The following is a 55,142-nucleotide window of genomic DNA, read 5'->3' on the forward strand; positions in this document are numbered from 1 at the left end:
TTGTTAAGTTTACTTCATTTGAGGACCGACATTTTTCGCAGAGACAGATAAATGTTATGGAACACCAATTTTCGATGCCGAATTAAAAATTGAATTTCTTCCACATGACGTTTAAGATTCGATTTTGAGTCCGACTGGTTTAGGGAATATAATATTTGAATCAATGATCTTTGCTCTATATGTGTTTCGATGGAAAAAACCTGACCGCTGAAATTCTTTTTTGATTTCAGGCAACACACAGGAAAACTTGATTGTGATTGCACAATTTTAATATGCTCGCTGATATTGAACGCTTAATAATTGTTCAACAATTTTGATAGCAAGAGAAGATATGTTAGCACAATATATTAGTTGAGAGGTAATAAATTCAGGGATCATAGTCGTTTGCAAAAAATAAGCTCTGGAGTATCCATTTCGAGACTTTTTCTCGAGATTTGTCTATGAGTTGCATGTCAGATTTTGAAGGCATATAACAGTTAGATCAATAGATTAGGATTGGAATAAGCTTACTCTTATAACGATTTAGATTTTCAGTGACCGTCAGGAGATATGATGTGTTTCTTTCAATTTGATGGAAGAATTTACTGGCTTTACGGGTACGCAATTCCACATGTTCCTTCCAATTGAGGCTGTCGCTCATTGTGATTCTAAGGTCCTTCACAGTTCTCGATTGTTCCAGCGACCATTGAAACAACACGGGACTTAATCTTGACTTGATATTAAAATTTTTGTACTGAAAATTCGATCAACTCCAACGCAATATTGAAACTATATCTTGTTTGATTCCGTGTGCGTTTCCAAGATTTTCATTATATAATAGTTTGAGATCGTCAGCAAAAGGAAAAATTTTGCAGTTGAAGACAGTTACAGGTAAGTCATTAATTAAAAATAAGACAAAGAAGAGGCCCAAAATATTAAGCCCTGGGGTACACCCGAGGTTACCGGCAATTTCTTCGATTTTACATTTCCAGTTTTCACAAATTGCAGTGTCCCTCTCAGGTAACTCTTTAAAATTTTGAACACAGCTTTCCGCCTTTTCCAATGCTATTGATCTTACCAAAGAGTCTTCCATGATCATTTTGGTCAAAGTCCTTCGAAAAATCAAAGAAAATTGAGCTATTTTCTCGATTGATCTCAAAACTAAATTTGTATAATTTATCTAAGTAGGTAATCATTTGAAGGATAACTGACCTTCTTTCATGAAGACCATACTGTGAAGCAGTTGTGAGTATTTTGAAAGAATTGACAATTGAGCCATAAAAAAACTCCTAGAACTTTCGAAACAATGCATAATAGTGTTACAGGACGATAGTTTACCTCATCTACTTTTGATCCATTTTTCTTACAAAATGGGCTAACTGTTCCTGGTTTTTATACACTAGGATAGATTCCGAGGCGCTTAAAATTTCTCAAAAACTCACAGGTGGATTTCGTAAGTTCTTTTGCGCAGTTCCAGAGGTCAACTGCAGGCAAGTTATCAGGACCACATGACTTTGATATGTCTAATGGCCCAAGATTTTCAACTACTGCTTCTGCGTCGCAGTAAAATTGTTCAAAATTCTATTTTCATTCAAACTGTTTTTGAAGGTAGATGACACCTTGAAAAATGATGTTGTACATAATCATATATTTGGTGCAGTAAAATTTTTATATGATGTACTTATTTATCGATTGTACTTAATCCTGAAGGGCATGTGTTAAAGTCAAGGTTAGTTCATTTCATGTGTTTGTCTGTTATCCTTATTCCCGCTTCGGGAAATTATTGCTCATGCTTGTTGTGACTTCTTAGGATCCACTTTGTAATCAGTTTCATTCTCTTGGGTTTGCACATTGAGTACAGTTGCCCAATTTAATTTGTTTCTGGTTAGTCGTATTCACTAGCTGAGTAAAATAGACAGGTAATTGACAAGCGATTCGCTAAGCGAATTCAATTATAGAACTGTGTCAAGTGCACTCGCCGCACAAGTAAGCAAAACAGAAAAACCGACGTGATTCGCAGTCCAAGATCAAGTACAAAATATTGACTGTGTACGACATGGCGCAGTAAGCAACGCAAAAGCGAACCCCATCTGGCATTGAGCCTTTCTGGGAAAAACCGAGTGCATATCTTCCATTGATGTGGGAAAAATGACATAAGCAGGCAAAATTGGCTCTTCTTGCGAAGGAAATCATTGCATTAGACATTTTGCTTGAACCAAAGCCCGAAAATGTTCAACTACAGTTAGAACCAAATAACGAGAACATAATAAGTGCCCAAAGTACCGGAAAACCTTGCACCGCCAGAGACGCCTTCTCAACCAGAAGTTAATCCTGAGCCACAAATTATTATTTCCGAGGTAATAATTGCACCTCCCCAACAGGTCAACGATCGCAGTTAACCATACATTCTACTGCAGCGCCAGTCGAAACTTTGCAGCAAGTTCCGTCACGGGCAACCAAAAGGACGCACAAGAGCCTGAAATATTACGCGTATGACAACGAAGATTCCTTTGGCGAGTCGACTAATTCCTGCCCACCAAATTTTCTCCAACCCAGCAGAAATTGACGTACAGGTGATGTAGCGTCTGTAGAACCGTCAGTCGTTCAGATGATTGTGGAGACTGCAACTCGAGCTGAACACATTCCCAATCAATTCCTCTCGCCAATCATAGGAGAAGTATCTCCAACTGATCCCCGCATTCTGCCAGCAGACCAGAGTTCTTCTGATGAGCGAATACTTGATGAGGAAGATATGTAATCAAAACTCTGAAAGTTTTAAAACTCGATATCTTATTACTTATGACTAGCTAGGATAACCAGTAAAAATATTGTTGATAATTATTTAACCGGTGAATAAGTATTAATTTCTTATCAATATTGTTATTAAAATTTCATGTTATGCAAATTTTATTTTCATTAAAAGGGAGAAATTTTGTACATAACCTTTTATTTGGTGCAAAAAAAATTATTATATGACGTACTTATTTATTGATTATATTTAATCCTGAAGGGCATGTGTTAAAGTCAAGTTTAGTTCATTTATTATTTCATGTGTTTGTCTGTTACCCTTATTCCCGCATCGGGAAATTATTGCTCATGCTTGTTGTGACCTCTTAGGATCCACTTTGTAATCAGTTTCATTCTCTTAGATTTGCACCTTGAGTACAGTTGCCCAATTTAATTTATTTCTTGTCAGTCGTATTCACTAGCTGAGTAAAATAGACAAGTAATTGACAAGCGATTTGCTAAGCGAATTCAATTATAGAACTGTGTCAAGTGCACTCGCCGCACAAGTAAGCAAAACAGAAAAACCGACGTGATTCGCAGTCCAAGATCAAGTACACAATATTGACTGTGTACGACATGGCGCAGTAAGCAACGCAAAAGCAAACCCCATCTGGCATTGAGCCTTTCTGGGAAAAACCGAGTGCATATCTTCCATTAATGTGGGAAAAATGACATAAGCAGGCAAAATTGGCTCTTCTTGCGAAGGAAAACTTTGCATTAGACATTTTGCTTGAACCAAAGCCCGAAAATGTTCAACTACAGTTAGAACCAAATTGCGAGAACACAATAAGTGCCCAAAGTACCGGAAAACCTTGCACCGCCATAGACGCCTTCTCAACCAGAAGTTAATCGTGAGCCACAAATCATTACTTCCGAGGTAATAATTGCACCTCCCCAACAGGTGAACGATCGGAGTTAACCATACCTTCTACTGCAGCGCCAGTCGAAATTTTGCAGCAAGTTCCGTCACGGGCAACCAAAAGGACGCACAAGAGCCTGAAATATTACGCGTTTGACAACGAAGATTCCTTTGGCGAGTCGACTAATTCCTGCCCACCAAATTTTCTCCAACCCAGCAGAAATTGACGTACAGGTGATGTAGCGTCTGTAGAACCGTCAGTCGTTCAGATGATTGTGGAGACTGCAACTCGAGCTGAACACATTCCCAATCAATTCCTCTCGCCAATCATAGGAGAAGTATCTCCAACTGATCCCCGCATTCTGCCAGCAGACCAGAGTTCTTCTGATGAGCGAATACTTGATGAGGAAGATATGTAATCAAAACTCTGAAAGTTTTAAAACTCGATATCTTATTACTTATGACTAGCTAGGATAACCAGTAAAAATATTGTTGATAATTATTTAACCGGTGAATAAGTATTAATTTCTTATCAATATTGTTATTAAAATTTCATGTTATGCAAATTTTATTTTCATTAAAAGGGAGAAATTTTGTACATAACCTTTTATTTGGTGCAAAAAAATTATTATATGACGTACCTTTTTATTGATTATATTTAATCCTGAAGGGCATGTGTTAAAGTCAAGATTAGTTCATTTATTATTTCATGTGTTTGTCTGTTACCCTTATTCCCGCATCGGGAAATTATTGCTCATGCTTGTTGTGACTTCTTAGGATCCACTTTGTAATCAGTTTCATTCTCTTAGATTTGCACCTTGAGTACAGTTGCCCAATTTAATTTATTTTTTGTCAGTCGTATTCACTAGCTGAGTAAAATAGACAAGTAATTGACAAGCGATTCGCTAAGCGAATTGAATTATAGAACTGTGTCAAGTGCACGCGCCGCACAAGTAAGCAAAACAGAAATACCGACGTGATTCGCAGTCCAAGATCAAGTACACAAAATTGACTGTGTACGACATGGCGCAGTCAGCAACGCAAAAGCGAACCCCACTTGGCATTGAGCCTTTCTGGGAAAACCGAGTGGAAATCCTCCATTGAAGTGGGAAAAATGGCATATGCAGTCAAAATTGGCTCATCTTGCGAAGGAAAACATTGCATTAGACATTTTGCTAGAACCAAAGCCCGAAAATGTTCAACTACCGTTAGAAACAATTTACGAGAACACAATAACAGGTTCCTCAGCTCAATCGGAACGGGAAAGGTTAGCGAGAAACGCGCAACTGAAAATGAACTGGGAAAATTGATGCCAGAAAAAAATGGAGATAGGGATCATGTGTGGAGACACGCCATGTACACAGGCAGACCAAAAAAAAACAGTATCAATGCTATACCTCAGTTTGGGCACCGAAGGAAGATGGATCATATGTAGCAGAAACCCCCATCTCGAGATGGACATATTGACAACGGTAGAGCTTTGGAATATCTTGGGATCTAAATTCATTCGTCAGTGAAACATTACCTTTGATAGGTACATGCTTCTCACTACCAAACATCCGAAGGGAGAATCTATCGAACACTTCTTTTTCATATTGAAGGAATTTTTCGAGAATTGTGACCTTGGAAATCAAGAGGACACACTGATCAGAAATCTTTTTATTGCGAATATGCAAGATCCGGAAATACAAAGGGAGTTACTTGGAGAAACTCTTGAACCGCCTCAATCCTTGCGCTTGGCCATAAACATGGAACTCGGACAACGGAATCAACTACAGATTTTTAACACACAACCCTCATCGCATGTCAATGCTATAATTCCAGAACGACCTTTTAGCCAACCTAATCGACGGTCAACTACTTCAACACCTACTCAACAGTCAAACCAATTATGCGCGTAATTGTGGCCTGACTTGGTTAGCAAATCACAAGGATAAATATATTGCGAAAGGCAAGACGTGCAATAATTGTGGTTTACAGAATCATTTCTCAAGAGTATGCGGAAAGCCGAAGTCTTCCTCCAATAAGCCCACTCAATCTAATGTTAACTCAATTGGGTAAACTACAATTGACCAATGTGAATGCGATTCAAAATGGTGGTTACAACTCTCAATGCGAATCTGACTATGATAGTTCAGATGATAATATGTTGGCTAGCATTGCTAGTAACACCATCCAAATTGAACCCAAGAATACAACTTTACAGATCGGAAATACTCAAGTAGGACTTCTCATTGCTCCGGCACTCTGTGTAGTATTTTGAATGAATCTCTCACTACAGAGTTGGTTAACAACTTTACTCTTGCACGATGGCTGACGACAGCATCCGCCCAAGAACTTAAACATTTGCTAATTAACCAAAACCTGTTATTGGAATGAAGCAAGCGCCGATAGAAAGCAATGGGTGCCGGGTCGAAGATGCCGAATTTGTGGTGGCTAAAGACGGACTAAAACCACTGAGTGAAAGAGACTTATTTGAAGATCTTGAAATTTCAGTCAACCAAACTCTCAGTTCAAATGAAGGTAGTAAGGTCAACACAATCACAACTCAATGCCCTTTCAAAACTCGCATAGCAAACGAAGTTCCTCAACTTATTTCACGTATTGGCCGAACAAAAATCCACATTGTCAAATCTAAGTTTCACAAAATTTTTCAACCCCAACATCAAAAGGGTAGAAGAGTATCAATTAATTTACAAGACCGAGTTACTAGCGAAATTTAAAAACTTCTTGAAGAAGGACACATAGAAAAACTTAATAATTGCTCAGACCAATATTTTATTTCCCCTATAGTTATTACAGTTAAAAGAGACTAAACAATAAAACTAGCATTGGATTCTAAAATCCTTAATAAATCTATACATAAATATAAGTATCAAATGCCAAATTTTGAAACACCTATGGACTCTATATCACAAATAATAACAGATTATAAAACAGAACCAGCGGATAAAATCTATTTCTCTACTATAGATCTTAACTACGCGTATAGTCAACTGAATCTTCACCCTGAGACAGCTAAACAATGTAATTTTAATATTGTGAGTGGCGATATGACAGGCACATACCATTTTAAAACAGGGTTTTATGGACTTACTGACATGCCTGCCAAGTTTCAGAAGGCGATGGACGCCATTTTGTTTCTTGGACGACATATTAATTGTAAGTAAAGGTTCAGAAGAAGATCATTTTAAACTCGTAATAGATTGTTTTAAGAATCTGGACGCCGATAACGTTCGTATCAATCCTCCAAAATGTCATATTTCGAAGCAAAGAATTTCCGGGTTGGGATATAATATTACCCGATCAGGGACATCACCAATAGAAACTAAAACCTCGGCAATTCTTTCACTACAACCACCTAATACACTTAAAAAATTACGCTCACTCTTAGGTTCCGTTCGTTATATTAGTGAATTTATCCCCAACCTAGCTCAACTTTGTCATCCTCTCAGACCCCTTCTTCGTAAATCTACAAAATACATCTGGACTGACGAACACACTAAACATTTTAATGCTACAAAACGCGAATCGCGAATCAGAAAGAAAACATTCATCATAATCCACAACTCGAAACACGTATAAAATGTGATGCTTCTCGCTCCGGTCTTGGAGCAGCATTAGAACAATTGACAGTCAACGGTTAGAAACCCATTTCTTTTGCAACTAGATTTTTAAATAGTATTGAAGAACGTTTAGTGTTAACGAACTTGAACTTCTTGGATTGGTTTGGTATATATAATATTTGAAAAATTACCTTTATAGCAAAGAATTTTCTATCATAACTGATCATCGAGCACTTCTTTCTATTTTAAAAGAACACAGATCAAACAAAAACTATAGCAGTTGTTTATCACGATGGGTCGATAGACTTTTACCTTATCAATTTAAAATAAAACATTTGCCAGGTGCAAAGATGGGACTTGTTGATTATATATCCCGCAACCCTTATCAACCGGCAAAAAGTATTTCTAAATATGATGAGGAATTTTTAGTTGCGACTTTATCGCGTATACACACTGATGCCAAATTACTCCAACAAAAACACAATATTTCTGCTAATACACTTCATAATTTTTATTCCGAAAGTAAATTTGAAGTACAAAATTCTAGCAAGCAACATACTGAACAAGTATTGAATATAGATTACGCTAAGCCTAAATTAAGAAGAAAAGATAATATGTCACTCGCTCTGCAAAGTCATAGTTCAAAATCACTCTTAAAACAAAATTCCAATTTTTTAGTGATCCAGCAAAGCGCGTACGCTTAGCAACTAATAACTCAGCACTCACTACGCGAATGTATTGTTCTACTCTGCCTTTTTTAAAAACTAATAATCCGGATAGTGAACACGCACTGCGCGTATGTTTAGTTCAAAATGTTTAACTGCGCGTATAAAATAACTCAAAAAAAACATACGAGTTAAACTCGTATGTTTAACTCAAAATTCATCACTCGCCGAACAAAGGCTTAATCAAAATTCCAACCACATTAATTGTACACAATTTAAAAGCACACATGCTCGGCAAGTACATTTAACTCAAAATCAATTAGCACCTGCCCTAATATTCATACTCTATACTACTCTATACATATTCATACTCTGAAATTAAATACTCCCAATTATATTCTTTCTGATCATGATTTCGCTTAGCAAGAACGCTTTACTCAAAATAAATTAACAATCGCTGGGCATTATCCCCACTTATTTAACCAACCGTATATTTCGCACAACTCAAATGTCTCCTTTGCAACTCACACTAATGACCACCAAATTCAATCTAAACTCGCGTCGCATAGTACAAATACTATTTGCACTACAATTTGAGCCTCAAATAGCACTATTTGAGATACCTAATACCAGGAAGGCACCACTCGCTTACCAAAATCATCAACAATTCACTGAATTAAGCCACTTTAACTTGTCAATCACGAATAAGCCTCAAATTTTTTTCTTAATTAGCACTCAAAATCACATACCTTAAAAAATTCACGTGCCCAATTGGAAAATAATAAAAAGTCGCTTTTTGCCCAAACTCAATCTGAAATTAAGTTGTCTTCTCTTTTCTCAATTAATTCAATTGAAAACTCAAAAACCTCATCTAAAATGAGTCAACAAGTGTCGTCAATGAAAGGCAATGTCAGCCTCGAATCGATCCAGCCGAACTTCGCCTCGCGTTTCCTTCATGGACAACCCAACTCCGAACACGCCGCGCCAATCCTCATTGCACTCTAATATCAGCACTCCGCTCACTGATAGCCCTCATGTTCTCTCCTTCGACAAATTGGTTGGCATAGTCTTTAATATAGGACTCATTGAATCTTTAACGAGCAAAGACGCAGTGCTTAAAGAAATCAGGGACTGCATTATCCGGTCCGATGAAGAACGCTTGAAAGCCCTAAATCCCTAGCTACACAGCTACTGGCGGGATCTCTATGTAAGCAGTTGTTGCGTTTGCATGGAAGAGAAGGTGGCCATCCCAAACACTCTAAAGGATGCGCTCGTAGAGGACCTCCATGCCAGTCACCCGGGTAGCTGGGGGATGATATGTATGGCCCAGCATTTCTGGTGGCCATACATGAACCGCGACATCTTGGTTCGAGCAATAGAGTGCAAATCTTGCACCGCCATTGGTAAAAATTTAAAATCTATCATCCCTGCAAAACAATTCTAAGCTCATAAACCATGTATAGTTCCAAATCAAGAAATACAAATAGATTTTGCAGGACCTATAAATAATGAGAAAGACCGTGAAATTTACATTTTAACATGTATTGATTGATTTTCTAGATATCCTTCTGCTGAAATTTTTGATAATGCAATGCTTCTAATGTTATAAAATTTTTAGATAATTTTATACATATCCACGGAGTTCATCGTTCATTAAGAACAGATCACGCTCGTTGCCTTATAAGTAATCAAATAAAAAATTTTTGTACAAAAAATAACATCACTCTAATACCAGCTGCGGCAAACGATCAACGAGCAATAGGTTTAGTAGAAAGATTAATTAGTACAATTAAACAACGCTTGGCATGTATAAAAGAAGCAAACAAAGAATTAAATTCGTTCACAATTAAAGCAGCATTAAAGTCAATCATATACCAGCTCCGCATATGTAAACATAAAACTACTAAGCTTTCGCCATTCGAATCACACTTTGGGCGAAAAGCAGATACTCCGCTTGGCAGTATAAGTACTAAACCACATTATTCTGATTTAAGTAATGAAAAAAATTTAAATCTATATTTAGACGAAGAGACGGTCACACCCAATGAGTTGTTACTAGAAGAACATTGGGGGAACTCTCGTAGGGACGATGAGGTCGAAAAGACTATGTGAAAGGCTGTAAGGGACGCTTTCACTCGGGAGCGGTTTGCAGATGACAATGAATCACGTTTCTTGAGCACAACAAAAGCTCATCATTCCTCAAGGAACACGCAGTGCAAATCAATCTTGCTCGGAAGAAACACCCCCATATACGCTCGAAAAAGAACCTCGATGGGCTTCAAGAGGTGTTAGCCCCAGGGTCAGTATTGCAGAAAACTGACCAATGTACATCTGTGATCCGTAAGCCTGGGAAGCTGGAAGTAACAGTCAGGAACAGTGACATCGCAAAATTTGGCACACGCGATGAGCGAAAACCAAAATAATGGACTATGTGAATCTTAGAGGGCCAAGTGTGCACGAGGAAACAACAGAGGCTAAAATTTTGAGCCATATAAAAGAGTCAACGCTCATTCAGAAAGGCGATCGAAAAATGAAGCATCGCACACGTGAGACGGGAAGCCGTGTCTCATTAAAAAGATCAAACCTTGCTCGTGCAATGCGCGTTCGTATGCCCAAAGTACCGGAAAGTCTTGCACCGCCAGAGACGCCTTCTCAACCAGAAGTTAATCCTGAGCCACAAATTATTATTTCCGAGGTAATAATTGCACCTCCCCAACAGGTCAACGATCGGAGTTAACCGTAATTTCTACTGCAGCGCCAGTCGAAGCTTTGCAGCAGGATCCGTCACGGGCAACCAAAAGGACGCGCAAGAGCCCGAAATGTTACGCGTGTAACAACAAAGATTCCTCTGGCGAGTCAACTAATTCCTGCCCACCAAATTTTCTCCAAACCAGCAGAAATTGACGTGCAGGTGATGTAGCATCTGTGCAACCGTCAGTCGTTCGGATGATTGTGGATACTGTGAATCGAGCTGAAACCATTCCCAATCCATTCCCCTCGCCAATCATAGGAGAGGCATCTCCAACTGATCCCCGCATTCTGCCAGCAGACCAGAGTTCTTCTGATGAGCGAATACTTGATGAGGAAGATATGTAATCAAAACTCTGAATGTTTCAAAACTCGATATCTTATTACTTAAGACTAGCTATTATAACCAGTAAATATATTGTTTATAAATATTTAACCGTTGAATAAGTATTAGTTTCTTATCAATATTGTTATTAAAATTTCATGTTATGCAATTTTAATTTTCATTAAAAGGGAGAAATTTCGTACATAATCATTTATTTGGTGCAGTAAAATTATTTTACGACTTACTTATTAATTGATTGTACTTAATCCTGAAGGGCATGTGTTAAAGTCAAGTTTAGTTCATTTATCATTTCATGTGTTTGTCTGTTACCGTAATTCCCGCATCGGGAAGTTATTGTTCATGATTGTTGTGACTTCTGAGGACCCATTTTGTACTCAGTTTCACGCTCTTAGTTTTGCACATTGAGTACAGACAGTTGCCCAATTTAATTTATTTCTAGTTAGTCGTATTCACTAATTGACTAAAATAGACAAGTAATTGACAAGCGATTCGCCAAGCGAATTCAATTATAGAACTGTGTCAAGTGCACTCGCTGTACAAGTAAGCAAAACAGAAATACCGACGTGATTCGCAGTCCAATATCAATTACACATTATTGACTGTGTACGACATGAAAAGAAGTATTTATTAAAAAGAGAGGCTTTTTCAGCATTACATTTCCTACATCTTTGTTCCATTTAACCTGAAGCGGAACTGACGGTCTTTTTCGTAAACTTTTAAAATACTTGTACATGGCTTGAAACTCCATCAGTTGAAAACCTTTGATACGTAATTTTCCGGTCCAGGTCTACGGCTTCTGCTAGACTGTTTGTCGACGTTTCTATCTTGAGTCTCAATGAGTCATTGGTGACTAGTGAATTATGTTTTCTTTGAAACGTGTTCAGCTTTTTCATTAAAATTGATGTTGCGGGTGTGATCCAGGGAGGCAAGTTAGATCTAGGCTGACTCCGTTTTGGTGTGAATTTTTTGATCGCTTCCAATAATCAGTGTTACCACCCGCTGAGCATCCGATCACAGTTGCTATAACAAATATGATTAAAGGGGTTAAATCTCAGATTTTCATTTAATCCAACGTAATCGTATGTACAGAAGCTAAAAATTCTGGGCAATTCGGTTTTCTCGTTTTTAGCAGGACTCAGGTCAAGATCTAATAATATAGGCATCTGATCAGATAAACTAGAAAATTTGAGCGAAGAGTTTTCGCCTTTGACGTCGATAACTATGCTGTCATCATTAACAGAAATTTGATCAAGTGTAATTTTACCACGAGGGGGGAAAGAAAACAACGAGAATAAAAATTTTGCAATTAAATAGATCGACCAGTTGTTTCTCATATAAGTCGAATGACTCTAGTTTTTTCCAATTGACAGAAGGAGGATTAAAATCTCCTACTAATATGACCTTTATCTCTCGCCACTCATTGTTGTCTAGAAAGCAGAAGAGATGAAATCGTCAATTGTGACTTGTTATTTGCTGTTAACAGGATGGTTATACAGAAACAAAATAAGTACCTTTACGTCATTAACAGTTATGAGCGAACGTGCCCAATTGGTAAATAATAAAAAGTCGCTTTTTGCCAAACTCAATCTGAAATTAAGTTGTCTTCTCTTTTCTCAATTAATTCAATTGAAAACTCAAAAACCTCATCTAAAATGAGTCAACAAGTGTCGTCAATGAAAGGCAATGTCAGCCTCGAATCGATCCAGCCGAACTTCGCCTCGCGTTTCCTTCATGGACAACCCAACTCCGGACACGCCGCGCCAATCCTCATCGCACTCTAATATCAGCACTCCGCTCACTGATAGCCCTCAAGTTCTCTACTTCGACAGATTGGTTGGCATAGTCTTTAATATAGGACTCATTGCATCTTTAACGAGCAAAGACGCAGTGCTTAAAGAAATCAGGGACTGCATTATCCGCTCCGATGAAGAACGCTTGAAAGCCCTAAATCCCTAGCTACACAGCTACTGGCGGGATCTCTATGTAAGCAGTTGTTGCGTTTGCATGGAAGAGAAGGTGGCCATCCCAAACACTCTAAAGGATGCGCTCGTAGAGGACCTCCATGCCAGTCACCCGGGTAGCTGGGGGATGATATGTATGGCCCAGCATTTCTGGTGGCCATACATGAACCGCGACATCTTGGTTCGAGCAATAGAGTGCAAATCTTGCACCGCCATTGGTAAAAATTTAAAATCTATCATCCCTGCAAAACAATTCTAAGCTCATAAACCATGTATAGTTCCAAATCAAGAAATACAAATAGATTTTGCAGGACCTATAAATAATGAGAAAGACGGTGAAATTTACATTTTAACATGTATTGACTGATTTTCTAGATATCCTTCTGCTGAAATTTTTGATAATGCAAATGCTTCTAATGTTATAAAATTTTTAGATGATTTTATACATATCCACGGAGTTCATCGTTCATTAAGAACAGATCACGCTCGTTGCCTTATAAGTAACCAAATAAAAAATTTTTGTACAAAAAATAACATCACTCTAATACCAGCTGCGGCAAACGATCAACGAGCAATAGGTTTAGTAGAAAGATTAATTAGTACAATTAAACAACGCTTGGCATGTATAAAAGAAGCAAACAAAGAATTAAATTCGTTCACCATTAAAGCAGCATTAAAGTCAATCATATACCAGCTCCGCATATGTAAACATAAAACTACTGAGCTTTCGCCATTCGAATCACACTTTGGGCGAAAAGCAGATACTCCGCTTGGCAGTATAAGTACTAAACCACATTATTCTGATTTAAGTAATGAAAAAATTTTAAATCTTTATTTAGACGAAGAGACGGTCACACCCAATGAGTTGTTACTAGAAGAACATTGGGGGAACTCTCGTAGGGACGATGAGGTCGAAAAGAATATGTGAAAGGCTGTAAGGGACGCTTTCACTCGGGAGCGGTTTGCAGATGACAATGAATCACGTTTCTTGAGCACAACAAAAGCTCATCATTCCTCAAGGAACACGCAGTGCAAATCAATCTTGCTCGGAAGAAACACCCCTATATACGCTCGAAAAAAAACCTCGATGGGCTTTAAGAGGTGTTAGCCCCAGGGTCAGTAGTGCAGAAAACTGACCAATGTACATCTGTGATCCGTAAGCCTGGGAAGCTGGAGGTAACAGTCAGGAACAGTGACATCGCAAAATTTGGCACACGCGATGAGCGAAAACCAAAATAATGGACTATGTGAATCTTAGAGGGCCAAGTGTGCACGAGGAAATAACAGAGGCTAAAATTTTGAGCCATATAAAAGAGTCAACGCGCATTCAGAAAGGCGATCGAAAAATGAAGCATCGCACACGTGAGACGGGAAGCCGAGTCTCATTAAAAAGATCAAACCTTGCTCGTGCAATGCGCGTTCGTATGCCCAAAGTACCGGAAAGTCTTGCACCGCCAGAGACGCCTTCTCAACCAGAAGTTAATCCTGAGCTACAAATTATTATTTCCGAGGTAATAATTGCACCTCCCCAACAGGTCAACGATCGGAGTTAACCGTAATTTCTACTGCAGCGCCAGTCGAAGCTTTGCAGCAGGATCCGTCACGGGCAACCAAAAGGACGTGCAAGAGCCCGAAATGTTACGCGTGTGACAACAAAGATTCCTCTGGCGAGTCAACTAATTCCTGCCCACCAAATTTTCTCCAAACCAGCAGAAATTGACGTGCAGGTGATGTAGCATCTGTGCAACTGTCAGTCGTTCGGATGATTGTGGATACTGTGACTCGAGCTGAAACCATTCCCAATCCATTCCCCTCGCCAATCATAGGAGAGGCATCTCCAACTGATCCCCGCATTCTGCCAGCAGACCAGAGTTCTTCTGATGAGCGAATACTTGATGAGGAAGATATGTAATCAAAACTCTGAATGTTTCAAAACTCGATATCTTATTACTTAAGACTAGCTATTATAACCAGTAAATATATTGTTTATAAATATTTAACCGTTGAATAAGTATTAGTTTCTTATCAATTTTTTTTATTAAAATTTCATGTTATGCAATTTTAATTTTCATTAAAAGGGAGAAATTTCGTACATAATCATTTATTTGGTGCAGTAAAATTATTTTATGACTTACTTATTTATTGATTGTACTTAATCCTGAAGGGCATGTGTTAAAGTCAAGTTTAGTTCATTTATCATTTCATGTGTTTGTCTGTTACCGTATTTCCCGCATCGGGAAGTTATTGTTCATGATTGTTGTGACTTCTGAGGACCCATTTTGTACTCAGTTTCACGCTCTTAGTTTTGCACATTGAGTACAGTTGCCCAATTTAATTTATTTCTAGTTAGTCGTATTCACTAATTGACTAAAATAGACAAGTAATTGACAAGCGATTCGCCAAGCGAATTCAATTATAGAACTGTGTCAAGTGCACTCGCTGCACAAGTAAGCAAAACAGAAATACCGACGTGATTCGAAGTCCAATATCAATTACACATTATTGACTGTGTACGACATGAAAAGAAGTATTTATTAAAAAGAGAGGCTTTTTCAGCATCACATTTCCTACATCTTTGTTCCATTTAACCTGAAGCGGAACTGACGGTCTTTTTCGTAAACTTTTAAAATACTTGTACATTGCTTGAAACTCCATCAGTTGAAAACCATTGATACGTAATTTTCCGGTCCAGGTCTACGGCTTCTGCTAGACTGTTTGTCGACGTTTCTATCTTGAGTCTCAATGAGTCATTGGTGACTAGTGAATTATGTTTTCTTTGAAACGTGTTCAGCTTTTTCATTAAAATTGATGTTGCGGGTGTGATCCAGGGAGGCAAGTTAGATCTAGGCTGACACCGTTTTGGTGTGAATTTTTTGATCGCTTCCAATAATCAGTGTTACCACCCGCTGAGCATCCGATCACAGTTGCTATAACAAATATGATTAAAGGGGTTAAATCTCAGATTTTCTTTTAATCCAACGTAATCGTATGTACAGAAGCTAAAAATTCTGGGCAATTCGGTTTTCTCGTTTTTAGCAGGACTCAGGTCAAGATCTAATATTATAGGCATCTGATCAGATAAACTAGAAAATTTGAGCGAAGAGTTTTCGCCTTTGACGTCGATAACTATGCTGTCATCATTAACAGAAATTTGATCAAGTGTGTTTTTACCGCGAGGGGGGAAAGAAAACAACGAGAATAAAAATTTTGCAATTAAATAGATCGACCAGTTGTTTCTCATATAAGTCGAATGACTCTAGTTTTTTCCAATTGACAGAAGGAGGATTAAAATCTCCTACTAATATGACCTTTATCTCTCGCCACTCATTGTTGTCTAGAAAGCAGAAGAGTTGAAATCGTCAATTGTGACTTGTTATTTGCTGTTAATAGGATGGTTATACAGAAACAAAATAAGTACCTTTACGTCATTAACAGTTATGAGCGAACCTACGAACGCAGACGTTAGTTCATCGTTCAGATTTTTAACATCAATTGGGAAAGAAGTAGGGTTGCTCCACATGCCAATCTTTACACCTCCATGTTTGCTCTTCAGATATGCATTTCTTTCGCTTCTGTAAAGCTGATAATTTTGCAGGAAAAGTTCACTATCGCTGATGTCAGCTGTCAATCAAGTTTCAATTAAAACCATGATGTCATAAGCAGACGATTCAGCAGCGACAGCAAACTTTCTTCGGCTACCTAAATTTAGGAGGCTTCTTGTATTGAAAACTAAGCAGCTAAGAGTTTTTTGTAGTCAATTTTGATTACGCGGCAGTTTCGATGCATTTTCTTCTTCGCTCGTTCAAACCAGTTCTTTTCTCTTTTTGACACTTAAAGTATAGCTGTGGGTTTTTAATACGGATGTCCAGTTTTGAAGCTCTACAGGCTATTAGGGCACGCCTTTTGAGTAGCGTGACCAGGATTTCGTCTTGGTTCAGAGCTCTTGACGGAAAGACAGGAAATTCTTAATCGCCCTACATCCGTCCTTTTGCGAGAAATTTTTTCATTTCCCATGGACTGCTTACAGTTACCAACATGGTTCTTGGCTGCTTCCGATTTGAAATTTGCTTCCCTAGCCACCTAATGTTTTGCACATTTGTTTGTAAACCAAGGAAAAGAATTAATTTATCAGCCGGATTCTGCTCCGCGTTGAGCAGTTCTTCATTTGAACTGGCGTTGGCTTCAGGAAACCGCTGATGCGAATTTGGTTTAAAATGACCTGATCTGGCGCTCTACTGGTAAACCTCAATTTTTTGAGCGCACATAATTTCTCTGTATGAATATCCTTAACGCCTTCAGTTACAAAATTTTTCAGCTGCTCATTCATTTTGGAGCAATTAGCTAAGCTTTCTTTGACTACTGCATGTACGGTTTCCATGATGTCATCAAAGTTTGGCAGTTCGTTGACCAGCTTACGTGTGGTTTTATGTTGGGTTAATAAATCGTGGAAGATGGAAATGACCAAGACTTTATGTAGATGTTCATTGACAGTGCTCACATCTTCAATCAATTCACCAATCGTCGGACAATAGTCCTTCAATAGGGATTCAAGTTTTTTTCTCGCAGCGTGATCTATGTTTGACATAATATCTTTCCTTATAAGAAAGCAAGTATTAGTATTTAGGTTAACGACAGGGATTTCCAAACAAGTGTTGTAAGCTTGTTAAACGTTATCTTGATATGAATTGGAACAATGGAGTTTAATTTGTTTTAGGCGAGAAGGCAGGTGAAGGAATTTGTTTTTCGCCAGCACCTACGAGACAACAAAGTATCTACTTGAGGCGCGGTGAAAAACAAACAAAATAAAAACCTAACTTTCCTCAGACAACTGCGAGACAACAAAGTATCTGCCCTAGGCGCTTTAGAAGAAAAGAAATCATATGAAACTCACGTTAATCTCTCTCGTCTAGTTCCTCTTTACTCAATTCTTGTCGCCTTCTCTGTCTGCTGTCCTTCTTATTCTTCTTCGATCTTTTTCGCTGAATGAGCTTCCGTAAGTTGTCACGGTGTTTGTGCACTATATTGGTAATCAATATATGAATATTGGTAATCAGTAACATATTGGATTAATCAATGTAGTAATCAATAATATATATAATGGTAATCACTATATTGGTAATAAATATACTATATTGGTAATCAATATACTATATTGGTAATCAATCGGAGATTATTGCTTTCTACACTCACATCACAAAAGCTTTTGACAAAGTACCACGCTATGAGTTAATTCAAAAATTGATTGACATTGGAGTTGGAGGATGTTTGCTCGAAATTTTAATCGACTACTTGAGTGATCGACGACAAAATGTGCGTGTGGACAATAACAGTTCCAAGATACTCGATATAACAAGCGGGGTACCACCGTGGCCACTCCTAGGCCCTATACTGTTGTTCTGTATATTTATTAACGATCTTCCAGATGTCCTGATGTTTTCTGAGCCCTTTATCTTCGCTGATAATCTTAAAATTTTGGCTGTACAAAGAAGCTACTGGGAAGTCCAAGATGATCTACATGGGATTGAGAACTGGATAATCCAAAATAAAATGGAGCTGGCAATAGACAAGTGTGCGTATCGGAACTTCAGATGTAGAGACCAAGAGTACAAATTGATGGGAAAAGATTTGGCAAAATCCACGACTGTCAAAGATCTTGGTATTCACGTGGCGGCTGATGTATCTTGAAAACTACATATTGAAGAAAGAATGAAGTAAGCAAATAAAGTTCTGTACATGCTTATGGGAAATGTTGCAACTAAAGTAAACACATTTGTGAAATTGGGATTGTATAAATCCTTAATTTTGCGGGTATTGCTGTATGGTTTCACGTGCTTGACTGCACGAAGAACTGAAATTCAAATTCTGGAAAAAGTTTCAAAAAAAAGGTAGTCAAATGGATAACGGGAAATAAAGATACATAATACAAAAGCCAGCTTCGACTATCAAACATATTGCCATTACCATTGTTTATCCAGCTTAACGATCTATTGCTGGTTTCAAAAGCTTTGAATGAAGAGAATAGCTGCATCGAGCTACCAGAAGTACATACGAAAGAAACAAGGAACAACGAAATTTTAAAATGACGAGGACTCGAATTGCAAACCGCCTAGAAAATTTAATAAACTTAAGGGAACCATTTGGACTGAAATACCGAATATTACGTACAATGTGGAATTTTTTCGAGAAGAAATTTTCTGAGCGAAATATTTGCACTTGGCAATTGTTCTGCGATTGTCAAAACTGTAGAATCTATTGGACATTATTTTAATTTGATGACGGGGACTTTAAGCCCTTCAGCACAGCTGTAAATCCCCAACAACAACAACAATCAATAATATTGAATATGGTAATCAATGGTATAGTCAGCAGTTAGAGGAGTGGAATAGAGTTGTTGTTGTTGTTGTTGTTGTTGTTGGGGATTTACAGTTTTCACTGAGGGGATTTTCGTCCCAGTCGTCTTCTTAGAAAATTGTCCTATTATTTCTGCAGATCTGACAGTCACAGCATAGATGCCAGCTACAGATGTTATTTTCGTCGAATCGCTCGTTTACAAACTTCCACATGAAATTTAAAACTCGATTTTTAAGGCCTTTTTTCGTATTAAATTCAATGTATTTTTCTATTCGATTTGCTAGTCTGCATGTACGGAAAAAGAAATCATTTCTAGCCTTTTCAGTTCTGGTTTTCGGGTTCTAGCCTTTTCAGTTCTAGAGTGGCATGATGAATTGTCTATATTGTTTATATTGTATCATGATGAATTGTCAATAATTGCTGAAGGAATTCATTCTGATATAACTCGAGGGAGTGGAATGTTATTTTCAAAAGCATTATAGAAGTGCCGTTTATCTTAACAATTAAGCTATACAACAATTTACTATATTTGTGGTTGATGCATCTTTTTTTGAGCATATACTTATGAAATTTCGTTTTCTATCTTGGTTGTAAGCAATTACTTTAAGCAGAGAACCTGAAAAACTTCAACACTTTAAATTACACCTCACAATGAGAAGGTGTTATTTTTCGAATGAGAGGCAATTCTCTAAGCTTTTATTTGTATTTATTTCTTAGGTTCTAGTAACAGGTTGTTTGTAATGAGAGTCAGTTTTCACGCTGCTTGCGTTGTCGTTTCAAATTACCTCACTTGGATTATGAGGGCTCTAAATGATGTTCCGAGCCATTAATTCCAGTTCAGATTCCTGTGTAGTAATCTGTCTTGATATAGTCTTGATATATTTAGACTTTTGTCAGCAGGTTTTTTATTGATTGAAAGTCGGTCTATGTTGCAGAATATGATAGCCGAAATTTTCAAGAGTTCAACAAGGTCCTAAGAATTACAATTTGAGTTTCAGTTTGATTTTGTATCTATGGTGATCTAGTTAAAGCATTAACCTCCCTGAAAAATTGTATCAATAGAAAGTAATCGAAACTGACGAAACACCAAAGTGAAACTCACAGAAACCTAAATCTCTGCCATTTTGTTACTAGTGGACTCCAGGCAGTTATTTCAGGGCTTGTGTTGCATTCTGTCGACGATGTTTGATTTGTTTCAAAAGTTATTAAATCTGTGCTCTTTTTGCCCCCGTTGGTTTTTATGCTCTCCCACTTAGAAATTGTGTGGTTATATAGCATGTTACGATGTAAAAAAAGGAAAACAAACGGAAAAGATCCAAAAGCCCTCTGTACTCTTAGATGTGGTGTCGCTACTTTGTAACCAAGTTATGTCCATCACAGCTGTTAAGACTTTTAAGACGAAATGGCACGAGCTACCGTTCGAGTGAATTGGTCAAAAATGGCTGATATTGTGGCGCCAGAGCAGAAAGCAGCCTTCAATGCTTTCCGCTCTAAATCCGAAACTCTGGCTGCCAAGGTAGATTCTCTTCCCGAAAAACAACGAACGCCAGACTGGGATCATTACAAAAAGGTCCTGGGTGCAAACAAGCAACCTCTCATCGACGAAATTAAAAAGACGATGGAAGCTGTCAAGGTGTCTCGACCAGCAAACACGATGGCGGGTGAAATAGAACAGCTTAAACAAGAGTACATGAAAACATTCAATGATTTTAAGACCGAAGGCGACACTCGATCCTCATCGTTGCGAAAACAAGCAGAACAATATACTAAATTGAAATGCCTCACTCTAATGACGAATGATGAAATCCATGCAGCTTTTCCTGAAGTTTCGCGCGAAGCCTATGAGGAAGAGAAAGCTCTCAAAGGCGCTCATGATCATCACGACGAAGGGGATGAGGATGGGGAGTTCGACATTCAGATTCCGAAGCTGAACGAGTTGTTTCCTAAAAAGAAGAAATAATTAGATCACCTCACTTAGGACGAAAAATTGATGTAACATGTATAAGATAACTACTAATTTGATTAATTGACGTTGAACTGGTTACTTTTTAAAACTTCAGCATCGTTTCTAATCGCTTTCAAAGTTTGTTCGAATTACTGTTCTGCTATTCTGTATGCGGTTCAAAATTGAGACGCAACCCCGAGGTAATCGCGTATATCAACTTTAGCAGCCTGATTTATCACTTGGTTCAGCTATTTTTAACCGAAAAGCTGCCTGCCGCGCATTGCTCTTGGCGAACATTCTATTATGAGATGATAATTTTGTTTTTGATCCAAAAAGTTTAAGGCATTGTCCTCCTGAAAACCGTTTCCATCAAACTTTTAATCAAGATGGATTAACAAGCAACTCATTTTAATTCTTTTTGGTTCAGCTGCCCCTTGGTTGTTAAAAGGGGTGACGTCGACAGCTTGCAATGAGTGAAAGGCTCACTATAATACGCAATTAGATGAATCAATTCTAAATCCAAATTTTCTCGGTATTAATGGACTGAATCGGAAAAAGGGTAACCGTCGACCATCAAAAAATTGCTTAAGATCTTGCGTGAAGCCATTTCTTCTACTACCACTACATTTTTTTCATTGAAGTTGAACAGAAGACTCGATGTATTTGTTGTTGCCCACCGCGGAAGAAGTAGAAAACAAGTAAATTTCCGAACAAAACGCATTAAACTTCTATTTATATAAGGATTTAGCAGTTTTGCTCAATATTTCTGGCCATTGCATTGCGCTCATTTTGTTTATTTTTTGGAGAATTTTCAAGTGATTCAGGATTGTTTACAAATCAGTAGTTATTGTTAAATGCATAATTGAAATTAATATTGGGATGCGCTAATATGTTCTTCCCGAGGTTTGTGAAGGTTTTAGATGAAATTTATATAGCTTGCTTTTACAGAGCTGCTTGTTATTTTGAAATCGTTTCGTCTTTTCAGAACTTACCCATTCTCGCTAATTCTACAAAATACTTCGGCGGACGTGTAGAACATCTGTATACGAGGGGGGTGATTAGGTAACTTTATCCAAAGTGTTGTTGTGAATTTGGTATTGAGAAACCTCAATCGAATTATTCTGCTGCCAAGTAATAATTTGTTTGTTTAATGTAATGGCACTTTGGTTAAACGGAAGCTCTTCTAGAACGCAGCTGAAATTTCTAAGAAAGTTACAGCTAGATTTTTCGTTCCATTAATTTCATACCAAAGTGGGAAGTTTCCATAGCCATAAATTTTTGTAATAGTATGATATGTTTTTACAACTGTTAGTGTGTTTGAACTCCTTTTCTGAACGAACGTGGCTGACATATACGACAAGAAGGTAGTTTTAAACTCGATTTGCTATCTCAGCGCAGAACTAATCAACCAATTAACAGGGGTTCCTGATATCACTTTTAGTTGCATGTGGCAAGTACAGGTAATTTTTGAATTTGGAGTTGTTTTTCTGTACTAACTTCTAATATTTCACTGTTTGGTGCTAAATCTCAGTTTTTTAAATGTCAAAGAATTTCAGTTGTATCGGATCGCTGTTTTATTTGAAGATATCTTCACACAGTTGATGATTTTTGAAGTCAAGCTGGTGTGATGATTTAGGTCCTGTCGAAACAAGAAAAGGCAAGTGCTTTTGTGGTATAAAATTTTGAAGGTAAAATTTTGAAGGTAAATTTTTGTGGACTCTAATTTTGAAGGTAAATGAGAAAACGGTATATAAAAAAGCCGATCTCGCTAGTGGTATTTAGTTCACATGCGGCAATTTGAGTATAACTTTTTATTACTGTTTTTCGATTTTTAATGGATTTTTCTAAATGGTTTTCCAAGCCCATCCCTTGACATTTTCAGGTCTATTTTGTATTTTGTCAATGAAAATTCTGAGGTCAGGACTTGTCCTGCTATGTTTTCTACTTTGGCTTTAATGTTGAACTATATTAATTCATCTGTACAATTCTTTACAATTGTACAATCTGCTAAATTGTGTGTTATGTTATGTCTGTCATTTTTAACTTGGCAACACTAAGTCTGATGTGTATGTGCTTGAATTTTGCCGTTTTTGCTTGGAAATTAATATTGGGATGCGCAAATATGTTCTTCCCGAGGTGTGTGAAGGTTTTAGATGAAATTTATATCAATCTCAATGACTGACAAAGATTTTGGCTCCATTTGGAAAACCTGTTGACATATAGTTGACCTAAATAAGATTTGAATTGGCCTAATTAGTCTAATAGATTAGTGTTGTTGATATCTTTGTTGCTCTGAATGATTTTGAAGTTTTAAGCTATAGTTGGTCTCATTTGTAGTGAGCTCAGTGTCCGTATAGAAGTTCAATCATAATTATTACAAGTGTAATCACTATTATTACAACACCAGAAAAGAAGCTTTATGGGAGTTAACTTTCTTATTGTCAGATTTTGGTTAAGATCATGTGTCAAATTTTTTGTATTAAAGGAAGGCTAAGCTACATGATTTATATTTCCAGACATAGGGGGATTTATTAGTTCTGACGACTAAAATTGTTCAGATTGTTAAAACCTTTTCTTCTTTTGGCCAAGAATATTGATTTAAGCTATCTGAAACTACTTTTAAGATGCTTGGTCTGCAATAAATGAGACAAAGCGATTGCTGAGGCTATTGATATTGGATCTTTTAAGAATCCAAAAGAGTATTGATTTTTCTCCACAATGTTGCGCTTATAAGACAGCAGCGTGTCTGGAGTTTTGTGTATGTAGTTTATTAATAGCTGAGATAACTGATCTGAGCTATTGATTGACCTTCTGTTGTTTTTTTACTACTCCAACTTGTTTACGAAAACACTGTGTTTAGGTGGCGTTTTAACCTAAAAGCAAAAACGAATGAAACTGCTTTGTAAACTTAGAATAGTGCAGGCGTTTTGACAGAATGGTGCATCCAGCTGTTTTTGGCCGTTGTTTTGTCCAATTTGGCTTATTTGTTTTTCTGGCAGTTATGGTTTCTGGAATTTTTAGTTGCAGTATCATGTGACCCTCTGCAAATATAAGTTTTTCTTTTTTTTGTTCAACTAATTCATTAATGAAATTGGTATTCATTATATTTAGATGTTCTCCCACAAGTTCGAAGGCTTGGTTTGCTTTTCGAGAATTAGAGACGCTTCGACTCAGCTCAAGAATTTTACCATCTGTGTTTTTATTTCGTCAAGATTTTGGTTATGATCATATGACTGACTCCAAGTCTGCTTTTTGTTCATTCATTCATGCTATTTTGATTGAATCGGTGTTGTGGCGTCATTTTTCTTTATTGGAGCGAGTTTTCTGTTGGTTTACCTGACTGTTTTTGGTCACATGTGATTTTTGCTAGCTTTAATTAAAAAAGATGAGCTCAACTGAGTATATGTCACTTTAATTGAATGTCAATTGAGGGCAACTAATAGAAACAACAGAAGTAATGAAACTTCCGCTAATAAAAAATATAAAAAGGACTTTTCTCCTTCGGTATGTTTTTATGGTCGTTATCAGACAGTAGGTCTAAAAAGCTATCGCAGATATTTTTGGCAATCTGAGACCTATTTTTTAATGCTCGAACTAAGGTTCTAGAGGAAAATGTAGGCTTTATTTAGGCCATTAATCTAAATATCATTTATATCCTAGCGCGGCAATGTCTATAAATTGAGTTGATTGACAGTGAAATCTTTTTCAAAGCTGATTCATCTGATTCATAAATTTGGTATTGCTGACCTGACTTTCATATTCAGGATTTATGGGACAAGCAGTAATTCAAGTATTTCACGTTAATTTTGTGGGGTTTTGATAAACATTTTTTCGATTGATTTTCATATACATATAGATTTGGTGATCGAAATAGTTCGTTAGTGAAAAGTATTTTGAATAAATTTCACTACAAAATTTTCTCTGAGAGCTTTTCGGGAATCGGCGATATTTTTTGATTGCTCTCTTTCCTTATAATTTGTTCGTTTGAACGGTTTTAGTTCATTTATTCATAGTGAATTGTGCAGCACATATTGAAATAGTTTTTTTCATTTTTCTGCTATTTTGAGTTTATTTCCATTTTTTTCATTCTTATATTTGCATGAAACTTCAACAGGCTTATTGTTTTGAGAAACTTGCTGTATCTCGATCATTTCTGTCTAATCCGATTTCTGTTGTTTTCCGGCAATGTATAGTTCGTCTATTTTGTTCGACGAATTCTGCCACTCAAAAACCTGATTTCAGCACCTGCCCTCAGTTGAGGGCAAAACGCAGCTGAAAGCTTTTGATCGTAATTGATTTTCGTCGCTTAGTAAAGTGACCTGAGTTGCGCTCTCGTTTTTGAAGTTTCAATGTTAAAGAAAACTCAAGTGGATACTTCATTGCTAACTTGAAACAATACACTCAAGTGTTGTGTATCTGTACTTTCGGCCCCTATTGTTATGACAGCACTGAGTTTCCGGTTATTATTTGGCAATGTGCTTTCAATGTTAATTTTAACGTTTTCACTTTACTCATATTTAGAACACTTGTGTTCACAATTGCCGGCAATTGAGTTTTGGACAAGTCCTACAACAATTAGGTCAAATCATTATCTCTAAAAGGCACCATCTTATGATGGTAATTGACCAGCTTTAGTCAGTTTGACTGGTTTTTAGGCCATCATTATTGCAAAGTTGACTGATAGTGACCATGAGATTTAATTTTAAATACCATTGAACTCGGTTATTGAGCTAATAATTAGACATCGAGGTCGAAAAATGCATTTTTGTTTGATCAAAAATAATCATCCGATTTATTCGATTCGATTATGCATTATTATCTTACGATTTGTCTATTAAACAATTGGAAGCAAGCCAAATATTTGGTTCCACAAACATTGTTTCGGCTCCAGTTGATTGGTCAAAAGTGTTTTTAGACAACTGATTTCGGAAAGTTTTGAAATTGAGATACTTCACTTTGGAACTGGAATATATTCAGGTTGGTTGTTTGTAAAATTTGTTCTTTTCAAAATTGTTCATCCGGTTAAGTCTTGAAAAGACTATAGTAAACAAGTGAAATGAAAATTGGAACATCTTGATTAGAATCTTTTTAAAACTTGACAAATCTTGATCTTGGTAAGATTCCTGGTAAGAAAACGTCAATATATATACGGACATGTAAGATCTCTGCAAGAAATTCAAGAAATAAGATCTTGATAAGATAAACAAGAAAGAATTTTTAAGATCTTAGCAAGATTTGTTAAGTTTTTAGGGATCTGAAAACAAGAGTTAATAAGATTATGCAAGAACTACTCGATTAAGAAACATCGAGGTTGAGATTTTCGAGTATGATATGTGGGGTTCTTCGCTCCTCCTTTTTTTATTCCGGGCTGGGGAACAGAAGTGCGGAGTTACTGAAATGAGTTATTGGAGTACTGATCTCACGCTGTAAAATTTACTGCACATTTACAGTTTTCCGAAAAAGAACAAAATAAGACACGAAACATTAAAACAAGACAAAGGAAAGCAAATTTAAGAACTAGAGTTCAAATGAGTTTAAATGAGTTTTTCTGATGTTGTTTTTCTTTGAAACATTTGCTATATAAAGAGTGTCCAAAACTATTGTCGATACGCTTTGCCCCAATTTTAAACCGTAAATTTGATTCGAAAAATGTTTTTTCTTATTATATATGGTACAAAAACTGTTTTTCTTTGTATCAAAATTTATCAAGATCTTAGCAAGTTACGCCAAGAGAACTTCTTGACATGTATTGATGAGATTTCGTCAAGTTGCAAATTTTGCAAGCGCATTGCTAAGTTTTTCAAGAGTTTTCAAGATCTTTCATGACATGGCAAGGTGTATCAAGTTTCGTTTCACTGGGAAGTCTTCGGATTCTCAAATTTGGGCCTACCTTTCTAATAATTTCTTGACAATAATTTCTATTAATTCTAGCCTCATTTAATGCGTTGTTAGTTTGTGAATGAGTGTAGTCTTAAGATGATAGTCTGTTCTTTTAGTTTTTCATCAGTGACTTTTGGTAAACTTTCTAAAGGTATTTAGCAATGAAAAGTCAGACGAAAGAAAGCCTTGATGTCCAGCACTTTTTTAATTGTGATAGAGCTACATTCAATCATTGCGGCTTTGGTTCAAAAATTCAACGGTGTAATTGAAGTTAAAATCATGCTGTATGCTCTGTTTTTGGACGGGGAATCTATGACTATGATAGTTTTCTTATTGTTTTCTCGTAGCAATTGTTACATGACACTTGGGATGACGTCCTGTGATTTTTCGTCGGGACATTTTTTAACCGAATGAAACGGACTAAACTGGTCGGTGGAGCACGAGGAAATTAAGAGTATTAATAACACTCGTTTTAAATGGACAGTGCACCTAAGTTCCAGCAAAGTCGTAAGTTGATGTGGGGAGCATTTTTGAATCACATTTTTCTCTAATTTTCAGAGACTGTGATGCTTCAATCGCACATGAGAAATTGAGTTCATACAGAATCAAAAACGTGTTAATTGGTGAAATTTAATAGTCTCAATTTGATTACTTTTGCGGGTTCAAAATGGACAGCGCAAACAGATCGTAGATCAACTGACGTATGACATTGAATGTCTGTGAAAATCAAAAGTGATCAGTAATGCTTTTTGCATGACCAAAGTTATTGCGGACTTATCGTTTCTTCTGCAATTTGCGTAGATGTTCTGCCAAATTGGCTTCCTTTTGATTTACTCTTGATTTGGGGACCAGATGTTTGTAATTCTTCATTTCGGCGGAGCAAACTCAGATGAAAGAAAACGTTGTTGAAAATTAAATTTAATATAAAAGCAGAAAGGTGCACTAAACGGTCTAAATCAGCGAAGAATTTGGCCAAAATGGCTCAAATTTGAGTTTTGAAAGTTTCACTTCTGAGTGCAATTCTAAACGAAAAGCTTTAAAATGATACATTTATGTTTGTCCGTGTTGCCCAAAAACAAGTCGAAAATGGTTTAGACAAAATAAAGGACTACCGGCAAGTTTTCCTTTTTAAAAAGTGGGAACAATTAAGAAAACGACTTGGTGAGAGACAGGCAGTCTTTATCCAATTCTAGTTTATCTAATGCTAGTTTATCCAATGCTGTTATTTGAAAATTGTGTGAACCAGAAAACACAATGTGACTTAATTGAAACTATGCTTGTAGGAACCATGTCGGACGTTTCAAAAAATATAACTACGGAAATAACGTAAGTTTAATGTGACCAATTGAACAAATTGAGAATAATTTTAAAAACTTGCCCGTTTATTTAGCATGAAATATGACTTTGTTAAATACGGACTAAAATATGTTGAAGATGAGATTTTTCCTCTCTATTGTGAATAAATAAATAAATGTTCAGAAGCTATTGATCTAAAGTGGATTGGAGGGTTCTTCCACTGGCTAATTTCAGTGTACTAATTACGTATTGTGTTTATTTTGTACTCATTTAGTGTTGTTTCACTTAGGAAGTATTATTTAGATACCAGTTAATGTTACCTTCATTCGTCTTGCCATAAATTGACCTAATTGTGTACTCTAGTATATGTTAATTCAGCAGTTTCAGCTGATCGGGGGACTTGCCGTAAAACGAGGACCGTTTTCGGGAGAAAATGTTTGCCAATTGTTGTAAGTGTTCGGCAAGAGATTGCTTAATGTACCCTTGGATCGTGTGCAAAATTTGGGCGAACGAAACCTCTTTTCACCTAAGCAGTAAAAGTTGAAGAAATAAGACAAAATGACCAACTCGAATTGCCTCACGTACCGTTTTGCTTGGTTGTATTTTTTTCAACATACGGTTTCATTTTTGTACGTGTTCAAGGTACACCTGAAAGAAAGCTTCGAACTGTCAACAAAATCATTATGCAATGTTTTGTAACATTCTATAATTTATTTTCAGCCTCAACTTATATATTTTCAGGTGTGTCGTTATGACCTCCTCAGTTGACAAAAATTTGCCTGTGAGCCCGACAGTTAACGGAGTGGGCAAAAAGGGCGCAGGAAGCAGCTACATTGATGTGGAAGATTCCTCATCCTGGGAAATCAGCCAATTCAGCTTCCCTAAACAGTATCAGGGATTCGTGGAAAAGGTACACCATCATCTATGATTTAATATCTCCTTAGCTATATAAAATCCTATATAAAATCAATTGGTGCAAAATTTTGTTGCTTCCCTAAAATTCGGTTAAAAGCAAATACTATCGAAATTAAAGATTAGAAATGTTCATTTTATGAAACAATTGTCTTTTGTTTTTTTTTTGTATTATGGCTAGAGATCATTGGTTTGTGCAGTGCTGCTCCCTTACGTAAAAATATTTTTCTGATGTTTTCGTTCATAGACTATCGCAACAGGAACATTTTCAGAAGGTTTAAGGGTGTTTTGACAATTCATTCAAAGATAGAGGGGCATAAATTTAAAAGTTTTGATCAAGTCAACTGGTCTTGTTTGCAGGTGATGCTTCCACATGGACTGATTGTGGACAGAATAGAGAGACTAGCTCAGGACATAGTGACTGATGTGTTCGAACTGGAATCAACGCCTCAGACAGATGTTGTCACTCCCAGACTCACTTGGGAACAGGTAATGACGCCAACAACAGGTGTATTACATTATCGTTTTTCATCGGTTATATTCTTATCTCGTACCTATTGTTCAATGGATATCAGATGTTGAAAGTTGTGGGTTTTGTTCTATTTGTTGTAACCGCTCGAGAGTTCTAGACTTTGTTCTAGTTTTTGTTTTACTTGGTTTTTGAAACTTATGTTCATTCAAAGCTCAACGTAGTTTGAAACGGAGAAAAGAGGTGTCTCCGAAAACGGAGAAGAGGTTCTTGAGAATTGAGAAAACTTAAGTAAATGTCTCAAATTTTTGAAGAACTTTGTCAGTGCCATGTTTTCTCACTCCTGCCATAGTGTCATGTTTTCTCAACTATCCAGAACCTGACTGCTCCATGTAAACTTCTATTTATCAATGGAAATTGACATAAGTTTTGTGCAGGTAGCCAACTCGAAGCACCACACTGCCTTGAACCACCCTCGCCTACATGTTCTTTGTATCCTCAAGGGAGGCTACAAGTTCTTCTCTGATCTCATGGATTGTATTACTCGACTTATCAGGAGGTAAGTAGCCTCTGTTTACACATAATGATTGCTATAAATAATGTACGGATCTATTCCCCATCTTAATCAGCATAAACTTAAACACCACCAGGCACTGCTATTTTTCAATTTCTAGCGTGCTGTATCACAACACATACAGTATGGTACCAAAAAGCTACGCACAGCAAGATTTCTGCTTTTAAAGCGTGATTCGTGCTTCATAAGCATGATTTGTGCTAAGGCGTGAAAAAAAGGTGTGAAATTTAAAGTATTAGTGAGAAATTTCATTCTCACTTTCTCCGCTTAAACAGAAAAGCTGGTTAAACCGCTTTGTTCTTTCACCGTTTGCCATTTTGTTACGCTACGAGATGTCGGATTTTTAAGCAGCGATTACGAAAAGAGACAGTTTTTTTGGGAAAATTTAGAAGAAAAAGTGTACGAAATTTGGAATGAAATTGACGCAGACGTCTTGATAAACTTGTATGAAAACTATACAAACCGTTTACTAGACGGTAAAAAAGCTAAAGGTGTGATGACGCGTTACTAGAGAGCAAATTTGAACTCAAAATGTTATTATTTGATGTTTGTATTGCTTTTTAAAAAATATTCAGGTGTACGTAGGTTTTGGTACCATAGTGTATTATGCAACTGAGCGTCATAAACAGCACTAAGGAAGGTGACATAATAGTTCCGACTTTACGACTTCAGGAAAAATAAACACTAAATAGTGTAAATGTTTACGTAAAGTATAGGGTATAGGGTAGAATGTTCACCTACAAAGTCTTTATCGCTGTAGATGGGGAATTACAGTATTTATCAAGGCATGGTATTTAACATAAGAGCTTTTAGCGGTAGGTTTATGATCAATAGTTCGTGTAATCGCTTTATCTACGATGACGTGGGTCGTGATTACTTTGAAAGCAACTGAACATCAATGCTCTCTTGAAGTGACTTTGATTCTTGCATGTGTCATGTAGCGCCTAATGGTAACAAGCTCGCCATATTTTTGCCAACGTCCTATCGAAAATTGATCTAATGACAATAAGTTAGATAATTTTGTTTGCGAGCCTCAAATTGAGTATTAATTTTCTAAATTTAATTCTAATGGCATATATTGTATTTTATTGTCAAATAGTTTACTTGCTTTGACTTGAGGAATGAAATTTCAAAGTGTGCAATAATCAATTCGTTATTTTTTTCCTTTTAATGAGAAATTTAATTGTCAGCATGAATAAATCTCTTTTCATTTGCAGCATTGGTCTGATAGCGTCAGTGAGTGTGGACTTCATCCGAGTAAAGAGCTACATGAATGACCAGTCCACTGGCAAAGTCAACATCATCGGGGGAGATGTACTTGAGTCACTGGAGGGCAAGACTGTCTTGGTGGTGGAGGACCTCATTGACACAGGTGAGCTGGCGGGGGTAATAAATGTGTCATGAATTGCTTTGTCATGGTGGGTGGCGGTCAAGCAAGCCGAATTTTGAAAATGAGGCCAAGTAAACCGAAAAATATTAAGATGATTGCTAGGATATCGCAATGATTTTTTGGTGGCCATTTAATGACGTAATTCTTGAACTCTAGTTATATAATTTCTTCTAGCTAATATCCAACTTCTTTTTTGAAGTAACTCTGGAGCACCTACTTTCAACCATAGAAAGCGGAAAGAAGCGAATAAATTTCTGTGTTCTATATAGGCCTCCCTCTGAAAAATTCAAACTTTTTTTGAGACTTTTGAAAGTTTACTGTTCAATATAAACGCGATGAAAGAAGAAACTATTATTTGTGGTGACTTTAATATTGATATCTCTGATACACATCATCAACAGTACAAAAACTTGATCAATTCATTTAACTATGAAATGCAAAACGCAGAACCCACAAGAGTAGTGGAAAAACAGGGAAATGAAACACCACTAAAATTTTGTTTTATTTCCTAACACTATCACAGGAAACCAGCCACCAGCAAAATTTGTCCCTTTCTCCTAACGCTAATCGCGCACGTCGAATGGAACAAATTTTACTGCTTGCTGGTTTCCTTGTTTTATCTACTACTACATATTTACCACTATACTTAACTGTAATATGTTATTAACCGTTTAATATGTAACACCACTTTAATATGTTATTAACAACCTGCTTATACATGCGTTTTTCGAACGTTCGCTTATTTCCTTTATGGGACAGACTATACGTGTTGCCGATAATACGTTGCTATATTGATTGAACTATATCGTTTGAGTGAATTGAAACCGTATCGTTAGATGTTGTCTACAGCTACATTGTCTTTATTTATATACTGTTGTCTTTACTTATATACAGCTGATTTGAATACCTTTTATATATCTACAATAGCAAAATACGGGAATACAAGACATTTTCTATTACGCGCACACTTTGCTCAGTCTATAATTAGTTCGTTAAATAATGAAAATGAAAAGTGCATGTCATGCTAAAATGGCCGCCACCGTTGACAAAGAAAGCCACCACCACTAACAGAATGAAATCAAACAAGTGAAAATTTCGAATATAAGATACCCTTAAAAATTAGCTAGTAAAGAGAGTATTTATTAAAAATTTTATATAATTTTTAATTAATTATACAAAGCATTCAATTTAATAGAAGGATTTAATTATTATTTTACTTTAAAACAAGTAATTACTTGGGAAATGATAACTAATTTTAAGTTAAAAATCATGTCAGAATTTTCTAGAATAAAGAATGTTCTAGAATAATTCTCCATGTGGGGACCTTTATTCTCCACGGTATTTTTGGCTATTCTTAGTATTAATACAGCAGTGAATCTTTCAATTATAGAATCATTATTATACTCCAATCATTATTATATCAATTATTATAGAATCATTATTATATCAATTATTATACTCCAATCATTATTATATCAATTATTATAGAGTCATTATTATATCAATTATTATACTCCAATCATTATTATACTCCAATCATTATTATATCAATTATTATAGAATCATTATTATATCAATTATTATACTCCAAATAGAATCAATTATGAATTTCTCTTCTTTACAAAAGCTAGCGAAAAATTTTAAACAATTTTCTTTGTTTGACGAGACTTTGATAACAGGAGCTTTATCAAGCACTTCTTTATCTGAAGAAAATCTAAACGAGTTGACTAATTTAACAACTCAAATGATTACATTTTGCAAGGAGAACAAATATATACCTGACAACACCGCTGAACATGATAGTGGGACTGGAAAACGAACTAAAACAGAACTCTTCCAGTTATTCCTCTCCAAGTTCAAGAAAGATCTACTATAATATGAGCATCAGGAAACACTCGACAAGTTTGAAGTGAATGTGCCAGAATATTTATCATTTCGTGATAAACTTAGGACTTCATTCGATGTTAGTGAATTCGAGTCTTATCTCACCACAGTCAATAACATGGAAGGAAAGCTGAATCGTTTATATCTACTGACAATTTCTGACAGAGGGTTCATATGGGGGAAAGTGAAACAAAATCATCAAGAGAACAATAAGGTCATTCCTTGGAAACAACTGCTGAACGATAAAGGATATTCCTACTCTACCATCCAGAGTTATATCAACTTCTCTCAAGCATGTGAAAACTATCCGAGGATCCTAGTTTCAACAGACTACTACTCAGAATGGAAGAAGTTCCTTACAATGTTTTTGGCAGAAGTTCAGAAGGATAGCCAGCTACAATCCAGGTGCATGACAGAACTGCAATTTTCATAAATGATAAATGAGTGATTGATTATTCAGAATTTTATTTAATATTAATATTGATGTACAATTTTTCAAATACAATCTTTCGTATAGGAAACACTACTACTTGAATAAATTTAATACTGGCAAATGTAAGAAAAATGTACGTAACATGACCAAATATGATTGAAACGGATCAAATAGCGCTATACTAGCTGAGTTTTGAGTACACAATCAATAATCAAGAACATTTAAGGTAATATGAACTAGATAACAGATTTTCACAGTTTCAGCTATATCCAAATTAGGACTAAAATATACGATTTTTTGACGATAACTCAGAAACTAAAAAAGATATCAACACCAAATTTTGTGAGTGGATAGACATTGGTAAGATACACATTGCGAGTGAAAATGAAGGTTCTTTCTCAAAAGGGTGAAGTAGGGCTACATTTTATATTCTATAGGCAATCTTAATACACGGGGAAAATTTTCAAATGTAAATAGCTCCCACACTAATGATTCAAATTGATATAGGTTGAAAATTGAAAAAAATAAAAAAATAAAAAAAGTTCCAAAAAGTTATAAAAAATTAAAAAATTTAAATAAAAAAATTAAAAATTATAAAAATTAAAAAAAAAATTTAAAAAAAATTTAAAAAAAAATTAAAAAAAAAATTAAAAAAAGATTAAAAAAAATTAAAAAATTTAAAAAAAAATTAAAAAACTTAAAAAAAAAAAAAAATTAAAAAATTAAAAAAAAAAATTAAAAAAAAATTAAAAAAAAAATTAAAAAAAAATTTAAAAAAAAAAATTAAAAAAAAAATTTAAAAAAATTGAAAAAAAAAATCAAAAAAAAAATTAAAAAAAATTTTTTAAAAATTAAAAAAAAAATTAAAAAATAATTTAAAAAAATTCAAAAAAATTTTAAAAAATTTAAAAAAATTTTTAAAAATTAAAAAAATTAAAAAAATTTAAAATTTTCCAAAAAATTAAAAAAATTAAAAATTTAAAAAATTTTTAAAAAAATGAAAAATAAAAAAACAAAAAAATATAAAATTAAAAAATCAAAGCAAAATTTACATTTCACTCTTTAAGAGCGATTCACTCTTATTCGGAGTGATCCCCCAGTAGAAAATATCGCTCTTTTTCACTCTTAAGGAGTGATTCCCTCTTTTTATAAATTTTTATAAATTTTTATATTTTTTATACTTTTATTTCAAATTATCTATACTTTTTAATAAATTTATATTTTCTTTTACTTTTTCTATATTTATTCCATTATTAATAAGAAATGATACAAAATTATAATATTTACATGAACAAATTTCCTCAGTTTGGGTATTATTATTATATCTGGGAAGGGCCTTCGGCCTTGGTTCCCCAACTAGCTCTGTTGATACATGAAGTGGTTTCACTAATCTTTCAGTTAGATCAGTGAACGAACTTTGTTCGTGGCTTACCAAACTGCTTCGCAGATTTCTACTAAATTCTTTAGTTAATTCTACATTTGGATGCTGTTTCTTTACATGTGCTCGTATCCCATCATATCTCACAACAGAAGCACAATATGGACAATTAACTTTAGTTGAAGTACATTTTCTACATGTATACTTACTCTCATCAAAATCAGTTAGTGGTTTTATATAATTACATTTATTACAATTTCTGATTAATACTTCTGAATTATAGTTAGGGTTAGGATTAGGGTTAGGGTTAAGGTTAGGGACTGAGATAGAGTTAGGGTTAGGGTCTGAGTTAGAACTAGAGTTATAACTAGAGTCAGAACCAGAACTAGAGCTAGAACTAGAGCTAGAACCAGAATCAGAACTAGAGTTAGAGCTAGAGCTGGAACTTGAGTTAGAACCAGAACCAGAACTAGATTCATTTTTTAAATAACAACCCCATGGAGAAAAATCAGTAGCACAAATAGCACTTATTGTTATATTACCACATATACATTTATCAATTTTATCTTTATGCCATGATTCATAATGATATTTTAAACAAGCAATGTTTCCACATTTATAGTTACACTCTAAACATTTTATAACCATTTATAATTGGTCTAATTTCAATTATATCTGCGACCAGACTCTGTCTGTGGTAAACCAACGGACTTCATCCGTGGCGTGCCAAGCAGTTGGTGTAACAAAACCGAAGGTCCTTACACTGATCTGCGAAGTAGTTGTTCTAATCTGCGAAGCAGTTACACTGATCCAACATATTTACCCAAGATTTCAATTACATCTTTAGTATTATCTTTAGATTTGATACACTCTGCTAAATATTTATTTCCTAACGTATTGAGTTTATTAGTTTTACATCTCTTATCTAAAATTGCTTCAAGGTTTAATTGCATTTTATTTTTAACATAATTTATAATTTCATTTCTAAATTCTTCATTATTTACATATAGACTGTTTAAATTCTCTCGTCCCTCTTTATTTAAAATCCCAGTATATTTATGAATGTAACTGCTTCGCTGATGGGTCTTCGACCATGTTTCTCCATCTGTAAATTCCCTTTCATGTTCCAGATCTTGATCTTGATCTTGATTTCTGCCAAATCCATAGTTCAATAACGTACTTGTTCTATTCAACATAGTACTCGCTGCAGTTGCCACATGTCCGGCATTTCTTACTGATATATCAGGACTCATAAAATTATATATCATTAAACCTGAACTTATAATACCTAAAAAAGTTGAAAATAATCTAAGACCATTTGCTTTAACCACTTCCTGAGTTAAAACATCAATCTGTATTTTAATACCTTTTAATGTAAGAAGTTTATTAAAGTAGAATTGATAATTATCATGATTAATAGTATTTCTATCTGTTGCATTTATCATGAGTGGTTTCATATATGCTATAAGTTTATTTATATCTTCTCTTCCTAACTCATCTTTTAAACTGAGAGCTTTTAAATCAAGGAAACCAACTCTTGAATCATATATCATTGTTCTATTACTATTAATAATAATAAAAGTATTTTCTTTCTTATTATATTTAATTATACCATAACGAAGTTCATCTGACATTCCGTCTGTACGATTATAATGGTTACTATTTAACTCATTAATTATTTTACTAAAGTCATGTTCACATTTATATATCTCATTAAAGTTTTTAAATAGATCAGATCCATTATAAGTTGTTAAATAAATAGTATCACAACTCATTCTTGCTGTATTATTTATTTGAGCTGGTTTATGACACATTACAATCATTTGAATATTATAATGTCTTTCTTCAGTAAAATAATAGTCTATATCCTTATTTAACTTATCACCCATATCATCAAGTACTATTACACAATTTCGAAATTTTTGCATATTGTTTTTTGTGATCATATTCATATCACATTTATTAAATCCAGTATAAAACTTATTAGTCTCGGGATTTATCCAGTCTGTCATCTTTACACACTATAACTATATTTTGATCTTGATTTTGATTTTGTTTTTGATCTTGATTTTGATCTTGATTTTGATTTTGATCTTGATCTTGATCTTGATTAAGATCTTGATTTTGATTTTGATCCTGATCGGTGTAACCACTTCGAGGATCTTGATTTTGGACTGAGTATAATTTTAAGTATTGTCTAACAAAATATGTTTTACCCGTACCAGTTCCACCATAGGCAATAGTGTGTAATGGTGACTTTTCATATTCAAATCTAACTAGACTCCTATTCATAAATCCACCAAAGCTTTCTTCTAGTTTTGCATATTTACTCGGTATTGAATCATATACTATAAAACAAAATATAATTAAGAAAATAAAAATTATAACCACGCTACCTGTCTCCATTTTTATAAATGAAAACATAGATAAATATAGACATAATTAGACTTATAATTAGACTTATAATTAAACTTATAATTAGACTTATGGGTCTTCGACCATCCGTGTAACGGTTCCACCGATGCTTCGCAATAATTAGAGTTATAAAACATTAATAATATTTATAAGAAAATGCTTATCCTAACTTTTGAGGAATTCAATAATAATTTTAATATTGATAATAGTGCTATGAGTGATATCAGAATAAAAGATATAGGTAAAGATATAAGTCTAACACCAATTGAAATTGTAATGAGAGATCAGACTCCAAATAACATAAGTGAACCCAACTCCAACATTATTGTAAATTTACATCCAACTGAAGGTACACATTGGGTTTTAGTTATAAGAAGAGAAGGTGGTCCAGTGTATTACTTTGATAGTTTTGGTATAGAAACTCCTCCATTATTCTTAGAAGAGTATGTCAATCTAGGCTCTAATGAAAGAATACAACAATATGATGAATCTTATTGTGGGGCTTATTGTTTATACATGATCTATCTTATTGATAGAGGATTTAGAATTAACAATGCTTTGAATATTCTAGTTAATCAATGTAAATATCCAGGAATGTATAATGAGTGTTTTTGTTTAGGTTGTAGTAAAGATAAGGTTGATGATAATGCTAATGATAATGTTAATCAGGGAACCTGCTTCACAGATGATAATGTTAATGATAATGATAATGATAATGATATTGATAATGATAATGATAAAGATAATGATATACGAAGCGGTTCAACGGAGTTGTTGTGCAAATTCACCGATAAGGTGGATATATCACCCCCGAGAAATAATAATCCTATTGCTATTAATATAAATAATGATCTACAATCATGGCTAAATGATGATGATATAATTACTGAAGCTGAATTCCCAGATAACTTTAGATGTATAATATCTGGTCCTAGTGAATGTGGTAAGACATTCTTATTAAAAAAACTATTTCTAGCTAGTATATATTTTGATAAGCTATACATCATTGGTCCTACTGGTGATCAATATCAGGGAACCTGCTTCGCAGATGAACGTGTTGATAATGGCAAAGCAAATGTAGAATTTATTAAAGATATAAAAGATTTACCATCTCCTGATAAACTACCCAAAGATTTAAAGAAACTAATGATATTCGATGATGTTAGAGCCAAAGAACCAATTATTAATGAATACTTTTGTAGGGGTAGACATAATAATTGTAATATGATATATCTTAATCAAAACCTGTTCTCTCTGGATAGGCAGAGTGTTAGAGAGAACTGTAATCTATTTATTTTATTTGAACAGAGAGGTAAAGCCCTCATATCTATATATCAAGATTTCTTTAATAATGTGGAACTTAGTTATAATGATTTTGCTAATATATGTAATAAGGTATGGAAAGAGCCTTATAATTACATTGTCATTGATATAACTAAAAATAAAAATTTTAATGGTAAACTAAGAATTAATTGGGATCGGAGAGTTTTGTAGTTTAGTTTAAGTGTAAGTCTAAGTCTAGGTCTAAATCTATGACTATGTCTAAGCCTAAGTCTAAGTAAAGTCTAAGTCTAAGTCTGTAACTAAATCAAATGTAAAGTAAAACTTAATACATCACCATTAAAATCTATAGGTCTTCCATGCTCATCTTTAATATGAAACTCTATATATTCTATTCTATCTTTAGTTACATTTTGATATAAGATATTAGTTGGTATAATATTTATCAAGTAACCTGGTGGTTCAGTTAGATTAAAAGTATATAATATGTCTGTATCCTTACCATTATCTTTAACACCAGATATCACATTACAATGAATGTTAATATTACTAAAACCCATAATATCAACAATTTTCTTAGATGTATATTTACCTTTATTATAAACTATTTTTCTAAATCCTAGTAATGGGGCTATTGAATTTTCTATGTCAAAGTTAATTGCACCTTGTTTTACTTCCATTAAACTTTTCATTGTATTCTTATCGATTTCTATTATAACATTACCATTAGTTTCTTCTTTTATTAATTCTGCTATTTCATTTAATTCATATGCACCTGGTGTAATACCTAAAAGACGGGTATTTGACCATGTTTCACCTTGGGTATCATATATGAGTTGATTGTTCATTCTATTCACATTAAACGCTGAGTTATAAACTGATAATCTAATTAAACCTAATTTTGTTTTATTAAGTATAGGTTCACTAAAGTTAAACTTTTCTGTTGGCTTTATCATTCTAAAGTTAAGTGTGTGTTCTTCTTTAGTTTTAGTTAAAGCATCATGTATCTTTTGTAGTTCCCATAAGATTAAGTTATCAGTCATTTTTTATCTAATAAAAATGGATTTTAATTTGGATGCAACTTATGGTTATAATAATGATATACACAAAAGTAAGATTATAAAATATAAACCAAATAATCTGGCAACAATGAATACAATCAATACTAACATTAATATCATACTCAATAGAGAAGAGAACCATTTAAATATACACGATTCATATCTAGAGATAGAGTTTGTTGTATCAGATGATGCTGGTGGTGTATTTGCTAATAATGCTAATATTAGATTAGTTAATTATGGTATGATGGCATTGTTTAGTTCAGTCAAACTTGAAACTAGTGGTGGTAGGACTATTGAATATATAGATCATTGTCATCCCAATCTATTGATGTATAAGTTATTAACTAGTACTGATGATGAATATGAGTGTGGTTTCGTTAGAAATCAAGGCAATAGAGATAGTCAACTTAAAGGTGATCATGCTGCTGCCGAACGAGTTGATATGTATATGATGGTTAAGATGAGTGATGTATTTGGTTTTGTGAATGATTTAAAAAAGATTATATATGGTTTAGGATTTAAACTAATATTAAAAAGAAATAATAATGATAGAGCTCTATATAGAATTAATGCTGGTGCTGATGCAGTAGCTAATGATGGTAATATAGAAATTAGAGATGTATCATGGTGTGTGCCTAGTATTGATCCTAGTAATGATAATAGAATTATTGTACAGAAAGGATTAAATAAAAAGAATAATATAGACTTCAGTTATTATGAAAGAAAGACATTTTATAAGAACGTACCTAATGCTACTAACTTCTTGTTTGGTTTAGGTATGGAAAGTGGTATGGAAAGACCACAATATATAATAGTTGGTTTTGAAAATAATAATGTTAATGAACAAACTCATGATGCAAGTACATTTCATATAATGAATGTTACTGAATGTTATTGTAAGATTGGTAGTGAGTTTTATCCTGAAGATAGAATGAATATTAATTATGGTACCAATAATTATAATGAGGCTTTTAAAGAGATTGTTAGCTTTAATAAAGATTATAATGGGCTACCATATAATATAAAACCGTATATAAATCATAGAACATTCAAAAGTAGTTATAGAATATATGTATTTGATACTAGATATCAAAGTGATCATATAGGTCCACAACCAATACAACTTAATTTTAATTTTAGTGCTGCAGTTGCCGATGTTATATGTCATGCATTAGTATTAACTAGAAAGGTTATTAGTGTTAGTAGTGATGGTAATAAGATGGTTGATATCATATCATAGATATAATTATAATTATAATTAAAGTCCTTATCATTATTTCCTACTAGTCTTAACAAAACCTTTAGCATAAATAGTATCTAGTTTCTTTTCATTCTCTAGAGACAAACATCTAGCTTCAAGTTTAGTCTTCGAGCTTCGCTCGCGGGCAGAGCCCGTAGGCTTAGACTCAGTCTTAGGCTTTGTCTTAGGCTTAGACTTAGACTTATTCATAACAACAAAAGGATTATACTTTTTAACTTCCATTATTTTTTATATATAGAAATGAGTCTTTTAAATAAGTTCAAAACCAATTCATATTGTGTTGGTGGCAGACATTATAGTGGCACTAATAACATAAGAGGAGTTATCTCAGCCAAAGGAACTAAGATGTTAAAAGGTAATTGTGTTAAGTGTAATAGAAATAAATCAATGACAGTATCTGATGCAACAATAGAAGCAGAGGGATTGAAAGATTTCTTTAAAAGTGTTGGTAGAGCTACAGTTAACTTTGGAAAGAAAGTTGCTAATAATCCAATAAGAGCATTAGAGATTGCAAGTAAAATAGGAACTGCAGCGGCATCTAGAAACCCTAGAGCTGCTTTATCAGCCGCACCTGATTTAATTAAATTTGCAACTACTGGTGAAGGTATAAAGGTAGTACAAAAAGGAAGAGGTTTATACTTAGGTACAAAGAAAAGATAATTATTTGATTATGATTATGATTATATTATATTTATGTTATGATTATGATTATCGGTATATATTTATACTAATATTATTATTACTAAAGACATTGTTATTACTAAAAACTAATAACTTTAGTTTAAAAAAACACTTAATTTATTTTTCTTGTTCTTCTTATAATCCTCATATACCTTGACTAATTCATTATATTCATCATTATCTATTTTATTATCATTCATTGATTTAGTATATAGTTTATTAAATTTATCACTAAACTGTTTAGCTAGAATATACATTTGTGAATACTTTTTAATTTTATTTCTTATTTTAGTATTGATTGTTTTTGATAATGAACCACAAACAGTTGCTGTAGCAAAAGCTGTGGGTATAGAATAAGGTAATCCTATACCTGTTAATACAACTGATGTTGTTGTTGCCGTTGTTGCAATTGATGATAATAGTATTTCTGTTATCTCAGCCACATTAATATAATTTTTATATCTACTTAACTTCTTATTATAATTATTAGTTTCAGTTTCATAATAATTTCTAATATCTTTTATAATGTTAATATTGTTGTTAAATTTATTATTAGCTTGAATCTTTTCGTTTATCAACCGTTCCGATACTGATGATAAATCTGGATACAGTAAGCTCTCACTCGGTGCTGTTGGCTGACTCATTTTCATTAGTAAAAAAACTTTCTATTTCTTTCGTTATATCTTCTTGTTTAAATCCATAATGCATCTCAAGTCTATCTTGCTCTTTATTATCAAGTAACTTACTTCGTAAAAGTATAGAAATTATATATTGTACTATAACACCTCTAAGAGATTTACTGTATTCTTTCATTTCCCTTAGACCATTAGTAAACATATCATCTAAATGTATGTTAGTAATATTTTGATTAAATTTCTTATTATCAAATTCTTGTTTTAATTGATTATATTTAGAGATAGTATCAGCAGCAACTTTATTACAAAAGTTAACAGTATTTGTGACTTCATTTGCTGATTTAATGAATTCTTTAATTAGATTTTCATTAACTTGTGTTTCATTTAGTTGTAATGTTTTAGTTGTAACTTTATCAAAATCACCTTTTCTTAGTTCAGTTATGTTTCTACTTAAAATTTCTATTTTATTAGAAGAGGATAATAAGTTATTGTCACAATACTCTTTATTAACCACATCCTTTTCATCTAACGGAGGATGTACATTTGTAATTTTATAGGTATCCTTCATGTCAATATTATCATTATCTTCTAGGAATAACCCACGAGCCTTACTTAGTGTTAGGTTGTTTGTTGATGTTAATCCGAGAAGTGAGTTCCCTAATTGATTTTTAGCCTGGTTAAATCTATTTCTTGTCATTATTTATATTAAGAAATATCTATATTTAATGATTCTAAAACTTTATTATTAGATTCAAAGTCAAACTCGGATTTTAATAATTCCTGTTCGTAATATTTACCTTCTATTATCTCTCCATTAATATCTTCTTTTTTATATGTTGGTGGTTGTGTTTTTAGAACTTCATTAACTTTAAACAGTTCTCTATTCCAATTAGAAGTGTAACTTTTAGAGAAGATATTACGTTTATCTGCGTTTCTAACATAATCACCAACTTTAAATTTTGGCTTAATATTCTTAAAATTAAAAGTGTATTTAACCTTATCAGGATTATTAGAAGCATCAACTGGTGTCATATTAATTGTTGAATGAATGTTATTGTTATATGTTAAGACTGCATCATTTAATATATTTACCCAATTACCAGCACCATTGATGAACATAGGTTTATTTATTATGTGTAATAATGTTCTATCGAATCTCTCTATAAACACAGCTTTTAAATCACTATAAGTAGAATATAGTTCTATCCCTGAAGCGGCTTTGCCGGTTCCATATTCTTTAAGTAAAGATTTAAATGTTTTATTGTAAAATTCACTACCTCTATCTACCCATAACTTTTCTGGTTTTCTACTTTCAGAGCCACCGTGTGGATTTTCGCCTAATACTAATTTAAAGCCATTAGCTATAGATAAACCAGATTTATTCTTTAATGGAATAGCCCATGCATATTTTGTGAATATATCTATAACTGTTAATATAAACTTATAATTATTATTGTATTTACTTAAAGATGACTTATCAATTAAATCAGCTGACCATGTTTCGTCTTTATATAATGGTATTATTCTTTCTCTTCTAAACTTTGTCATTTGAGGACTAAATACTTCTTTAGCTAGGAGATGTTGTTGTTGTTTATCCATCATTATGCGCGTAGTCAGGTTTACCCTTTATTTACCATAGTTAAAAACAAAATTATCTAGTTGTTCTTGATTAATAATATTCATAGATAATAGTTGCTTAGATATATCTAGCATTTCGTCATATAATCCATCATGACCAGCTTTTGTTTCTAGTATTAATAATTCTAGTCTTTCTATTAAATTATTTGGGTTGCTATTTAGTCCCCTACCATATACATCATCTTTTGCCCCCATTATACGTTTTATTGTTCTATATCTAGCACTTTTATCCCCTTTTCGTAAATCATATCTAATATCCTTTAAAAACCTTTTTATTTTGTTTTCATCTTCCTTGATTTCACCATGTTTTATATTAGGGTTAGTAAGAAAGTTTATAAATTCATCTGACAACTCATATATATTATCCTTAACTATAAATGAATTTTCTTGGTAAATTAGTTTAACACCATTCATTTCAAATTCACCAATATCTAAATTTCCGAACTTTAACTTTAATTGGGGATTAGATTGAACTGACATCAAATTAATAATTTGAGCCGTGTCTTTATCTACTAACATTCCTGGTTTATCTCGAGCTTCCTCTACAGCTTTGCCATTGGACTTCATTAAAGCTTCATTAAACTGGGAACCAACTTGCTCGATCTTCGAAGCAGTTTCACCAATCTGCGAAGCAGTTTCACTGATCATCTTAGTTTGTTTATATAACTCTTGATTTTGCCAATCTATTGCTCTTAATGTTTGTTCACTTAATGCTAGATTCTGTTCATTGTTTGCATTTAGTGTTTTAGTTAAAGGATCAAATAACTCTTCTATTTCACCATAATACTCTTGTTGTTTTAATTTATCGTCTAATCTATTTCTTCTGTTTTGTTTTTCTAGATTGTTTAATTCTATAAGTTTATCTAGTTTAGTCATTTTTTATAATTATAATAAATCATTATATAGTGTAATTGCAGCAAGGATTAACTTTCTATCATCATTAATGGTTAGCTTTTTAATATTATTTATAAGTAGGTCTTTGTTTAAATTTAAATATGCTTCACAGATTTTATTTACTAGATCTCTTTTGAATAGATATAGATTCTCATCGTGAGGATAACTTTTAATGTTATTTACATAAAACCTTTTATCATCAAATATATTTAAACTAATCTTAGTTGTTTTTGTTGTTGTCATGTTATTACCAACTTTTTGTATTCTACATTCATCTACTGTTCTCCGTATATTATTCATTAATGCATCATAATACTCGTCATGTTTAGCATTATTATGCTTCTTTATTCCTTTTCTTTAGTATTCTTAGGGCTATCTTTAAACGGGCTCTGCCCGTGGGTAACCAAACTATAAGTCTTAGGTGTTAAGACTATAAATTCCTCAATAATCCTACTCCCAAGCTCGTGCTTAAACTTGCCGGGGACTTTATTATTTGTCTTGATTGGTTTTTCGAGATTGGATAGATCCATATGCTCATCACTAACTTTACCTTCACTATAACTTAATACAAAACTGTCTGTATCCATATAGTGAAGTGTTAGATCTTTGAGGGATGGTTGTAAAATATTATAGAATACATCATACATGTGTAATTTGCTAAGTTTGAGTATTGTTACTCCCACATATACAGGTGAGCTATATTCTATTTTTTTCTTTATATATTCTATTTGGCTATAATCTCTATCTAGTTATATTCTTAAATGTTGGTTTACTTACACTTTTCATTATCTTTTCTTCATCATGCAAGAACTTGCTTTGAAGGAAGTGTAGAGGATTCATGCACATTCTTCCATATAGGGAGTTATTCATTAATTTCCTTACATCCTTCTCTGCTTCAGTTTTAGCTGTTGCTCTTTTATTTGTGTTGTTTTGTATATAATCTCTACATATATAGTCTTGTTTAAATTTAATTACTCTATGTATTTTTGTTACCTTTACTCCCATCTTAACATAGAACTTTAACATCCTATAATGAACCATATATTCTGTTTTGTTGTTTTGGTCTAAGATTAATTTCTCTGATCGGTGTAACCGCTTCGCGGATCTTGCCTTGCCTCCATCTCTTTCTCTGTAACCTAATTCATTATCATTTATCTTTCTCTTATTAGGCATTAGTGCTAACTGTTCTGTTCTCTCTTCACATTCATTAGTATAATCAATATCACAATTTATATAGTAACCATGATTACTATCATCTGGAGTATTCAATATTGTATCAAGAGTAGTAGAAATAAACTGGAAGTCCCTATAAGGTAACTTTTGCATCATTGCATAACCATATAGGTTGTTTGCATCGATGTACCATATGGTCTTACCATCACTGTTATCCGCGAAGCGGCTTTGCCTATCTATATATCTATCACCCATTATTCCACATATACCGCCTCTCTTTGCTCCAACAAAATCATCTAGCATTTGTTTATCTTGTAATGTATCTAATGTTAAACCGCTTGACATTAACCAACAATCAAAACTATAACCTGGGAGACTTACATAATGTAGTGGGTTGAGCTTGAATTCTTTCATACTTAGTTTAACATATTCATTCATGCAATAGTCTAATATTTCCACATCGTTCTGTGAATACTCTATAGTTAGATCTTTACCAGTTTTATGACTATCTAAGAATTTGAGACAACCAATGCTAAACATCTTAGACTTACCAGCAGCTAGTGGTATGTTATCTACTTTTCTTTTATCATTATTCTGTTTGAAGAGTTCACTGTATAGTAAGTTGAAGTCATAGCCAGAGCCATTATGGAATATTACAGGAATGAAGTTTTGTTGTTTATACCTCAGATTACATATCTTACATGCTGGTCCTCTATATTTACCAATTTCATGACAATGATCTCTTACTTTATCGGTGTAACCGCTTCGCGAATTAATACATGTTTTGCTGCAGATATGACAAGTGTTATTAGTTTCATGGTATAATTTATCTTCTTCTGTGAATATCATCTTTTCATTATGTTTGAAATTGTTTTCTGTTTCTATCTCTAATAGATCTCTAGCAAATCTTTTGATACAATCAAGACCGAAGTAGTGCTTGAAGTTACCTTGCCAGGTGTAACCCACAGCTATTGGAATATATTCAGCTATTACATATTTACAATCATTAGTTGAGACTTCAACAATGCAACATTCTATATCGGCAGTTATAGTATTTTTTATATTCTGATGTTTGTGTTCATTTATAAAAGTAATATGTTTTTTCTTAGGACAAACAATCTCTGGTTTGAATGAGTTGTTGCATTCATGTTTGTCATATTTAGTTTTTGAATCAAACCAATATGTACATCTATCACAGTAATAGAATTTTTGATTCATTCTATTTGGTCGATCTAACAAGGTTTCTATGTTTTTAATTAGAGCACAGTGTTCTGTAGTACCATCCCCCCAAACTAGTATTCTTACATCGTTTCTATCTTTATTAAAGTCATCCACTGGTTTAAACAATTCTACTTTACCCCCACCACAAGGTGTGTATAACCAAATATTAATATTGTATAATTTCTGTATTAATATATATCCAAAGTCATCTTCATATTGTTGTTTTGGTTCAATTAGTTTATCTACATATTTACTTTCACGTGTTGCATTAACTATGACTGGATATAGCCAAGCAGTAACAGTTAGTTGCAAGCAGTTGTATTTGGAATTGCGTATATTTAATATCGATTTAGAGTTTTTGAGATCAGCTGGTAAATCTATATAGCTACCAATAGATGCTTTAGTTGGTTCAATGTTTAATTGAATACTTCTTATTCCAAGAAACTCGAAATCATAACCATAACCTTCATATGTTTCCTTTTCGAAGTTTAGCCAATCCGCGAAGTCTCCATTTTCATAAATCGCATTATTATTAATGTAGTCAGTATTGAAAAATATTTTTGCAATCTTAACGTCTTCTTTGGTTCTCTTCTTATAATCACACTCGACTGTAATCTTATATTTAAAACTCTTAACTCTACGAAGCTGATAGCAGTTTTTAATTTCTTCTAAAGAGTAATTAGTTGCTTCATCTATATCTTTGATGTAATTCCCCCCTTTATCAGTAATATAAAATTCTTTCATGTTCTGACTGGAGTTTATATCAAAGTCTTCTGTGTTTTCTAGATACTTACGATTATGACTATATGAGTGAGTAGTTAGAGCTATTTTATTCCTAAATTCTTCATGACATTCTTTACACTCATACCTAATTTTAGAGTATATATTACCATCTTCGGCTTTAGGTTTAGTTTTAGTTTCAGCTTCATCAAGATCCATAATAATATCCCTAGCTCTTTTCTGGTGCTGGTTTGTTAAAGTGTGTTTGAGAAAATCCTTCCTTGAACCAAAGGATAAATCATTTATATCACAAAGGTTTACATTACTGTTAGTTGAACGAGACATGGTGTATTTTATTAGGGAAAATTATAAAAAAAAATAATTTTTCGAAAGTAAAAAATGAAGTGTGATAAGTGTAAAAATAAGCCTTGGAAAGAGTGTTGTGATAATTGTAAAGAATTAGAATATTCTTGTTATATATGTGAGAATGTAGTCAAAGTAAAGGATTATATTGAACATTTAGGAAAACATTATAATGATAAGAATTTATATTTAACATGTTGTATGTGTGGGGTTAATAAACATATTTCTTACTATAGATTTAGAAATGCTAAGTGTAGATTGTGTATTTATCTTCATAGATACAGATATGGCCATACTAGAAATCAATTCAAGGAGCATGTTTATAAGTATAATATTAATTTATCTGTCATGTAGTTTTTTATTGATGGATTGGTGGAAGGACCTTCGGTCTTGGTTGGTGAAACAAGGCTTGCCCTTCCCCAACCACTTCATGGATTGATGTTAGGAACAATTTTTAGTGTTGGTTAATTTCCTGTGATTAGTGTTAGGAAATAAAACAAAAATTTTGGTGAGTTGTATATTATTTTTTTTCTAGAATTAAAACACTTCATATTTTAATGTTAGACTTAGAGTGAATATGTAGTAGTGGATAAAACAAGGAAACCAGCAAGCAGCAAAATTTGTTCCTGCTCGACGTTCGCGATTAGCGTTAGGAGAAAGGGACAAATTTTGCTGGTGGCTGGTTTCCTGTGATAGTGTTAGGAAATAAAACAAAATTTTAGTGGTGTTTCATTTCCCTGTTTTTCCACTACTCACAAGAGTAACTAAGTTCACGAGCAAATATATCGATCATATGTTGTTGAAACAATCGAAAGAAGTATCAAACCCGAAATGGACTTTCAGCGATCATTACGCTCTACTTTATGAATTTGATTTTTCAGTCTCTAGCTCTCAATCTAATGAATTTTATTACAGTCGTAATTTTAAATTTTTTGAGAATGAACAGAATTATTTGAACTTCCTCTTCATTCTCCAACATAGATTAAACAACATGAATGATTATGATCTTGAAAGTTCTTGGTGTGAACTAAGTTCAATCACTCTACAAGTTTTTGATGATAAATGTCCAATTACGAAGAATAAAATCTTCAAAAACGGTTGGATGACAAACAGGTTAAAGAATCTTATTAGAAAGAGAGATCGTGCTCATGATACACTCATATCTCACCCAAATAGTAAAAATGAAGTCCGGTTCAAGCAATTACGTAATTTAGTAACAAATGAAGTGCGAAATGCTCGCAAACAGCACTTTGATCAAAAACTGACTATCAGTTAGCCCAGCACAAAAAATTAAATTGTTCAAGGAATTTCTAGGGCAAAGGAAAAAACAAGTAATAGACATTGATGTGGAAGAATTTAATCACTTTTTTATCAACGTGGGGAAGAAAATGAGTAACACAAATTTTCACAATGTAGACAGTGAGCCAGGTTTACCATGTCACAAAACTTTTTTATTTCCCGTTGACACTAAGGAAATTTTCAACATAATAAGTTCATTAGAAAACAAAAGCACAGCGGGTCATGATGGGATCAGTAATAAACTAGTAGCTTCAGTAGTCAGCTATCATGTGGCTAAACTGATAAATAGGAGCCTTCAAGATGGATTTTTTCCGGTTTGTCTTAAAACAGCTAAGGTAATTCCTCTACATAAAATTGGAAATTTTGAAAACCCTTCAAACTATCGACCAATTAGTCTTTTGTCATCCCTAAGCAAAGTGTTTGAAAAAGTCTTGAATACATGGATGGTTGAATTCCTCGAAAAACATCAACTTTTCTCAAACGAACAGTCCGGATTCCGGCCAAAACGCTCATGCGCACACGCTATCGCATCAGTTACAGAACTGTTGCGAAATGTTATTGAATCACAAAAAATAGGTTTCGCTTGCTTCATTGATTTTCAAAAGGCATTTGACACAATTGATCATTCACCTATTGAAAAAATTACAAAATCTAGGCTTTCGAGGAAAAATGAATACACTCATTGCTTCATTCCTGTCAGATAGAAAACAATTTGTAGTCCACAGATCAAAAGAATCGAAAAAATTTGAAATTAATGTAGGTGTTCCACAAGGATCAATTTTGGGCCGTTGCTGTTTCTTTTGTTGATCAATGATCTGCCTCAAATTGTTCAAGATAGTTCAAAAGTGGCACTGTTTGCAGACGACACAATGTTAACATCAGGCAAAAATTTGGAAATTGGGGAAGAGCTCAATAATAACCTGGAAAAGATTGAAAATTGGTGTTCAAGAAACAAACTTGTCATTAACAGTAAGAATTGTAAAATTGTGGGTTTTGGCCGGAATGTACAAAAATCAAATATCTGCTATTAGGCGAAGTGCTTGAAGAAGTAGTTTCATTCAAATATCTAGGAGTGTTCATTGATAAGCATCTAAATTTTGATCTACACATTGAACATGTTGGAAAAAAATTAGCAAAATTCAACGGAATGCTGTTCCGAGCAAGAAACTTTTTCTCGAAAACTTTTCTATTACAAATGTATAATAGTTATGCCAAACCAATGATATCGTATGGAATTTTAGCTTACGGTTCGGCAAAAAAAACAAAACTCAGTTCTTTTTTTGTCTACAAAAACGCATTTTAAAAACTATCTTTTTCAAGAAGAGAGGAGACCATGTATGCTATCTTTTCAAGCGTTAAAACGTGCTGTCAGTTTTTGATTTATATTTTGACGCTCTTGTAAAAGAGATCCTGGATCAGATTGCAAAAGTTTCTCCTCTGAATTTTCTTGATGTTGAGAGTAACAGGCCAAACACGCGGGCATCCATTAAGTCACTCATCCCTCTGCCAAAAGTCAAAACACAGACTCAGAAGAAATCTTTGAGATTTTCAATAATAAAAATGTTCAACTACCTTGCTAAAGAAAGTCTATTACCCAAACAAGTAGCTAAAAAAGAAATTTTTTCGATTCGAACTAAACTTAGGGCATATTATTTGGATAATAAAGATGTTTTCGATATGTTTTATTAGGTATTGCACTTTTTTTCTCTGGGCACCTCTTGTAGAGCCTTTTGACTCGTATGGTGTCCAAGGTGGTAAATTGATTAAACTTAATACTCTGTATAAAGTACTCTGTATCGTCTACCATCTGAATTTAAATCAATCAATCAATCAATTTTCAACTCTTGCAGAAGTACGCTTGACAAAAATTGGAGATTTGTTTGCTGTATGCGCAATACCACTCATTCGCGGTGATCTCGGACAATTTGTAGATTAGACAAGAGATTTTTGTAAGGAATGTTTCAATAAGATCTCTATATGCAGCTTAATTGTTTCGCAATCTCTTACATTCGTTACATTTTGCAATCTAACAATCACAGCTGGTTTTGGTATCTGAGTTTATTCTCCTTTAATGAACTAAATGTGGTAGTCGTTGTAGTCTTTATCACGTATGAAAACGTTCAACCGTAACCGCTCGTTGAAAAATGTTATATTGCACATTTAAAGTTAAATGGAATCCTCTCGAGAGTAAAATTGGGTTTTTGAGAGATGGGCTATATTGGTGCTCGACCTTTTTTCTTCAGTTTTTTATTGATGCCATCAGTTAAGTTTTTCGAGTACTCACTGTTTCTGATCAGCAACAACTTACTGCCATTTCTTGTAACCTTTTCGGGTCTTTCCAATTCTAGCCCCCCCCCCCCCCCCCCCGGATTAGTTGTCAGATAGCCTCCTCCAATTATGGTAATTATACCTTAATGGGGGGGGGGGGGCTATAATGAGAAAGAACCAACTTTTCCATTTCGGTCGTCATCAACTTGTGCAATCATCTAACCGATTAAGTTCGTCTGATCCCGACTGGCTCAAATGCATTCCAGTTGAAGCGTAAATTATCATTACCTAAGTTTTTTTTTATTGTCAACCACATTTTCTATGAATCTGATGGGTTTTTAATTATATCTTTATCTTTTTACTCAGAGACACCTGAGAACGGATCTATTATGACCCAACAGTGATCTCTGTAGGCCTTGACGTTTGTTTTATAACTGAGTGCTGCTTACTTAATTGATAACGTTTCTGTTAAAAAAAAAACAATTTTTTGATAACAGAAAAGAATCAAATTATTTGCCAAACTAGTGCTTATCTTGCTTCTTCATTTGATCTTTTTTCGAGTGTTATTTTATGAGTTGAAGAGATGAAATCGTCCACAAACAAAGTGTACACAAACTCTAAGTGTACATTTCAGCGTTATCAATGCTGTGGATGCATAAATTCATTGTTTAGAGCAGCTATTGTAGGCGTAGATCCCTTTTGAGTTTCATCTACAGAGATACCTGCCTCAATAAGATCCTAAGTCCATAAGTATTTCGCTGCTCCTATTTGAACAAATAGTATGGTGCTGACAGTTTGTACTCGAAGTTGCCCTACTTGAAGGTACCCTATTTTGTTCAGGTCGAACAATGGAGACCCTTTTGAACACTCTGAAGGACTACAAACCGGCTAGACTGCTGGTGGCATGCTTGTTGTTGAAGAACACCGACAAAAGGAAGAGCGGAGAGCTCAAGTACTGGCCAGACTTTTTGGGGTTCAAGATCCCAGATCATTTCATCGTAGGGTACGCTACGGACTACAACGAGTTCTTCAGAGATCTTCATCATATCTGCATTGTAAATGATGCAGGCAAAGAATATTTCAAACAACAAGTACCTGCAGAAGATGCACAAACTGCATGAAATTAGTAAATCATGAAAGAACCTTGACTAACTTTTAAGTTACTGTTTGAACTTTGTTTATGCAACCGACATCTCCGAATCCGAAATCTGTCTTCTTAATTAAACAGCTCCATATTTCTCAAGGCATTTTTCGGCTATAGGCATTTTCCAAGTTTGTTTACTCCACCATTAAGTACCGAAATTTAATATCCTCACTGTATATCTATTGTTAGCTGCGATTGCAATGGTTTCAAAATCCTAACGGGAATATCAGTGTTTGAATACTCCATGATTATTTGACTTTACATACCTCACGAAGACAGATTTCGACTATTGCACTGAACCCCCTATGACTACTGCCTTTTCGAGCTATTGCAATCAAGATTACTATTGTAACCTTTCTAGGCTGTTAGTTGTTCCACTGTTTGTATTGATTAGGAAAAGTTTGAAGGTCGCCATAATAATAACCTTTTGAGTGCTGTTTGATTCTAGCCGACCAAAACGTGTTGGAATAAGTCCGAGTATGTTTATTCGTGTATTCTTTGATTGTCGAAGCAGGTCTTTTAAGACAAGGAAATTTGAAGCATTACTTTGCCAAATTGACGATTAGCCAACGCAAACGAATGTCGAACAGGGGACTCTCTCTAAATTACGAAATACATACCTGCCAGTGAAAAATATTGCTGCTGATATCAAAGTTAAAATGTCATTTTTTTGTGAAATACAATTCGATTGACAATTAAATAATTGAGAGCTCCTCTATAACCACAATGCAGCTGTGCTGTCAAATCACGAGATGCTAAAAACTAGTACTTATTTGCTTTTTGTTTACTTGTGATCCACTTGTTTCTCACTTTTGTTATTACAATCAATGAAATGTCAGACATACAATGATGATCCGTACTTTGTTTTGAGTATTTTACTTATCACGCTTTGCCCCTTACCACCGAACAATTCAAACCTTTTGCTGTTCCGTTTTCTTGAGCTGTTGTTCCGTAATGAATTGCTCTTTGTGGAAATTTGAAACAACCCAATTTTTGCTTTCCGTTTTGATAATTTGTTCTAGATTATTCTTTCGCTCGCTTGAGTTATTTGCTTTTTCGTAATAGGAAGGTATAAACAGGTACAGCATGAGGGCATTAGTAAGTCTATGAGTTGCTCCCTTTGAGTCTTTGTAGGCTCTTAAGTGTACGGATGACCTAACATGCTGAGGAAGCAGAACTTCATGGTTTGAACTGAAATTTAAATTTCGGTTAATTTAAAGAATAAAAGACGGAGGAGTTTATTTCAACCCGTATTTTCCCCTGGTTTTCAAATTTACGGGAACCTCAATTTCGATGTGCAGCTGGATAGCCTTAAACAAGGTTGCTTATGCTATAAGATCAATATACCTAATAAGCCATCAAATTCCTCTTAACGCACGCATTCTTCTTTTAAAATTACTTGTGCTTTCTTACCTATTGTTTTCAGCAATTTTTCAAAATTTATCTGCAGAAAACTTAAGACGCCTTAATCGATGGATTAACTGGGGTATAAAGGTGTGCTTTCTTTGCAAAAAAGTAGGACATAGCGAGAGATTGCTAATACATACAGAGATCCTACCAGCTGAGCTAATAGCAGGAATGTCACTGGTCAAATTTCATTATGATGTAGCCAGACCAGAAAATTCTGAAAATTTTTACTATTATCTGAGTCTTCATCAAACA

General features: G+C 34.1%; 2 protein-coding genes across 2 annotated transcripts; both read left to right on the top strand.

Moving 5' to 3' along the window:
• Window positions 1-18,617: 18,617 nt before the first annotated feature.
• On the top strand, window positions 18,618-54,409 carry LOC142341575 (hypoxanthine-guanine phosphoribosyltransferase-like). Its single transcript, XM_075392622.1, has 6 exons — window positions 18,618-18,622; window positions 29,125-29,293; window positions 29,656-29,784; window positions 30,202-30,323; window positions 31,556-31,710; window positions 53,177-54,409. Exons 1-6 carry the CDS (start codon window positions 18,618-18,620, stop codon window positions 53,455-53,457), a joined length of 861 nt encoding a protein of 286 aa, XP_075248737.1. The 3' UTR covers window positions 53,458-54,409.
• Window positions 20,631-21,304, top strand: LOC142340871 (ATP synthase peripheral stalk subunit d, mitochondrial-like). The gene has a single exon (XM_075391626.1). The coding sequence runs from the start codon at window positions 20,665-20,667 to the stop codon at window positions 21,220-21,222; it is 558 nt and encodes a 185-aa protein (XP_075247741.1). The 5' UTR covers window positions 20,631-20,664; the 3' UTR covers window positions 21,223-21,304.
• Window positions 54,410-55,142: the final 733 nt, after the last annotated feature.

The sequence above is a fragment of the Convolutriloba macropyga genome, chromosome 6 (genome assembly GCF_964194025.1).
Source record: "Convolutriloba macropyga chromosome 6, txConMacr16.3, whole genome shotgun sequence".
In the NCBI taxonomy this organism is placed as follows: domain Eukaryota; kingdom Metazoa; phylum Xenacoelomorpha; order Acoela; family Convolutidae; genus Convolutriloba; species Convolutriloba macropyga.

Excerpts from the sequence above, each read along its gene's own strand:
- LOC142341575 (XM_075392622.1), top strand. Across the intron at positions 29,294-29,655 it reads ATCAGGGATTCGTGGAAAAG|GTGATGCTTCCACATGGACT; the intron begins GTACACCATCAT and ends TCTTGTTTGCAG. Across the intron at positions 31,711-53,176 it reads GGAGGACCTCATTGACACAG|GTCGAACAATGGAGACCCTT; the intron begins GTGAGCTGGCGG and ends TATTTTGTTCAG.
- LOC142340871 (XM_075391626.1), top strand. The coding sequence starts at position 20,665 with ATGGCACGAGCTACCGTTCGAGTGAATTGGTCAAAAATGGCTGATATT.